Here is a 72,089-nt window from a genome sequence, read left to right as displayed (position 1 = left end):
ACCCAGGAAAAACTATATTACCATGTCAGAATTTGATACAGTTGACCAAATAAACTGTAGAGAAAACGGTTCAGCAGCTGAAACCATCAACGAGCTGTCTTGACTCAATACCATCAGACGTTTTCAAAGCTATTGCGAAGTCTGTGCTAGCTGATTTGCAGCAAATAATGGATGTGTCAAGCAGACCAGGAGAAGCTCATCCATTCTTTTATCTCAAGTAGACTTGACTATTGTAATGGTCTTCTGACTGGACTCCCTAAAAAGAACATTAAACAGCTGCAGCTCATTCAGAATGCTGCAGCACGGGTTCTGACCAGAACAAAGAGGTCAGAGCATATTATTCCAATTGTGAGGTCTTTACACTGGCTTCCAGTCAGCTTTAGAATAGATTTTAAAGTTCTGCTACTGGTCTATAAATCACTAAACAGTTTAGGTCCTGAATACATGAATGAAATGCTAATTGATATAAACCCAGTAGGGCTCTGAGATCGACAGACTCAGGTCAAATAGTGGAGCACATAGTCCAAAGCAAACCTGGTGAAGCAGCATTTAGCTATTATGCTGCACACAAATGGAATAAGTTGCCAACAGAAGTGACGTCAGCCCCAAGTGTGCATGTTTTTAAGTCCAGGTTAAAAACTCTTCTTTTTTCCCATGCTTTTTAGAGCATTTCCACTTTTTAATATTTCTTTCACTTTAATTGTATTTTAATTTTTTTGTCTTTGTTTTAAATGTTTATGTTATTTTTTTTCTTTGTTTTTTAATGCTTTTAATCATGTAAAGCACATTGAGTTACCGTGTGTATGAAATGCGCTATCCATAAATCCATCCATTTTCTTTACTGCTTATCCTCACTAGGGTCGCGGGCTGCTGGAGCCTATCCCAGCTATCTTCGGGCAGGAAGCGGGGTACACCCTGAACCGGTCGCCAGCCAATCGCAGTGCACATAGAAACAAACAAGCATCTGCACTCACATTCACACCTACGGGCAATTTAAAAGTCTTTAATCAACCTACCACGCCTGTTTTTGGGATGTGGGAGGAAACCGGAGTGCCCAGAGAAAACCCACCCAGGCACGGGGTGAACATGCAAACTCCACATAGGCGGGGCAGAGATTTGCACCACGGTCCCCAGAACTGTGAGGCAGATGTGCTAGCCAGTCGTCCATCGTGTCAGCTGAAAAGCGCTATATAAATACATTTGCTTTGCGTTGCTTTGCTTTACACTGTTTCACTATTGTTCTTCTGTGGTTCTCACCCCTAGTTCCCTTGTCAACTCTATCCCTCTGTCTGTCCCCTAAAACCCTTTTCTGTCCGGGTGCATTTTCAATAAACAGAATAATACAGAAATTTTGAAATCAGAGGGAGTATTTCAAACTCCACTGTTGCACAACAAAACAGTTCCAGCACAAAGGCATACAGATCCACCATTCTGCAAGGCCATGCAGCTGAACAGGACAGGTTTAAAAAAAAAAAGGAGAAAGTGGTTTTTAATCAACTCACCGATTACTTGAACTCAAATTTACTTTGTGACAAATTTCAATCGGGTTTCCGAACTCATCACAGTACAGAATCCGCTCTTATCAAAGTGCTAAATGATATCAGGTTGAATACTGACTTGGGAAAGGTATCGGTTATTGTCTAGTTGCATCTCAGTGTGGCGTTTGATCCAGTAGATCATAACACCTTGATGAACAGGTTAAACGTGGGTAGGAATAAATGGAACAGTCCTTAAATGGTTCAGATCCTGCCTGGAGAAAGGAGTTATTTCGTAAACATTGGAAGGTTTCAATCTCATCGAATGGCAATGACGTATGGGGTGCCTCAAGGGTCAGTTCTTGGACCCCTCATGTTAAGCCTTTTACACTTGGGTCAAATTTTCCAGAAACCTAATGTTAACTATCATATCTATGCAGATGACACACAGTTACAGTCCAGGGGCCTCATGTACAAAGACTTGCCTGGATTTCCTACTAAAACATGGCGTAAACTCAAATCCAGAAAACGTCGTACGCACAAAAATATCCAGATGTATGAAACTCTGCGTACTCATGAATCCAAGCATATTTCCTTCATACATTCCAATCAACGTGGAAATGAGCGCACGTTGGAGTAGCCGACTCCTCCCTGTCCACGCACACATTTGAATATGCAAATCACATTTGAATGAACCCTGCACCTGAGATGGCGATCTCTGCATGATCAGAAAAAAAGGAAAATGAGCAAGGTAATGAAGAAAAATATTTTTTCTGAATGTGAAGTTGCTCAATGAAGTGGAGGCAAGCAAGAAAATCCTCTTTGGCACGCTGTCCTACGGCGTTAACAACAAGTGAAAGAGGAGTGAATGGGACAGCGTGTGTGCAGCTGTCAATGGTGTGGGGTTGGCACACAGCGCACACACGTTGAACTAAAAAAGAAGTGGTCAGACATTAAGGTGGACGTGAACCGGAGGACAGCTGCCCACCGCCGAAGTGTGGCCAAAACAGGCGGAAGAACCGACGCGGAGGGCCTCACCCCGTTCGAGGAGAGAGTCGCTGCGATCATGGGTGACGCTGCTCTCTCAGGGGTGGTGGGAGCACGTGTGGCTGACTCTGATCACCCCACAAGGTTACTATCATGTATTTTTTATAACTCATAACAAATATGTTCATACAGTAACCTACACTCAGCCCTGTGAGATAAAGGTTCATGCGTAAATGTTGTATGTGTGGTATTTGTAAGAAATCTTGCGAATTCAAATAGAAGCACATCAGCATATCAACGAGGATATCAAAAACTTGGACTCCTTTTTGATTACTCAATTGATTATTTTAATACACAGGAGAGAACACGCACACTGACAAAAAAAATCATGTTCTATTTTTAGGAGAAGAGGGGTAAATTATGTCAATTTAACTTTAATCATGTGCAACCGATGTAGCGATTGTTAGGGTAATAAATGGCATAAATGATCGCCTTGATCAATTAATAGGTGTCCTCACAAATATCAGTGGTTCATTAAATACACTGATTAACAAATAAATTCTCAGTCTTTGCCTCAATTGCATTGTTGAAATCAAATGTTGCCGGGCAGGAATTGTTCATCAGTGCTAATTATTCATGTGTCTCTGGTGTGCAGATTTATGAGAACAGTTTCCCAGCATCACCTATAAGTGTCGGCAAAGCACCAAAAGCTGCAGAAACGTGCGTACGCAAGCCATGCAGTTGGCGTGAGGCACAGCTTATTTCCACGGTCATGTCGCTCTTGATACATCTGAACTTTACCGTGAAAAAGAACGGACGCCACGTTTTTCTGCGTACGCACCTTTTGTACATGAGGCCCCTGCTCACCAGTATTGGCACCCATGAAGTTTAAGTACTAAATGTGGAATATCTCCTGAAGAAAATGAATCAAGTGAAAACAACTATTTTTCTATGGAGAACTTGTGTTTCATAAAAGGAGCAAATGATAAACAACATTTTATGGACAGATGGAACAAAACATTTTGGCAATGCACAGAAACAGTATGTTGACAGACAGTGCAATGAAGCCTTTAAGGAAAAGAACAACCTGCCAACAGTCAGGCATGGTGCAGGATCCATAATTCTGTGGGGCTAAAATTTGGTAGTGGAGGCCTCGACTGTATCACAGGTATCATGAAATCAGAAAATTATCAAGAGATTTTAGAGCGAAATGTTTTACCCAGTGTACAAAAACTTGGTTTTAGGTGAAGATCATGGCTCCTCCAGCAAGACAATGACCCAAAGCACACATTCAAAAGCACACAGGAATGGTTGAAAATGGACAGTTTTAAAATGGTCAGTAATGAGTCCTGATATCAATCGAATTGAAAATCTTTGGGGGAAGCTGTGATCTGCCATTGGGGAAAAGAACCCTGCAAATGTTCAAGAGCTTGAACAAAATGCAAAGGAAGAGTGGGAGAAGTACCTGAGAAGTGCAAAAAGCTTATAGGTGGATACAAGAAGCATTTGCAGGCTGTCATTGCTGCCAAAGGGTGTACAAAAAAAATAATGAGGGGTGCTAATATTGCTTCACATGCGGTTTTTTGTTTTGTTTTCTTTGAAATTACAATATGTAAGTTAAAAAAAGCAATGTTCTTGTTAAATTCCTTTGGACCTCCAATTAAAAGATCCTGATGATATGTTTGGTACATTTACATTTATTTCTGAAGATATTATACATGTTAAGCAAAAAATGAAGGGTTGCCAATAATAGTGAGCAGGGGCCTCATGTACAAAGACTTGCGTGAATTTCCTACTTGAGCATGACGTACGCTCAAATCCAGAAAACGTCATACGCACAAAAATATCCAGATGGATGAAACTGTGCGTACGCATGAATCCAAGCGCATTTCCTTCATACATCCCAATCAATCTGGAAATCAGCGCACGTTGGAGTAGTCAACTCCTCCCTGTCCACGCCTACATTTAAATATGCAAATCATATTTAAATGAACCCTGCACCTGAGATCCCAATCTCTGCATGATCAGAAAAAAAGGAAAATGAGCACGGTAATGAAGAAAAATAATTTTTCTGAATGTAAAGTTGCTCAATGAAGTGGAGGCATGCAAGAAAATCCTCTTTGGCACGCTGTCCTACGGCGTTAACAACAAGTGAAAGAGGAGTGAATGGGACAGCGTGTGTGCAGCTGTCAATGGTGTGAGGTCGGCACACAGCGCACACACGTTGAACTAAAAAAGAAGTGGTCAGACATTAAGGTGGACGTGAACCGGAGGACAGCTGCCCACCGCCGAAGTGTGGCCAAAACAGGCGGAAGAACCGACGCGGAGGGCCTCACCCCGTTCGAGGAGAGAGTCGCTGCGATCATGGGTGACGCTGCTCTCTCAGGGGTGGTGGGAGCATGTGTGGCTGACTCTGATCACCCCACAAGGTTACTATCATGTATTTTTTATAACTCATAACAAATATGTTCATACAGTAACCTACACTCAGCCCTGTGAGATAAAGGTTCATGCGTAAATGTTGTATGTGTGGTATTTGTAAGAAATCTTTTGAATTCAAATAGAAGTACATCAGCATATCAAAGAGGATATCAAAAACTTTGACTCCTTTTTTATTACTCAATTTATTATTTTAATACACAGGAGTGGACACGCACACTGAAAAAAAATCTTTTTTTGGGGGGGAGAAGAGGGATAAATTATGTCATTTTAACACATTTTAATCATGTGCAACCGATGTACAAGTTCAAATGAAGTAAATTCAAATGACTTTTTTTTCAGTGCATGTGCTGGAGTCACAAGAAGCGATTGTGAGGGCAATAGGCGGCATAAATGATCGCCTCTATCAATTAATAGGTGTCCTCACAAATATCAGTGATTCATTAAATACACTGGTTAACAAGTGAATTCTGAGTCCTTGCATCGTTTACACTGTTGAAATCAAATGCTGTCGGGCATGAATTGTTCATCAGTGCTAATTGTTCATGTGTCTCTGATGTGCAGATTTATGATCACAGTTTCCCAGCATCACCTCTAAGTGTCGCCAAAGCACCAACAGCTGCAGAAACATGCGTACGCCAGCCATGAAGTTGGCGTGAGGCACCGCACATTTCCACGGTCATGTCACTCTTGATACATCTGAACATTGCCGTGAAAAAGAACGTACGCTGCGATTTTGTGCGTACGCACCTTTTGTACATGAGGCCCCTGGACTGCATATCTTGCAGTGTCTCCAGATGACCACAGTTCAATTGAGGTGTTGTGTCACTGTCTAAAACAAATAAATAAATGGATGAACCAAAACTTCCTCCCATTAAACCACAACAAAACAGAGACAATTGTATTTGGCATTCAAGAAAAGAGGTTTTGCTGTTCGTAAATGCCTGGAGTCACTCTCAAGTAAGCTTGATTATTGTAATGGTCTTCTGACTGGACAACCCCAAAAGGGCATTAAACAGCTTCAACTCATTCAGAACGCTGTAGCTTGGGTTCTGGCCAGAACAAAGCGGTCAGAACATATTACTCCAATTCTCAAGTCTTTACACAAGCTCCCAGTCATCTTTAGAAACACTTTAAAGTTCTGATGCACGTTAATAAATAATTAAATGGATTTGGTCCTGAATATATTAAACAAATGGTAGTGGAATATAAACCCAGTGGGGCTCTGAGATCTACAGACTCGGGTCAAATAATGGAGCACAGAGTCCAAAGCAAACATAGTGAAGCAGCTTTTAGATGCTATGCTTCTCACAAATGGAGTAATTTGCCGACAGAAGTCAAGTTAGCACCAAGTGTCAATGTTTTTCAATCCGGGTTAAAAACTGTTCTTTTTTTCCTCATTCTTAGGATTTTTGAGAATTTCCACTTCTAAATGATCTATCTTTCTTGCACTGTATGTTACTTATCTATCGATCAATTTTTTTCCATTTGTTCTTAAATGTGTTAAGCTGTCTTTTATTTTCTTTGTCTTTATTTTCAAATGCTTTTAATTATGTACAGTTACCTTGTGTAGGAAATGCGCTACGTAAATAAATTTGCTTTGCTTTGCTATCACATCTGTATCCAATTCCAATGTCACTACTGCTAGGATTTACTGTTCCTCTTTTTTTCTGGTAGCCATTCATCACTGACACTAACATCATCCTCACTTGTGGAGCATGATCTTTGACCTGCTCCATGTGTAAAGTGCCCTTAGACTAGGGCAGAGCACTCAGCTCTCAAGCTGTGAGGATGGTGGTAGCGCGGGCTCAAGTCCATATGTGGTTGCACCGCGTGTGATGACCACCGTTACTCAACCACCACCTGCTGTGTTATGAGATATCACATTATAGCAATAGTCACTTTGGAGAATGTATCTACCGAAGAACAAAATGACAACAATAGACAACTAGGTCTTTATTGAACACATGTAACAGAGAAACACATGACAGCCATGAAAGAAGCTTTGTTAACGCTTACTTTGAAAAGCAATATGCAGGTTTAGCCAACAGATGGAGCTCTGAAGTGTGTCATTTGCTTCATTTTAAGCCAATTGTCTCAAAGTGCTTCATTGCTTCAGAGAGCCTCGGTTTCTCCATCCCAACCTGAGACAACTTCTGCAGTGATTTGGAACTATATAAATAAAATTTAATTTAAATTGAAACACTTGACTCGAAGGGCTTTTGCGCAACTATCCTGTATGCCTGTGTAGCGATTATGTATGAAATAAGAATTGTGCTTAATTTAGAAGGAAACGATGAGTTGGAAGCGGCGACTGCGTCACTTCCGGGTTATCATAATTTTAAATTACAGTGTTATAAATCAAGAATTGTATATATACGAGGGGCACCACGTCATATTTTTACAAGTTTAACTTTTGGCGAAATTGCGACAAACCTTTTTAATCAGTCTCTTATCGGAAACTTTACATTGTAGAAACTTTGAGTTCTAGACTTTCCAGAGGTATTGTTCTGAACCCAGTCACACAAAACAATGATGCAAGTGGTGAATTTTATAGAAAATTTTATAATAAAAAGGGGTTTCTATAGGATAAAACACAGACAAACACAAAACAAACAAGGTACAGACGAACATTGGCAAAGGAAGAGATTTGTGATGTGAGATTGGCAGAATGGGCGTGTAGTTAATGCATATAGCTAAGGATTCCTGTTCTAGTTAATTTAAACCCATATATGCACTTTTAGTAGACCGCAATGTTGGACTTACGTGTCTGGAACACGTTTGAGGCAGGCGAGTCAGGCTCCCCAGTGTTCGGCCGGCCCGGTCCGACTGGCGGGAAGTTAATTAACTTAGCGTCCGGGGGCGAACTCGGCATCCTTGGGTCTCCGCTTTCAAGCGCCAGGCAGCCGTGATTCACTTAGCGTCGGCATGGCAAAGCCATGTGTCTTGTTTTTGATGGTTAATGGCGGATGATTTGTTCAGCGTCTGCGTGTGAAGTTGCGTCTCGCCAGCCTCTATTGTCTACCTCGGTGGGGAGCGGCGGTAGTGCGAGGCTGGGGTGCCGGGTGGCATCTTTTGCTTGGCATGTCTGCTACAGTTGTTACGCTCTGCATCTGACTTCTTCAAAACAAGGACATGAATCATGACTCTCAAATGTGCACAAAATAATGATACATTATAAAAACAATAAATTTTATAATTTCTTTTAATTGATTCACGGTGTCCGACTGGTTAGAGCGTCAGCCTCACAGTTCTGAGGACCGGGATCAATCCCCGGCCCCGCCTGTGTGGAGTTTGCATGTTCTCCCCGTGCCTGCGTGAGTTTTCTCCGGGCACTCCGGTTTCCTCCCACATCCCAAAAACATGCATTGATTGGAGACTCTAAATTGCCCATAGGCATGACTGTAAGTGTGAATGGTTGTTTGTTTCTTTGTGCCCTGCGATTGGCTGGCAACCAGTTCAGGGTGTACCCCGCCTCCTGCCCGATGACAGCTGGGACAATGTCAATTGTGCAAACGGTGGAGATACTTCTCAAGCACATGAGTGGCCAGTATTGGTCAACAACAGATTTGTATGTACTGCAGGGTGGTGAGACTATGACAGTGAGTGCACGAGTAATGTATAATCGGCCCGACAGAGATGTGACAACAATCTCAAGACAAAATTGGCAGCATGTCACAATGGATTTGGATTAACTGTTTAAGAAAATTAATGGCAAGAGGGAAGAAGCTGTTGGAATATCTGCTTGTTTTAGTTTGCATTGTCTGTTGCATCTGTTGCAGTCAGAGGTTGTCCTTTTTTGTGGCAACACCAAACCCGACTGTGATGGATGAACACAGGACTGATTTGATGAGTGCTGTGTAGAACTGCCTCAGCAGCTCTTCTGGCAGACAGTGCTTCCTCAGAAGCCACAGGAAGTACATCCTCTGCTGGACCTTTTTGAGGATGGAGTTGATCTTGGTCTCCCACTTCAGGTCCTGAGAGACTTTAATTCCCAGGAACTTGAAGGTCTCGACGGTTGACACAGGGCAGTTTGACACCGTAAGTGGCAGCTGCGGTGAAGAATGCTTCCTGAAGTCCACGATCATCTCTACAGTCTTGAGCGTGTTCAGCTCCAGGTTGTGTCGGCCGCACCACAGCTCCAGCCGCTTCACTTCCTGTCGTTATGCAGACTCGTCACCGTCTTTGATGAGGCCGATGACTGTGCAGTCGTTTGTGTAGAGAGAAAAGCAGCAGAGAGAGGACATATCTTTGGGGTTCCTCGGTGCTGGTGGTGCGTGTAGATGAGGTGGCCTCCCCCAGCCTCACCTGCTGTGTCCTGCCTGTCAGAGAGCTATAAATCCACTGGCAGATGGCAGGCGAGACGCTGAGCTGGAGAAGCTTGGAGGAAAGGAGTTTGCGGATGATGGTGTTGAACGCAGAGCTGAAGTCCACGAAGAGGATCCTCGCGTAGGCCCCGTGCCATCGAGGTGTTCTAGGATGAAGTGCAGTCCCATGTTAACTGCGTCATCCATACACCTCTTTGCTCGGTAGGCAAACTGCATGGGGTCCAGTTGGGGACCTGTGACGCTCTTGAGATGGTCCAGCACGAGGCGTTCAAAGGACTTCATGACCACAGATGTCAGTACGACAGGCTTGTAGTCATTCAAACCCGATATTGCAGGTTTCTTGGGGACTGGGATGATGGTGGAGCGTTTGACATAGGATGGTACCTCCAGGGATCTGTTGAAGATCTGTGTGAAGATTAGAGCGAGCCAGTCTGCGCAAACTTTGAGGCAGGATGGAGACACACGGTGTGGGCCTGCCAAGTAACATTCCTGCCACATTCCAGCTTGTCAGGCCAAAGGCAGTGTCTGACAGTAAGCCTTGGGTTAACAGTGTGAGTGACACCGACAAAGTACTTTTGTGACAAAAAGTAAATACATATTGTAAAAACCTAACTACTGTAGTAGCATTCATACAAGTCGGTTATAGTCAATGTTCTTGTTATTTCATAAACAAACCACACAACTCAAAAAGCCAAAAAGATAAGAAAATGATATGTTGCACAGCTTTTTATGCGTAGCATATGTCATAAACAGAGGCGAGTCTAGGTCGACTACTTTGGGGGGGCTGAGCCCATGATCTCATTTTGAAAAGTACCCTTCTGAAATGTGATCGAACTTTTTCAACCTTGAAAAAGACCATTTGGTGGACGAATCAAAATATTATTATTATTATTATTATTATTATTATTATTATCATTAAAATGATTCATTCATTCATTTTGTGTACCGCTTATCCTCACTCGGGTCGCGGGTGTGCTGGAGCCTATCCCAGCTATCTTTGGGCCAGAGGCGGGGTACACCCTGAACTGGTCGCCAGCCAATCGCAAGGCACATATAAACAAACAACCATTTGCACTCACATTCAGACCTACGGACGATTTAGTCTTCAATTAACCTACCATGCATGTTTTTGGGAAGTGGGAGTATAAAATAAAAACCCACACTGTAAAAACTAAAAATATTGAAAAATAAGACTCATCACCTTGTTTTGAGACAATTTTCATAGTTTCAAGCTAATGTTTACTTGAAATAAGTAGACAAAATTTTCCAGAAGAGTAAGTTTTTTTTATATATATATCCCACAGGCAATTTATTTATTTATTTATTTATTTATTTATTTATTTATTTATTTATTTATTTATTTAAATGTGATTGCACCTAATTTTAATTAGTTTTGCTAGAAATAAAATATTCTTGGTAAGATTTTGAGATTTTGCAGACCATACTCAAAAAAAAAAAAAAAAAAAAAGCCCCCCCAAAAAACAAGTATCTTGGTATAAAATACTTTACGGAAACATTTCATATTTTATCAGATTACAAACCGCTGCCGATTCAGTGCACATAACATATAGCAATTCAAGAGAAGGCATTGAAGCATCATCGTGTTGTCAACTGTCATTTCATAGATTGTGTCAGGGTTGCAAATCAAGCTTAACCTGGTCATTAGCGTTATCACAGCTGGAAATGTGTGAGGCTGTCCTGACCGTAGATATGAAGTCCATATGCCAGCGCCCGGCTAATTGATACGCCCTCGTGGCGGCCATGTTGGGAAAAAACAATGCATGGATATTGAAATTAAGTCATAATCTGCTCAAATTTCTCAACCGAATTTGAGGGGTCATAGGGTCGACTAAGGTAAGTTTTGGGTGAGCTTGAGTCTACCCAAAATAAGGCTAGCCTCACCACTGGTCAAAAAGAGTCTGTGATCTGTTTTAAGTTTGACATGCATGCAGTTTGTATATTGTATATATATATATATAAAGGCAAAAGGCATGCAAAACGGGTGGATCAGATTTAGGTGTCGTTGTGACGTGGATATACTGCTCATTATTCAAGTCCAAGATCAAATTATTCTGTTTGTTTGGTGTGGTATGGAGGACATGAAATCCTCAGAAATATAAAATACGGACCTTTAAAATGCTGATAAGGGCAAACACTTGATACAATAGAAAGCTGCAGTATGGCCAAACTAAAAGCAGTCAGTCATTGTTGTGTGTTCACACAGAAACTGATGACAGGTGACATTATGGAAGGGACTTGATTGAATTACCTCAGCTTTAGCAAATGGACGCCCTCCTTCACTTTTACTTCTGACAAAGGGAAATTAAGTCAGATTAAAGTGTTTTGGGCCACATGACGCCTGTCGGATAATCCCTTGAAAGTGTCATACATTCTTTTCCAGGCCAAGTGAAACCAATCTTATTCTCCTGCCTGAGTGACTCCACAGCTTGACTAAATTGCACACACGCACACACACTTTAGCCTCCTCCCTTTGAAAAAAAAAAAAAAATCCTAAACTAAACCGGTCCTGCAGTGTGCCGACACTTTTTTTTTTTCTTCCGCTTGTGTGTAGTTCAGTAAGTCTGGGACACGTTTGCACCATCTCATGTCCAATCTAACCATGTTTCTCACGCAAAGAGGGCTACAGGGTGTATAAAAGCCACAAGAAGCTGAGCTACAGCGCATACTGATCCAGCAGACACAACATGGAAGCGCCTCCCGAGGAGGAGAATTGGAGGGATGAACAGCAGCAAGCAGCGGAAGACTCTCGGGTCTTTGAACCAGAAGAGGTTGAATGTAAGTCTACATTAGCCTATAATTGTTTAGAGCAAAGTCTTATCAATCTGTGAACTCTTTCTTCCAAGCACTGACGTTTAAAATATGTTGAATTGATCCTTTTAAAAATGATGAAACTGATATTACAGAACTATATTTTTGTCAACATCATGTGTCATGGAAGCACTCGAGACTTTTAACAGAGAATTACTGGGCATGTTTCTTTGGGTCGGTGATACTGTGCAATACCTCTGCAGCATCAATAGAAGTTTAAAATAACCCTGTTTGTGCAGTCTTGATGTTGTATGTCACCATGTTAATATTTGATGAGTAACATTTGGTTTGGGGAAAAAAAACTAATTTTCTGGTTATGTTTTAACAACAGATACATTTTTTTTAGATCATAACCCAGATCATTGGCGATGTCTTAATACATAGATAAAACATTTAAAAATGGAACTTTGGTGCCCAGCGTGAGCAGTGACAGAGCTTTTGATGCTATCACTTGATATCCAGCTGCAGATCATGTGTTGCATCCACAAAGGAATGTTGTTCTTCTTCCAATCTGTTGAAGCTTTTTGCCTGTGAGATAAAACAGACCGGAAGCATATTACATTAATACTCTCCCACCAGTGTCAGATTGGTCATTTTTCTTAACATTTGTTTAATGGCTTACTATATGTCACTGATGGTGTAATGGTTCTCCCACCTGACCTCTGTCCAGGCAGTGTTGGTTCAGCTCTCACTCAGTGACTGTGTGAATGTGGGAGTGAATGGTTGTCCATCTGTCATGTGCTCTGTGATTGAAAGGCAACCGGTCCCGGGTGTAGTTTTTCCCCCAGAGTCAGCTGGGAAAGGCTCCAGCTCGCCATGACCCTGAACAGGAAAAGCGCGATATAAAATGGATGTTTGGAAGGATGTTTACTATTCAAACCTGTTTGTGTGTGTCACAGCTCAGAAAACAGTCCTGATTGTGTATGCCCACCAGAGCTTGGGCTCATTCAACCAAGCAGTCCGGGATACGGCCGCTAAGGAGCTATCAATGCAAGGCTATCGGATCATCGTGTCAGACCTTTATGCTATGAACTTCGAAGCCAACTCCACACAGGATGACATAATTGGTGATCTTTCGATTTTTATCATACGAATTTCTATCCCTCAAATACTGTATAAGTGTCATTTTCATATAGTTTATAAGGTTAAAGACATGGCCCATTGAATTTCCTTTTGAAAATCAATGAATTTGACTGATAAGACTATTTGAATTATTGGCAACTGGCATTTTTGTCTTATTGCTGAATATGTCTTTTCCATGAAAACTTCCTCAGAGTCCGCAGTTTCTTTTTTGTTTTGGTTATCTTTTTCACTCAAGCTGTCTTGACTGTTAATGTCACTGGAGAGAGCCTCATTATGTTGTTGGAATACACCAGAGGCATCTGTGAGATGAAGTGCCAGGGTGAGGCAGCCATTTTAAATTTACACAGTAGCAGACAGCAAAATAAATGTTATTTCTGAGATATGAATGAATATGTATTAATTTAGGAAAATCTGTTTAGACTACAACTGCCACATCGGGTGCTGTTTGCTCCAACCCAACGTAACTGCTTGTGATGTCTGTGTCAAACGACACAAGGCAGTCACATGGCCGCACACAACGTCTTCTTTTGGGCTTTGGGTTTATAGACATGAACATTAGATATGCCAGCCTGGCTAATCGACGTGCCTACGTGGCGGCCATGTTGGAAAGGTTGTCGTTCCCATTGAAGGCAACGGCGCGCAACTGCGATTACATTTCAGATGATGAAAAACAAAACCTTTCATGTATTGTAGTATTTGTTTGGCACTGTCTGCACAAATGTTGATATTCTAGCCCACTCTAACTTGAGAAAAACATATTAGCCTTATTTGATGGTCATAAGATGTGCATGTGAAACCTGAACATGAAACATGCAAACATGCAATGACGAGTTTGGATCATGATGCACTTGTATCCACAGAGTTTGAAGAGGAACACGTATATTGTGCAACTCAAACGATTTTTATGTTTTTACCGTTATGCACTTTTGTCTTTACTGTTTTGCTGGAAGTGTATTTCAGTGGGACACCACCATTTAGTCTGTCAGTAAGGATTGCCTTTGCTATGAATGCCAACAATTTTAAATTAATAACATTTTGAGAATGGGACTTTTAGCGTGGCTGTTTAACATGCAAGAAGATTTACCCTTATAAAACCCATCCATCCATTTACTACCGTTTATCCGGGTCGGGTCGCGGGGGCAGTAGCTTTAGCAGGGATGCCCAGACTTCCCTCTCCCCAGCCACTTCATCCAGCTCTTCCGGGGGGATCCCGAGGCGTTCCCAGGCCAGCCAAAGGACGTAGTCTCTCCAGCGTGTCCTGAGTCGTCCCCGGGGTCTTCTCCCTGTGAGACGTGCCCGGAACACCTCACCAGGGAGGCGTCCGGGAGACATCCGAATCAGATGCCCCAGCCACCTCATCTGGCTCCTCTCGATGTGGAGGAGCAGCGGCTCTACTCTGATACTCTACTACATGATTGGGGCAAACTCCCATGCACCCTCGAGGACCCTGCCGAGATCTTCCCGACGGACACTCCTCTCCAGCACCCCTGAATAGACCTTACCAGGGAGGCTGAGGAGTGTGATCCCCCTGTAGTTAGAACATACCCTCCGGTACCCCTTCTTAAAAGGGGGGACCAAGACCCCAGTCTGCCAATCCAGAAGCACTGTCCCCGATGTCCACGCGATGTTGCAGAAGCGTGTCAACCAGGACAGCCCCACAACATCCAGAGCCTTTAGGAACTCCGGGCGAATCTCATCCACCCCCGGGGCCCTGCCACCGAGGAGCTTTTTAACTACCTCGGTGACCTCAAACCCAGAGATAGGAGAGCCCGCCTCAGAGAACCCACACTCTGCTTCCTCATGGGAAGGCGTGTCGGTGGAATTGAGGAGGTCTTCGAAGTATTCTCCCCACCGACTCACAACGTCCTGAGTCAAGGTCAGCAGCGCCCCATCCCCACTATACACAATGTTGGTGGTGCACTGCTTTCCTCTCCTGAAACGCCGGATGGTGGACCAGAATTTCCTCGAAGCCATCCGGAAGTCTTTCTCCATGGCCTCACCGAACTCCTCCCATGCCCGAGTTTTTGCTTCAGCGACCACCAGAGCTGCATTCCGCTTGGCCAGCCGGTACCCATCAGCTGCCCACAGGCCAAAAAGGCCCGATAGGACTCCTTCTTCAGCTTGACGGCATCCCTCACCGTTGGTGTCCACCAACGGGTTCGGGGATTGCCGCCACGATAGACACCGACCACCTTACGGCCACAGCTCCGGTCGGCCGCCTAAGCAATGGAGGCGCGGAACATGGTCCACTCGGACTCGATGTCCCCCGCCTCCCCCGGAACATGAGCAAAGTTCTGTCGGAGGTGGGAGTTGAAACTCCTTCTGACAGGGGATTCTGCCAGATGTTCACAATACGCTTGGGCTTGCCACGTCGGACCGGCATCTTCCCCCACCATCGGAGCCAACTCACCAACAGGTGGTGATCAGTTGACAGCTCCGCCCCCCTCTCTTCACCCGAGTGTCCAAGACATGCGGCCGCAAGTCCGATGACACGACCACAAAGTCGATCATCGAACTGCGACCTACGGTGTCCTGGTGCCAAGTGCACGTGTGGACACCCTTATGCTTGAACATGGTGTTCGTTATGGACAATCCGTGACGAGCACAGAAGTCCAATAACAGAACACCGCTCGGGGTTCTGATCGGGGGGGCCGTTCTTCCCAATCACGCTCTTCCACGTCTCACTGTCATTGCCCACGTGAGCATTGAAGTCCCCCAGCAGAATGATGGAGTCCCCAGCGGGAACGCTCTACAGCACCCCCTCCAAGGACTCCAAAAAGGGTGGGTACTCTGAACTGCTGTTTGGTGAATAGACACAAACAACAGTCATGACCCATCCCCCCACCCGAAGGCGGAGGGAGGCTACCCTCTCGTCCACCGGGTTGAACCCCAACGTACAGGCGCCAAGCCGGGGGGCAATAAGTATACCCACACCTGCTCGGCGCCTCTCACCGTGGGCAACTCCAGAATGGAAGAGAGTCCAACCCCTCTCGAGAGGACTGGTACCCTCTTGAGAGAACTGGTACCAGAGTCCAATCCATGTATAGTCGGAACTTCTCGACCTCACACACCAGCTCGTGCTCCTTCCCTGCCAGAGAGGTGACATTCCACGTCCCTAGAGCCAGCTTCTGTAGCCGGGGATCGGATCGCCAAGGTCCCCGCCTTCGGCCACCGCCCAGCTCACACTGCACCCGACCCCTATGGCCCTTCCCACAGGTGGTGAGCCCATGGGAAGGGGGACCCACGTTACCCTTTCGGTCTCTGCCCGGCCGGGCCCCATGGGTGCAGGCCCGGCCACCAGGCGCTCGCCTTCGAGCCCCACCACCAGGCCTGGCTCCAGTGGGGAGCCCCGGTGACCCACGTCCGGGCAAGGGAAAACGAAGTCCATTGTCGTCATCATTAGGGGTCTGTGAGCTGTGCTTTGTCTGGTCCCTCACCTAGGACCTGTTTGTCATGGGTGACCCTGCCAGGGGCATAAAGCCCCAGACAACTTAGCTCCTAGGATCACTGGGACACACAAACCCCTCCACCACGACAAGGTGACGGCTCAAGGAGGGGCCTTATAAAACCAAGGCAGCATAAAAAATATCGCTCAATTTGATTTTTCTCTTCAAAAGTATCTTTGCCTTTAGTGATTAAATTATTTGAAAATGACCAATATATTGTGTAGCATTATACTGTTTTAGACCATACAAAAAAAGAAGAACACACATACATTGTGTGATGTCAGAGTGATGGAGCATAGAAACCTTTCTGCACCACTGAGCTGAAGTTGTGGGACAGGGGGCTTCCGTGCCTTGCTTGAAGGCACCTCGACAGAAATCAGGAAGCAGACTAACATCTGTCCAACAACTAGTAATTCTGTAGCAAGATTTGAATTATGACCCTCTGGTCTCAAAGACCAATTTCTTACAGATTGAGCAACTGCTGCCCTGTTTCATTTCCACCCTAAATGGAACTGCATGTCAAAATTGCACATTGATATTTGAATACAATAATTGCAGCCATTAAAAATTAAACCTGGCACCTTTATCAATGTATCTATTCAGTGCTGACAATGTTGGTATTGTCCAGGTGATTTAAAGAATCCAGAGCTTTTCCAGTATGGAGAGGAGACATTGCACGCCTGGAAGGAGGGTCGCTTAAGTGAAGACATTGTGGCCGAACAACGTAAAGTCGAAAAGGCTGAGCTCATCATCTTCCAGGTCAGAGGCCACTTGTGATGGCATGTGTTAACACAGAGGGCCAAATGATTCGTCAGCAAACTATGTCAAAAGTTAATGTAAAACACTGATCAAGGAGGAACTGTGGCTGTTAAATTCAGGTTAACGTTGTGTGTGTGACTCTTTGCAGATTTATTGAATAAATATTGCAGTTTCACCCACAGGCTGATGAATGCTAATATAATCTTAAATACTTGGTTTTATGAATTAGCCTGTGTATCATGCACCACACTGAAAACATCTTAAAAACAAATTTGATCAGAAACCATAAACATGTGCCTTCACAAGTGTATATATATATATATATATATATATATATATATATATATATATATATATATATATATATATATATATATATATATATATATATATATATATATATATATATACACACACACACACACAAAAAACACCACACACTTGAATATTCGCACTAATGGAAAATTTAGATACAATTTAGGCTGAACAAGTAGCCATCCCCTTGTTCTGACCAAGCTGTCATTGTAGCAATAGCCAATCTCATGTGAGCAGACCCCGCAATAGGAGGGCACCCCCACCCCCCCTTTTTTTTGTGTGTATGTCCTGTTCGAGTTTTAGGTCAAGCAGAATGGAGGATCTGCATCCCTTTTATGCCGGAACAGTTTTACTGTGTCACAGTGGAGTTTTAAAGCTGTCGCTGTGGTTTCTTAGTATTATAATGGATATTTATTGAGAATCAGAGAAGATCAGTCGAACAGAACAAGGTTTCAAGATGGAAGTGAGAAATGAAGACAACAAGAGACAAAGCACTAACTGTAAACAAGAGGAGGAAAGTAAATCATTATATATCTAGAACAATGACACCTCAGGAGCACCGCCATGAATCTAGTGAAACCCCACCTCCCCCCGTGTTACTATGACTGCGAGGTCCCTGACTGAGCTGCCAGACACTCCTGCCGACCAGCCAAATCGCCCCCCCCCCCCCCCACCCAAGACCCACCGCCCCCCAGAGATGGGTCTATGTGGTGCATTAAAAGAAAGGAGGATGAGTGTGTGTAAATGGTAAATGGACTGCACTTCTATAGCGCTTTATTTACACTATCACAGTGCCCAAAGCGGTTTACAAAGCCTAAATTTCACCCACTCACACAGACATTCATAAACCAATGGGCGACTGCTGCCATGCAAGGCACTCCCAGGCCCACTCGGAGCAAATTGGGGTTCAGTGTTTTGCCCAACAACACTTCAACATGCGGACTTCAACATTGTAGCCGGGATTCGAACCAGTAACCCTTGGGTCACTGCACGACCTGCTCTACCTACTGAACCACAGCCGCCCAATGTAATGTGTCTTCTTCTTCTTCTTCTTCTTCTTTTCCTTTGGGCTTGTCCCTTTAGGGGTCGCCACAGCGCTTCATCCTTTTCCATGTAAGCCTATCTCCTGCATCCTCCTCTCGAACACCAACTGCCCTCATGTCTTCCCTCACAACATCCATCAACCTTCTCTTTGGTCTTCCTCTAGCTCTCATGCCTGGCAGCTCCATCCTCATCATCCTTCTACGAATATACTCACTATTTCTCCTCTGGAGGTGACCAAACCATCTAAGTCTGCTCTCTCTAACTTTGTCTCCAAAAGTTGTCTCCATCGAACCTCGGCAGTCCCTCTGAAGAGCTCATTTCTAATTTTATCCAACCTGGTCACTCCGAGAGCGAACATCAACATATTAATTTCCGCCACCTCCAGCTTTGCTTCCTGTTGTCTCTTCAGTGCCACTGTCTCTAATCCGTGCATCATGGCTGGCCTCACCACTGTTTTATAAACTTTGCCCTTCATCCAAGCAGAGACTCTTCTGTCACATAACACACCTGACACCTTCCTCCACCCATTCCAACCTGCTTGGACCCGTTTCTTCACTTCCTGACCACACTCACCATTGCTCTGGACGATTGACCCCAAGCATTTAAAGTCCTCCACCCTTGCTATCTCTTCTCCCTGTAGCCTCACTCTTCGCCCACCACCCCTCTCATTCATGCACATATATTCCGTCTTACTTCGGCTAATCTTCATTCCTCTGATTTCCAGTGCATGCCTCCATCTTTCCAACTGTATCTCCACCTGCTCCCTGCATTCACTGCAGATCACAATGCCAATGGAAACATCATGGTCCACGGGGATTCCAGTCTAACCTCATCTGTCAGCCTATCCATCACCACTGCAAAAAGGAAGGGGCTCAGGGCTGATCCCTGATGCAGTCCCACGTACACCTTAAATTCGTCTGTCACACCTACAGCACCCCTCACCGCTGTTTTGCTGCCCTCGTACATGTTCTGTATTATTCTAACATACTTCTCTGACACTACAGACTTCCGCATGCAATACCACCCAATGTAGCTCCCTCTGACCTTCTCTGTACTTTTGGATCAACATCCTCAAGGCAAATAATGCATCTGTGGTACTCTTTCTAGGCATGAAACCATACTGTTGCTCGCAAATACTCACTTCTGTCCTGAGTCTAGCCTCCACTACTCTTTCCCACAACTTCATTGTGCGGCTCATCAACTCGATTCCTCTATAGTTCCCACAGCTCTGCACATCACCCTTGTTCTTAAAAATGGGCACCAGCACACTTTTCCTCCATTCCTCAGGCATCTTCTCACGCGCTAGAATTCTATTGAACAAGCTGGTCAAAAACTCCACAGCCACCTCCCCTAGATGCTTCCATACCTCCACAACTGCCTTTCCATTTTTCATCCTCTTTAATGCCTTTCTAACTTCCCCCTTACTAATCATTGCCACTTCCTGGTCCACCACGCTTGCCTCTTCTAGTCTCCCTTCTCTCTCATTTTCCTCATTCATCAACTCCTCGAAGTATTCTTTCCATCTATCTAGCACAGTACTTGCACCAGTCAACATATTTCCATCTCTATCCTTAATCACCCTAACCTGCTGCACATCTTTCCCATCTCTATCCCTCTGACTGCCCAGCCTGTATAGATCCTTTTCTCCTTCTTTAGTGTCCAACCTGCCATACATGTCATCATATGCCTCTTGTTTGGCCTTTGACACCTCTACCTTTGCCCTGTGTCGCATCTCAATGTATTCCTTTCGGCTCTCCTCGGTCCTCTCAGTGTCCCACTTCTTCTTAGCTAACCCTTTTCCTTGTAGGATTTCCTGTATTGTGAGGTTCCACCACCAATTCTCCTTCTCTCCTTTCCTGCCAGAAGATGCACCGAGTACTCTCCTGCCTGCCTCTCTGATCACCTTGGCTGCAGTGGTCCAGTCTTCTGGAAGCTCCTCCCGTCCACCGAGAGCCTGTCTCACATCTTCCCGAGAAGCTGCACAACACTCGTCCTGTCTCAGCTTCCACCACATGGTTCTCTGCTCTGCCTTTGTCTTCCTAATTTTCCTCCCCACCACCAGAGTCATCTTACACACCACCATCCTATGCTGGCTAGCCACACTTTCCCCTACCACTACCTTACAGTCGGTAACCTCCTTCAGATTACATCGTCTGCACAAAATGTAATCCACCTGCGTGCCTTTCCCTCCGCTCTTGTAGGTCACCCTATGTTCCTTCCTCTTCTGGAAAAAAGTGTTCACTACCGCCATTTGCATCCTTGTTGCAAAGTCTACCACCATCTGTCTCTCCAAGTTCATTTCCTGGATGCCGTACTTACCCATCACTTCTTCATCACCCCTATTTCGTTCACCAACATGTCCATTACAATCTGCACCAATTACGACTCTCTCTCTGTCTGGGACGCTCAGAACTACTTCGTCTAGCTCCTTCCAGAATTTTTCTTTCACCTCTACGTCACATTCTACCTGTGGGGCATAGCCACTAATCACATTATACATAACACCCTCAATTTCAAGTTTCAGCCTCATCACTCGATCTGATACTCTTTTCACCTCCAAGACATTCTTAGCTAACTATTCCTTTAAAATATCCCCTACTCCATTTCTCTTCCTATCTACGCGATGGTAAAATAATTTAAACCCTGCCCCTAAACTTCTAGCCTTACTGCCTTTCCACCTGGTCTCCTGGACACACAATATATAAACCTTTCTCCTAATCATCATGTCAACCAACTCCCGAGATTTTCCTGTCATAGTCCCAACATTCAAAGTCCTCACATTCAGTTTTAGGCTTTGTGCTTTCCTCTTCTCTTTCTGCCAAAGAACCCGCTTTCCACCTTTTCTTCTTCTTCGACTTCGACCCACAGTAGCTGAATTTCCAACGTCGCCCTGCAGGTTGACGGTGCCAGTGGCGGACGTTGTTAACTCGGGCCACGACTGATCCAGTATGGAATTCTTTGGATGAACGCTCATATTTGTTTGGTAAAGTTTTAAGCCGGATGCCCTTCCTGACGCAACCCTCTGCATTTATCCGGGCTTGGGACTGGCCTACAGTTTGCACTGGCTTGTGCCCCCCAAAGGGCTGCATTGCCCAATGTAATGTGTAATGCATTAAAATCCTGGGGGCAGGCAGTGCAGAGGGGCAGGACGCCTGTACCGGGAAACAGCCCTGATGTACTGAAACCCGGTCCGGCACCCGCACTCTCCCAACCCCACACCAGTCCCCCAGGATACCCTGGATATGTGTGTGTACCCAGATGTGACTAGTGAAAAAAATATTTACATTAGTGATGTGAGTGTGTGCTAGGTGAGTGATTATCCTGCAGGTCGGGCCCCTTAGGGAGGATAACCACAGACAGAGAGGGCCGCCCTACCCAGCCCCGCAGCACCGACCCTGGGAATCCCCCCACATTCAAGCCAGCACCCACTACCTGCCCCCCGAGTGTGGGAGGTAGACCCAGACACACCAGGCAGGGACGAAAACCCCACAGCAGGCCCCACAGCCTCCCCACGAGAAGAGGAGGAGGCGAACACAGCGGGACGCAAGAAACGGGAGAAGAGGAGGAATCAGGCCGAGGCGCGACAGGGCAGCCCCACTGACCCCCCACCAGTAGCCAGAGCGGGGGACCAAGGCGGGCACCAGCTGGCATCGCACCAGCACCCACAGAACATGGGCAAGTCCACCATAAATGCTCCCAGGGAGGCCATTACAGTGGTCCCCCGCCCCTGAGATCGGGAACGAGTAAAGAAAGTCCCACCCCACAGATGACAAACACAGGGTCAAGAAGAGAAGATCCCCCACTCCATGCATGTGTCCTTTCATCATGCAAATCAGTCTGAAGTGTGAGAAAAAATTATAAAGTACATACCGTAATTTCTGTGTAATGCGCATATTTTACCCAAAGAAATTGTCAAAAGTCAATAGTGCGCATTATACATGGGTATAGCCGAAAATGAAAAAGCTTTCACATTTTATAAATGTATGCCGCCATCTAGAGGTTATGAGAAAGGTGTACACTTTCATTCTAATATGCCCCCACCTAGAGGTTATGAAAAAGGTGTAGCCTACACTTTCATTCCAATTTGACAGGGTAACGTATGACTGCATTGATGTTAATGGTTTGTTTATTTTTCCAGTTTAATAAAAAAAAAATTAAGCGATAGCTAACGCAACGAGCAATGATTGTAATTCTATTGTTCTAATTTTTTAAATAAAAATTAATTACGGCAGTATATAATGTCCATTTAAATGTGGGTTTAAATGGAATCATCGAGAATAAATAATTTATTTGAGGTAAGGTTTTCATTTTTATTGTGGCTATTCTTCCCAGTGGTGATATAGGTAAATTATTCGAGTGTTTTAAATCATCTGAGATTTCATCTGAGAAGTCCAGAAATTTTGATTGGTTAGCTCTGTGAGTTTTGGCGAAATATTAATACCTAAATACTTAATGTTTCCGATAGGAATGGCGTAATCTGGAATTTGATCTGTAGGATTCCATGAGTTTGTTGTTATTGGGAATATTGTTGATTTTGTCCAGTTGATAGAGTAATCCGATATTTGTGAAAATGTTTTAATGAGATTGAAGACTGCCTGAAGAGACAACTTGGGTTCCTGTAAATGAAGAATATCATCAGCATACAGATTGATTTTGTGTTCTGTCACTGGCGAGCAGATACCCACCCCCTGAAAACAGGCTAATTTCAGTCAGACTCAAACAAGACAAACAAAAGCATGTCACATACAATACATGTTATTAAGACACCTGGGAGCTGTTTTAAATTGTGGAAACAAAAAGGGATTACGTCCTCTTTGAGCATTATGCAAAATGTAGGGGACATTATTTAATTAAACCAAAATCTTTTAATGTCTTTCTGCAGTTTCCTTTATACTGGTTTAGTGTACCTGCCATCATGAAGGGATGGATGGACCGAGTGCTGACCCAGGGCTTTGCTTTCTCCCTGGAAAAGATGTACAATAACGGTATTTTCAAGGTCTGTCTTGGAGGAGCTACTTCACTACTGTATATAGAATTGTGACAATGACATTAAAATGCATCCGTTTTTATACAGTGCATCTCATAGATAGCACTGTACTGCAATAAATAAATGCAGTACAATACACTACAGTATCTTAAATTTACTGGTATATATTTCTTTATATTTTTATTACATGATACATAATATAATCTATGGTCAACTTTTTGTTAAGGGTCAATACAAACTATCAGATTTTATAGCCTAAAAATATAATTTATCAGTAGAATAGTAAACTTCACTTGTTCATGTTTAAAATGATCAAAAATTATAAACAATTATTTTCATGTAAGTGTCATGTAAGGTCCTTGCCATTAGCACAATTATTAAAATACTGTATGTGTTTTGATGTTTCCCCTCAGGACAAGAAAGCAATGTTGTCCTTTACAACTGGAGCTACAGAATCAATGTTTCGCCCCGATGGCATCAATGGAGATATTAATGTCGCACTGTGGCCTCTACAGGTGAGGATGGATTGCTGGTAAATCTACTCACATCTCAACATAGCAAATATTGTAGTTTGCTCTTGACAGGCCATTTAACTAATGTAGTGAAATTATCCAATTTCATTTCATTTTTCTGAAATGTACTATTTATTAGTTATAAATATATATTTGTTCATCTATCTATTTAAAATGGGTGCCTTGTTTCAATAAAGGTTGGGAAACCCTGAACTAAAGCAGATGTCTCCTTGTCAGTTTGAAAAAATAAATGCTTCTCCCCAAAATGTAATTACCTTTACGTTAATGGCATATTCCCCCAAAGGAGTTCAGTTCCATTCAGTTCACATGGGTATGAAATGCCTTGATTTGATTGGTGTTCATCTCTACATTGCAAGTCTGTAGTTGACAGCTGATCATTATAGTAGATACTGTAGCTTTGTAGCGGGACAGTGTGTTTTCACCAGTAACGAAATCAAGAAACACAAATGTCTCTTGAGTCCTCTCAATTGTAAGAAGAAGAAGAAGAATCATCTTTTATTGTCATGAACATGCATGCATGCACACGAAATTTGTTGTCTGCATTTAACAGATACACATACACATGTTAGTGGAACACACTGGAGCAGGGGGCAGCTGAAGCACCTGGGGAGCATTTCGGGGTATCAGTGTCTTGCTCAAGGACACCACAGCCGTGAGTCCGGGGGATGTTGGCGGATGGTCCAGTTGGGGTTTTGAACCTAGGTCCCCCACAGTGGCAGGCGATGATCTTAACCATTGGGCCACCCACTGCAATACTGCGAACTAAGTAACACCTGTATAATAATGCTGCTCCCATACCCTACATATAGTTTTACAAATAAATGACTCCTGCCATGTGGAAAGCATGCAAATGCCTGGTATGTTCTGCAGATGAATAAATAATCACCCAAGACTACTTGAAACATTCAACATAGGACTTCATCTGTTATTATATTAAGTTTATGGGTTTATATATCCATATCTGTGTTGGTAGATGCAATACAATTTGTAATAGAAAATAATCAAGTATTTTTTAATTTTAGTAAAGTTAAATTGTCAATATATATATATATATATATATATATATATATATATATATATATATATATATATATATATATATATATATATATATATATATATATATATATATATATATATATATATATATATATATATATATATATATATATATATATATATATATATATATATGGCCGACTGGCTAGAGCGTCTGCCTCACAGTTCTCAGGACCGGGGTTCAATCCCCGGCCCCGCCTGTGTCAGTGTAAATGAATATCAGCTGGTTCAGTCGTAATTGATGGCCTACAAAAAGTTTTCATTGCCAAGGTGTGAGTCAAGACACATCTCATGATGGGTAAGAGCAGAGAGCTGTCTCAAGACCATGGCAAACTTATTGTTGCAAAACATAACGATGGCATTGGTTACAGGCGCATATCTAAGCTTCTGTATGTTCCAGAGAGCACGGTTGAGGCCAATTTTCGTAAGTGGAAAGCCAATCATACCACCATAAATATGCCTCGATCAGGTGCTCCTCGCAAGATTTCTGACAGAGGAGTGCAAAGAAAAATCATAAGAATTGTCCAAGAGCCAAGGACCACCAGTGGAGAGCTTCAAAAAGACCTGGAATTAGTAGGTACTCTTGTCACAAGGAAAGCAGGGAGTAATGTACTCCGCTGCCATGACCTGGATGCACGCTCACTGCGCAAGACCCCATTGCTGGAAAAAATAGAAGCATGTCAAAGCTCGTTTAAAGTTTACTTGAATAACAGTTGGAGAACCCAGTTAAATACTGGGAAAATATAGTCTGGTAGAATGAGAGCAAAATTTAACTGTTTGGATGAGGGGCTGCTTTTCAGCAAATTGTACTAGTAAACTTCACATTATTGAGGGAAGGATGAATGGGCAAACGTATCGAGACATTCTTGACAAAAATCTGCTGCCATCTACGAGCATGATGAAAATGAAACGAGGGTGGACATTTCAGCAGGATAATGATCCAAAACATACTGCCAAAGAAACTCTCATTTGGTTTCAAAGAAAAAAAATAAAGCTGCTAGAATGGCCCAGCCAATCAACTGACTTGAATCCAATTGAAAATCTATGGAAAGAACTGAAACTCAAGGTCCATGAAAGAAGCTCACGGAACCTTCAAGACTGCTTGTGTGGAGGAATGGGCCAAAATCACACCAGAGCAATGCATGCGACGAGTTTCTCCAGACAGGTGGCATCTTAAAGCTGTCATTGCAACCAAAGGCTTTTAATAAATACCAGTTGGTGTGTTCAATACTTTTTCCCTGTGTCATTTCACATTGTTACAAACAACTTCATTTCTGAGCTTATTTGTTCTATTTTCTTTGTGTATTTGGATTACTTGGGTTGTTCCCAACATCTGGTGAAATGTTCATGTAAGTAGCACCTTTGAGAAAAATGATAGTGTTAAATACTTATTTCCGCCGCTCTGTGTGTATATTACAACCCAAGTTTTATATATATATATATATATATATGAACTATCATACAGCCATAAATATTCAAACCCTTTGCTCAGTATTTAGTAAAAGCACCCTTTTGAGCTGTACATCCATGAGTGTTTTTGGGAATGATGCAACAAGTTTTTCACACCTGGATTTGGGGATCCTTTCCCATTCCTCCTTGGAGATCCTCTCCAGTTCTGTCAGGTTGAATGGTGAAAGTTGGTGGACAGCCATTTTCAGGTCTCTCCAGAGATGCTCAATTGGGTTTAAGTCAGGACTCTGGCTGGGCCATTCAAGAACAGTTGTTCTGAAGCCACTCCTTTGTTATTCTAGCTGTGTGCTTAGGGTCATTATTTTGTTGGAAGGTGAAACTTCGGCCCAGTCTGAGGTCGTGAGCACTCTGGAGAAGTATTTTGTCCAGGATATCCCTGTACTTGGCCGCATTCATCTTTCCTTTGATTGCAACCAGTCCTGTCCTTGCAGCTGAAAAACACCCCCACAGCATGATGCTGCCACCACCATGCTTCTCTGTTGGGACTGTATTGGACAGATGATGAGGAGTGCCTGGTTTTCTCCACACAAACTGCTTAGAATTAAGGCCAAAAAGTTCTATCTTGGTTTCATCAGACCGGATAATCTTATTTCTCACCATCTTGGAGTCCTTCAGGTGTTTTTTTTTTAGCAAACTCCATGCGGGTTTTCATGTGTCTTGCACTGAGGAGAGGCTTCCGTCGGGCCACTCTGCCATAAAGCCCCGACTGGTGGAGGGCTGCAGTGATGGTTGACTTTCTAGAACTTTCTCCCATCTCCCGACTACATCTCTGGAGATCAGCCACAGTGATCTTTGGGTTCTTCTTTACCTCTCTCACCAAGGCTCTTCTCCCCCGATTGCTCAGTTTGGCCAGCTCTAGACGTCCCAAACGTCTTCCACTTCAAGATTATGGAGGCTACTGTGCTCTTAGGAACCTTAAGTGACACAGAGATTTTTTTGTAACCTTGGCCAGATCTGTGCCTTATCACAATTCGGTCTCTGAGCTCTTCAGGCAGTTCCTTTGACCTCATGATTCTCATTTGGTCTGACATGCACTGTGAGCTGTAAGGTCTTATATCAACAGGTGTGTGGCTTTCCTAATCAAGTTCATTCAGTATAATCAAACACAGCTGGACTCCAATGAAGGTGTAGAACCATTTTAAGGATGAACAGAAGAAATGGACAGCACCTGAGTTAAATATATGAGTGTCATAGCAAAGGCTCTGAATACTTACGGCTGTGTGATATTTCAGTTTTTTTAAATAATCAGCAAAAACTTCAACAATTATGTTTTTTTCTGTAACTATATGGGGTGCTGTGTGTACATTAATGAGGAAACAAATGGATTTTAACAAATGGCTGCAATATAACAAAGAATGAAAAATTGAAGGCGGTCTGAAAACTTTCCGTACACACTATATATATATATATATATATATATATATATATACATATATATATACATATGCACACACACACACACACAGTATATAATATGTAAATACTGCGATTTATTTTCTCCAGCGCAGCTGTTTTCTATTTCCATGTACCTCGGTCAACCTAAGATTCAATTACTGATTAAAAATTTCATTCAAAATAATAACCTTCAAGCCGTTATCCCGTTGGATGACATACTGTACTTTTTTGCTTCACTTGATATTTGTGTCTTGTTTTTTTTTTTCAGAATGGCACTCTGCACTTCTGTGGATTTCAGGTCCTTGCTCCTCAGATTTTCTGGGGTCCAGCTCATTGCCCTGCTGTAGTTCGAACTGCAATGCTAGAAGAGTGGAGTGTGCGGCTCAAAGGACTGCTGCTTGAAAAGTCTCTGACTTTTGCACCATCTGAATGGTTTGACCTCAGCTTTGAACAGGGGTTCTTGCTCCGAACAAAGGTGAAGGAGGAACAGATGTCCAATGCCTACGGGATCACCACGGGACACCATCTTGGCAAACTACTCCCGCCTGACAATCAGACCAAAGCACAGCTCACAGATGAATAGAGCTCGTCAGTACATGCCTTTAATCACAGATGGCTGTAACTCCGAATAAAATGTGCATGTGAAAGAGAGTCGAAGAATCGCTCTAATCAATTTCCTACACTGTTACTCTAATGGTGCTACTTCTTTTTGAATGTATTTAATTTGAATAAACATAGTACATTTAGTTATCACCGTATTTCCAATTTTATTCTCAACTCCACGATGTTTCACGTAAAATGTCGTTATTTTACATCATTTTTAAATAATTACAGCGATTTGACATTGTTTCATGCAGGGGTAAGTGGAACGGTGGTAGACTGGTTAGCATATCTGCCTCATAGTTCTGAGGACCTGGGTTCAAATCCGGCTTCGCCTGTGTGGAGTTTGCATGTTCTCCCCGTGTGTGCGTGGGTTTTCTCCGGGTACTCCAGTTTCCTCCCACATCCCAAAAAACATGCATGGTGTCATGAACGGAACAGAGGATAGGACCCAAAAATGCACGACTCCAAAACAAATGGACAGTTTAAAAAAAGAGAGGTTTAATATACAGGCAGAGGTCAGTACACAGGCAGGTAATCCAAAAAAGGCAACAGTATCCAAAAACAAATGCTGGAACGCGACGACAAGGTACAACGAACTGGCGACGAGAGAGAATGAGACACGAGGTTAAATGCAAGGGGTAATTAGGGTGAACGAGGCACAGGTGGTGAAGATGCTCTCAAGAGCAGGTGTGTATGAAACAGGGGGAAGACAAAAACCGGAACACACACCCATGACACATGGTAGGTTAATTGAATACTCTAAATTGCCCATAGGTGTGAATGGTTGTTTGTTTATATGTGCGCTGTGATTGGCGGACGACCAGTTCAGAGTGTACCCCGCCATTTACCCAAAGATAGCTGGGATAGTCTCCAGCACGCCCGCGACCCTGGTGAGGATAAGCAGTACGGAAAATGAATGAATGAATAATGCAGGGGTGTCAAACGTTCTGTAGTTATGGTGCTTTCAGTGGCCCATTTATAACGATGAAACAATATAAATGTATTATTACTCACGGAGTAACAGGACGGTAAATATCCTATTTTGTATGTATTTTTGTTTTAAATTCACAATTCGGTTGATATTTGGTATAGTAAAGAAACAAAATGTAAAACAAACTTAAATTTTGTGCACATATTTAATGACTTAATTTTAAATGAAACATCAGCTTAAAGCTGCAGTGTGTAGCTTCTGACGCCTCTTAGGACGCAATACTGTGTTATTCTTTGAGATTGTATGATGTAGGCCAGTGATTCTCCAAGTACCACCTCAAAAAATACTTTGCTCTCCAAGTACAACCATCATGGCCAACATTTAAATACAGTGGTATTGTAGGGCTACGTGGGTAATCAAAAACGAGGCAGATGCTTTATTCCTAAAATGTATTTAATGATATTGTAATCCACTGTAACATTACGCAGAGTTGACACTAATGGTGCCTTTGGGCTAACAGTGCTTTTATGCTCTACAGCTTTAAATGTTTTCATTTAGGAAAGTGTAAAAATAATAGTTTCTCTTCTCTTTAGGAATTCAACAATGCAGACAACTGTAACAGTTTGAATTGTTCAGTTAATAAGCTAAAAAATATATATTTTCTTGTTTAAATGTTGCCGGTGGTTGATTTTGTACTGAGACACTTCTGATCCCTTGTCTAATAATCACCAGAAAATACTATATAACTGGCTCTGCATTTTGTTTTGTTTTGTTTTGTTTTGTTTTTGTTTTGTTTTGTTTTGTTTTGTTTTGTTTTGTTTTGTTTTGTTTTGTTTTGTTTTGTTTTGTTTTGTGTGGGGGAATTTGAAAAATTGTGGCAAGCTCTCAGGGCCCACCCAAAATGACACTGAGGGCCTGATCTAGCCCTGGGGCCGTGAGTTTGACACCTGATTTAATGGATCTGAGTACAGTGCATATTTATTTATTTATTTGTTTATTTATCCAGGTAAGGCAATTGAGAACAGATTCTCGTTTGCAATGACGATCTGGCTGCAGACAACAGAGTAAAACGATCTTCATCCTGAACCTGCCATTCACATTATGTGTGACCCTTCCTTCTCCTGTCCTGCTAGTTTTGCTTTCTTCCATTAGCTACTCCAGTAAAGTTGAGCTTTTAAGAATATGAAAAGCAAAGAAGTTGAATTTATTTTGAGCTGTGTAATCAGTTTTATTATGAGACACTCAACCCTCAGAACGCTATGGCAACACGAACAATACAAACACATTGAACGTAGCTGTGGCTGTGATAATGGTTAATTTTTTAAGTTCTCCAAATTTTAGCCACAAATCAAATAGGGTATAGAAATACGGTGGAACCTTGATTTAACGGACTAATAAGCGTGGGGGGTCTTCTGTTACAGCCGATTGTCCATTACAGTGAAGACCTTTTTTTGGTGGTGCCTATTCCAGCTGACTTCGGGTGAAAGGCGGACTACACCCTGAACTCGTCGCTAGACAGACGCAGGGCACATATAGACACCGACAACCATTCGGACTCACATTCACACGCCCAGTACAGTACAAAGTTATTGTAAATAAATAAAATAAAAGCTCCAAAAATGTTTGAAAAGTTTAAAATTTTATCCAATCTTGCTTGATGGTGATGTTGTTATAGTCATAGACGAGTCAAGGAGGGTCACTTTCATGAGCCACAAGGATTTGGTGTGCTTCCTATTTACCAGTCCATTGTCATAGATGAACGACTTGACACCAAAAAAAACTGTACTGTCCCGACTCTAGAGACTTGTGTGTCATATTCCTCTTAAAGTTAACACCGCCGCCATGTTGCTCTCTCTGTGCAGAGCTCTATGCGACAATAGATAGAACTCCAACAATCATGGCTGCCACGTCAATGCATGGCCTGGAAATGTTCCCACATTCAACATAGCAACCAAATGTCAATGCATTTCCTTTGATGGAATGTTGCCACATTCAACATGGCCGCCACACAGACACGGGAGGCACATATTGTCATATTCTTGTTTTGCGTCATATTGTATTTCTGTGACGCCGAAATATGCCGGTAAACAACAGCAAACAATTCTGGAACTAACAGACTTTGTCAGTTCCGGTTTAAGTGACAGCTGGAAACTTTTTGGACACAGGTACGGTTCAGACGGTCTGTTGCGTCCGAAATCCATGAAATTGGGGTCCGTTAAAATGAGGTTCCACTGTACACAGTGTTACCGGTACCTGGCATACCTGATTCCAGTCATTCTCAAAGTGTAGTACACCACTAGTGGTACGTGGGTTCTCTCTAGTGGTACGTGAAAGAATCACTGTCTACACCGTGTACGGAATTATTAGGCAAGTATTTTGAGCATATCGTCACTTTTAGGCATATTTCCTAGCTCCCAGCTGGATAAACCTGAATTTTTAATGGGTTTAAGCATAGCTGGTGTTGTCTATTTCTTTAATGAGTGTGGGTGTGGCCTAAGGAGATCAACACCTTATCCTCCTGATACCCTGCACACTCATTTCTGCCTCTCAGACCCATGAAACGACATTTTTTAAAACTTTGACCTATGAGCCACATTTGGGGACAAGGCCCCCACCATCTTGTAGTGATATCACAACATTACACCCATTTCAGTGAAAATAAAAAGGCAGACATATATGCAAAAGACTCAGTGGTGGAGCTAGACTTTTCTCCTTGGGGTGGCCAGGGGGTGGCCAAGGCTATTTCAGGGGGTCCACAGACTATGACAATTAATTTTTTTTTTCGACCAATGAATTGCAATCAGTCTCTAAATGTTGCAATGTCAATACTAAGCACACAGAAGATGAGGTTTGTGCGCATACATTAAAGTTTACTAACAATGTTTACAACACAATATACACAGAAACACAACTGCAACAATTTTTCTATAATCAGAGTAACCCGCTCACACAGTTATCCACTCACGCACACACACACACACACACACAGACACACACAGACACACACTAGTTATTCACTCACACTCTCCCTTTCCACCTTACCATTACCTAACTTTCTTCTCTTTCAAAAGAATATATATCTTGTCCCCCTGTCTTTTCTCAATGGACCCTATGAAAAAAAATGGCCAGTTGTGTTACTCTTAGTATCACTTACAATTGCACAATGTTATCAAATACCCACTTCAAGCCTAAAAAATGTCAGGGGAAATAGACCACTGTAGATGTAAGTTTAATATTCAAACTTTCAGCTACTCAGTGGTTCCCAACTGGTTTTGCCTCTGGACCCAAAATGAACTTAGTCGTTAAGTCACAACCCAAATTTTTGATATTCTGTAGCAACCCAAATGTATTTCACAGAAAAATAGCTCAGTAATACAAAAGCCTTTATGCACTGTTGAAAACATGAAAACAGTTGATTTATATATATGAAACATGAACAAACATGAAATGTGAAATAAAAAGCCACACTTTTTTATGAAGTAAATAAAAAGGCAGACTTCTTGAATCAAATAATAAAATAAAACAGACAAAATACTTAAATAAAAAGGCAGAATTCACTTGAATTACAGGTAGGCTATACCTATTTTAAACAAGCTAAATTGGTGATATTTGGTGAAATTTCAGAAATCAAACTCTAAAATATAAAGGCAGAATTAACTTAATTAGAGTATTTATGTTTTTTAAACGCGTGACACTTGTGAAACTCATTAACAGCACTTTTGTGATGGAGTGGCTGTTGGAAGCTGACACTGGTCATCTGAAGTCGCCTATTTTAAGCAGTGACTCATTAGGACACCTTAACCTGGGTTCGATCGAACCCCAGGGGTTCAGTGAGGCAGTCGCTGGGGTTCGACAGAGGACTCGACAAATAATCAGCAAATAATAAAAAAACACTTACCAATGAACCCTTTTCGAACAGACTTTGTTGTGAATTTTTACAACGAAGTACGTTCCTCTGATATGAGAGTGGGACTTATCAAGGGGAATGGCAATAGCAAAATTCCCATACACTTACAGTAAATTTTCATTGAATTGAATTTTTTGTTTGCTTTTTGTGTGAAATTCATGTTTTGTTGGTTTTGTTCTTTTAGTACAGTGATTTTATGTGCAACTGATGCGTGGTTGATTTTGTGCATGACCTGGATGACTGAGAATCTACACAGACAATAAAATATATACCTGTTTTGAATTTGAAATAAACCATGTTTTATTTTTCAAATTAGGAAGGGTTCCGTGCTCTCCGTATGAAACTTGCGGGGTTCCGTCCCTCCAACAAGGTTAAGAACCATTGCTTTAGAATGACGTTGTGACGTAGACTGGCTCTGGGACAAATCATCTTCTTCTGTGATGATTCTTCTTTTCTCTCATAAATGTGGATTACAACTCTTTGTGGTACATAGTGCCAACTACCTACAGGAGGGACTTCAGATTTCAGGGGGGTCCAGTGCTACCCCGGCCTCCCTTCTGGGTCCGCCCCTGAAAAGACTTCTACAGGGCGGCACGGTGCACAACTGGCACATATGCCTCACAGTTCTGAGGACCGGGGTTCAAATCCCGGTCCCTCTTGTGTGGAGTTTGCATGCTCTCCACATGCCTGCGTGGGTTTTCTCCGGGTACTCCGGTTTCCTCCCACATCCCAAACACATGCATGGTAGGTTAATTGAAGACTCTAAATTGTTCTATCTATCACATGTACTCCTCTGTGTGGCTGGCCAGTAAAGGCTTGAAAGATGAAAAACTGATCACATGTCCCCCTTCCTCACCTGACCTGAACCCAGTCAAGAACTTGTGGGCAGTGCTTAAACGGGAGCTATACCATGAAGGCAAACAGTACACTTCTCAGAACAATATTCTGAGAAGCTGCAGTTTCTGCCGCACAAAAACTGAATCGACTACAAATCAAGAAACTGACAGAATCCATGGATGGAAGGCTTATCACCGTTATACATACATATATACCGTAAGTGTGACTGTGAGTGCAAATGGTTGTTTGTTTCCATGTGCCCTGCGATTGGCTGGCGACCGGTTCAGGGTGAACCCCGCCTCCTGCCCGAAGATAGCTGGGATAGGCTCCACCAGCCCTAGTGAGGAGAAGCGGTAAAAGAAAATGTATATATATATAGAGAGAGAGAGAGAGAGAGAGAGAGAGAGAGAGAGAGAGAGAGAGAGAGAGAGACCCACTGCAAATCATTAGAGGGATATTCCACGACCATATAATGATTGACCAAAGAAGTAGGGGTTTAAGACAAATGTATTTCTTGTCAAACATAAAATGTTTGCATGAAAGGTATGTAGCGTTTAATACAAATAAAATGGAGAAAAAGTGCATTTTAAGTTTGTTATCAGGTGTTGTTATCCCCTCGAAAAGATACAGCCAATGACACAAGCCAACACTTACGTCACCAACAAGGCGGCTCCCGGTTGGCTGACCAGCGAGGGGGCGGTGCTTGTTTGTTGTTTTGCTGGAGTGTTGATTTGGAGGAGGCGAGCTTTAGCTTGACGTGTATTTCAACAATATTGACCGGGGGAAGCTATTTTCTTCTCAAATCTAACCTTGAGTGACTCTTACAATCATCTACAACGAGCCAAGAGAGCGGCAACCATGAAATGGATGTTCAAAGAGGATCATTCTCTGGGTGAGGGACGAGCGATGGTGTCACTAATAATGACATGAAAATGTCGATTGAGGTGGATTGTTGAAAAATAAATTCCATAGTGTTTGCGAATTGGACGATATTTCGGATTGCTCACTTCATAAACAATTTTAAAGGACGTGGGGTGGGGGCTTTACCAATGGCCTTGGCTATCTTGGGAGGCTTAGTAGCTTTAGCTAACCCCTTCCGAAAGGATAGACACCTTAAATACTGATGTAACTCGAAAAATGATATATATAACTATATATATATATATATATATATACATATATATTTTGTCTCGCCATTGGATGATGTTGTGGCAAGTTAGTATGTGCGAGGAAAGCGTCGGGTCTTTGTTCGTAACACACACGATTGAAGTACTGCACTTGTTGGGCTAATGGTTGAAGCCTTTGATTCTGCACTATTGACAGATATGAAATATGAAATGTTTGATTTGCCAATGAGTACATCAAAATAGACAGCCTTTTGCATCCACCTTAAACTGGAGCCCATCTTTGTTCTCGGGAAGGAGACGGTTGTTTTTGTCAGATCCTTAATAGGCCTACAGGGGGTGGCCATTAGAATTTTGCATAACAACTTCTGTTTGATACAAACGACATATATAGCAACGGTTTCCAGTTCCAGTATTATATCTCACAACAAAAACACTTTGTGTCGTTAATATTGCATAAAAGAAAAAAGATGCCACATCCCAGAGACAATCTGCATCTTTAAAGTAGCAGTATCAAGACTACATTACCCACAATCCCCCTTCTTACAGTAGTACAGTGAGCTACACCTACACATAATTGTTTTGGTTAGTTTCCAAAAGAAATATCATTTTTTAAACCCTAACTCTTAAGTACAAAACAAGATTTGTTATTGCCACTCTAGCATAGTAATGTGTTAATAAATGCATGATTCTGTTGATTCTTTGGCAAAGTACATCCATCCATCCATCCATTCCACCCATTTTCTTCACCGCTTCTCCTCACTAGGGTCGCGGGCGTGCTGGTGCCTAACCCAGCTATCTTCGGGCGAGAGGTGGGGTACACCCTGAACCGGTCGCCAGCCAATCACAGGGCACATAGAAACAAACTATCATTCGCGCTCACATGCATACCTACGGGCAATTTAGAGTTGATAATTAACCTACCATGCATGTTTTTGGGATGTGGGAGGAAACCGGAGTGCCGGGGGAAAACCCACCCAGGTACGGCGAGAACACGCAAACTCTACACAGGGGGGGCCGCGATTTTAACCCCTGTCCCCAGAACTGTGAGGCAGATGTGCTAAAACCACTCCCTTTTAGCTGAATTCAAAGAATTCTGCTAGTAAGAGTGGGCCAAAATATTTCCACAGAGTTGTGAAAGACTCATTGCCAGTTATTAGGTTTAGGGGGCCATTACTTTTTCACACAGGGCCAGGTAACTTTGAATAGTTTATTTAAGTTTAAATAAAATCACCATTTTAAAACAGCATTTTAAGTTCACTTGGGTTATATTTGATATTTACATCTGTTGGATGACCTTAAATATTAAAGTGAGGAAACTATGCAAAAATATATGAATTTGAGAAGGGGGCCAATACTTTTTCACGGCACTATCTATTATCTATACCAGTGATTCTCAACTGGTGTGTCATGGAAAGAAAGAAAAGATTAGTGCTAAGATTGATTTTTGTACATACAGTTTATCAGTTTCTTAATAAGGTGCAGTGTAATAAGGCACTTAAAACATGAAAATATGTTAAACAGTTAAAATATGATATAAATATGTTTTCAAAGGAAAAATACATTCTCCTTATTGTTGTTATTGGCTATTGGAGTGGGTCGTGGCTTAGCAACAATAGGAAACCGCTGTGATAACAGTTGAGAACCAATGGTCTACACGACACCAAAGACAAAGTATGTTTTGAACCAGCTTGAATTCTACAGCGAAATAACGCAATTATTGCTTGATATCCTGCAGAACATCGATGCATAGAATCAGCCAAAATCCGCAACAAGTACCCTGACAGGGTCCCGGTAAGTGAAATCCTTCTCATTGACTATTTGTTCTTGTTTTTAAATGAGCCTTGTTTATTGTAATCCTGACTGTGCTTCAACTGTGCGCTGCATGCTAGGTGATTGTGGAGAAAGTGTCTGGGTCCCAGATCGTGGATATTGACAAGAGGAAGTACCTGGTCCCCTCTGACATCACAGTGGCTCAGTTCATGTGGATCATCAGGAAACGCATCCAGCTGCCCTCAGAGAAGGCCATCTTCCTGTTTGTGGATAAGACAGTCCCCCAGTCCAGGTTAGAACCACAGCATTTGACAGATCTACGAGCTTGGACCAAACATGTTGTGTTTATGGATCAGCTCTTCTCTTGCTAAGATACAAATAGTAGCACGGTGTGTGAATGAAATTTACATCTAGTCATTTTCTCGTTACATTACTAGTCTTCATATAAAAGATAAATGGAAAGGCAGCTGAGATATACTGTAATGATTATTTATGTAACCCTTATTTAGCCAGGTAAGCCTATTGAGAACAGATTCTCATTTGCAATGCCGACTTGACTTCAGACAGCAGAGAACAAGGCAAAATAAAAACAAATAAAATGAAGACATATACAATAAGTTGTACAATGTGATGTACACAAACTGTACAGAAAACTAAACTTAAAGCATAAACACAACCCAACCCTTAACTTAATAGATGAGAGAGATGAGAGGTTCTCCTTATGGACAGTATGAGGGTGCTGACATCATAGGCGTCATGATCATGTCACTCACTACAAGCTGGGTTTGAAAATCAACTGCAGTCCTTCGTCATGATTCGGTCATGAGTAAGGCCTCTTGAATCAACAAAGCCTGGGGGGAAAAAAAAAAAAAAAACAGCAGATGAGTTTTCTTTTTTTATTTTTTTATTTTTTTTTTTATATAGCTTTCTTGAAATTAACAGGACCTTCATCATATGCCATGGTTTGGCCTGTCTGGTTTTTGCACTGAAAGTAACCATTTTTCAGTTGTTGCAATATCCTTGTTACCAGTAGATGGCACTAGCTTCTTCATGCTGTTTCTTCTCGGGTGTACCTGTGGAGAACAAGTCAAGTTTGTGGTGGTAAAAGCGCTCATACTCTGTACATAGGTAGAAGTACAGATATGTGTGTAGAAAGACTGGTAAAAGTGGAAGCACTGCTTAAACTCTTACTTATTTGAAAGTGTTAAAAAAATGTACAAACACTAAAATGTACTTAAGTTTTTTTTACTGTGAGTTATATACAGTACCTGTTTTGATAACTGCACACAAAAAAACCCACAAAAGTCGTTTCCCTCTTTTATTAGTGTTGTAGTAGGAGTGTTTTGTACAAAGAAGGAGAAAAAAAAGATAGCTTGCGTTGGCTCAGGCTTATAAGCCATCAAAAGAATGTGTTTGTACATCTTTTCATACTTTGTGAATGGTCTAACAAATAAAATGCTTAATTAGCTGATGATAACAGGAAAAAATACACAATTTTCTTAAATAAGGCAATGGGAAGGGAATATCTTGCTTCTCTGAATCTGTGACGTCATTGTCGTTAATGCTCCCTGGTTTGTGTTCCACCTTAATAAATCTCCAAGATCTCAATCAAAGCTGTCAAGATCTCAATTGCGGTTGACTTTAACTCTCTTTTTTATGTGTTGTCGTCATCTGCTAAGGTTAAAAAAGGTAACAAACCTATTTTTACAAAGTTAAGGAGTAGAAAGTACAGATATGTTTTCAAATGTAGGGGGTAAAAGTAAAATGTCGTGCGAAAATGAATACTTGAGTATAAATATCTGAAAAACCTAAGTACAGTTATGAAGAATTTGTGCTTTGTAACATTGCTATAATATTTTGCGACCTGCAAGATATTAGCAATTTTGCGCATATGACGGTTTATTCAACAGAGGCCGCCCTCATGACACACAAGAAAAGCAGTAGTTGCACATACATGATGCACAATCTTTTTAGCCCGCATTGAATTGGTATAGAATCAGGTTTATGCTCGTAAAAGAAACAGGATGTCTCACATTTGGTTACTGGATGCAGTGACAGGTTCATTTTTAAATACATAGCATGGAAGTAGTTTGTAGTAGTTAAATTTGTAATAAATGATAGCCTTTTCTGATCAATAATTTCATGGTTTAAGGAAGACAGTATGCAGTTTCCCTTCAGGTGCTTTTATAACATGTCTGTGACACGCTTTCGTCAAAATTACCCCAGGATGAAAAAAAAAATTCTTGCTGAAATTAGCCAGTTTTATGGGCCACCCCTGACTTAAGCAAATGAACAACTGTATACCTGCCCCATCTACTGCTGGACCAATGGGGATTTGACTTTGGTTACTATGATGACCGGGGGCGGAGCTTAAGCCTTGAGACAACAGTGGCGCCTACTTATAGGAGTCTTAGAGACTGGCGTGTGCCCAGAGAGGAACTGTGGTACCCCATGCGGAGGTCTGGAGTGGCAGAGAAGTATGTTAGAATAATACAGGACATGTACGAGGGCAGCAGAACAGCGGTGAGGTGTGCTGTAAGTGTGACAGACGAATTTAAGGTGGAGGTGGGACTGCATCAGGGATCAGCCCTGAGCCCCATCCTGTTTGCAGTGGTGATGGATAGGCTGACAGATGAGGTTAGACTGGAATCCCCGTGGACCATGATGTTTCCATTGGCATTGTGATCTGCAGTGAATGCAGGGAGCAGGTGGAGATACAGTTGGAAAGATGGAGGCATGCACTGGAAATCAGAGGAATGAAGATTAGCCGAAGTAAGACGGAATATATGTGCATGAATGAGAGGGGTGGTGGGCGAAGAGTGAGGCTACAGGGAGAAGAGATAGCAAGGGTGGAGGACTTTAAATACTTGGGGTCAACAGTCCAGAGCAATGGTGAGTCTGGTCAGGAAGTGAAGAAACGGGTCCAAGCAGGTTGGAATGGGTGGAGGAAGGTGTCAGGTGTGTTATGTGACAGAAGAGTCTCTGCTTGGATGAAGGGCAAAGTTTATAAAACAGTGGTGAGGCCAGCCATGATGCACGGATTAGAGACAGTGGCACTGAAGAGACAACAGGAAGCAAAGCTGGAGGTGGCGGAAATTAATATGTTGATGTTCGCTCTCGGAGTGACCAGGTTGGATAAAATTAGAAATGAGCTCTTCAGAGGGACAGCCGAGGTTCGATGTTTTGGAGACAAAGTTAGAGAGAGCAGACTTAGATGGTTTGGTCACCTCCAGAGGAGAAATAGTGAGTATATTGGTAGAAGGATGATGAGGATGGAGCTGCCAGGTAAGAGAGGTAGAGGAAGGCCAAAGTGAAGGTTGATGGATGTCGTGAGGGAAGACACGAGGGCAGTTGGTGTTCGAGAGGAGGATGCAGGAGGTAGGCTTACATGGAAAAGGATGACACGCTGTGGCGACCCCTACACGGACAAACCCAAAGGAAAAGAAGAAAGACTCCGGTTTCCTCCCACACCCAAAAACATGCTGGCTGGAATGGGCTCCAGCACGCCCACGACCCTAGTGAGGATGAGCGGTACAGAAACTGGATGGATGGATATAGCTTCTTCAATCATCTTTGCCTGCAAACAAATTGTCATTTGGAGAAAATGAAAACTGCTGTGACTATTTTGAAAATTAACTTGAGATTAAATAATGTACACACATGGACAAAATTGTTGGTACCCCTCTATTAATTAAATAAAAACCCACAATAGTCACAAAAATAACTTGACAAAAGTAAGAATGATTAAAAAATATATGAAAATTAACCAATGAAAGTCAGACATTGCCTTTGAATTGTGGTTCAACAGAATTATTAAAAAAAAAAAAAAAAAACTTGTGAAACAGGCCTGGACAAAAATGATGGCACCCCTAAAAAAAAAAAAAAAAAAAGTTACAATAATTTGACCATAGGCACATCATATTCAAACAAGGTGTGTCCTCTAATAAGGATGACAGGTGTCTTCAAACTTATAATCAGTCAGTCGGCCTATTTAAAGGGTAACAAGTAATCACTGTGTTGTTTGGTGACACGGTGTGTACCACACTAAACATGGACCAGAGAAAATGAACGAGAGAGTTGTCTCAGGAGATTAGAAAGAAAAGTATAGACAATCACATTTTAAAGGTAAAGGCTATAAAACCATCTCCAAGCAGCTTGATGTTCCTGTGACTGCAGTTGCTGTTCCCTGGATGTGTGGATTATTAAAAAAAAAAATAATAATCCAATGCAATTATAATGGGCATCAATTATTTGCTGATTTTCGCTATTCGTCGTCGGACACAGTACCTATCCACACTATGTTTATTTCTACAAATTATTTTCACAATTGAACCCCAACAGGCTGTGGACGACTGGTTAGCACATCTGCCTCACAGTTCTGAGGACCTAGGTTCAAATCCCGGCCTCGCCTGTGTGGAGTTTGCATATTCTCCCCATGCCTGCGTGGGTTTTCTCCAGGTACCGCCCCCATTACAAAAACATGCATGGTAGGTTAATTGACGACTCTAAATTGCCCTTCACGTGAATGTGAATGATTGTTTGTCTATAGAGTGGGGCAAAAAAGTATTTAGTCAGCCACCAATTGTGCAAGTTCTCCCACTTAAAAATATGGGAGAGGCCTGTAATTTTCATCATAGGTATACCTCACCTATGAGAGACAAAATGAGAAAGAAAAAAAAAACAGAAAATCACATTGTCTGATTTAAAAAAAAATTTTGTGCAAATTATAGTGGAAAATAAGTATTTGGCCAATAACAAAAGTTCGTCTCAATACATTCTTATATACCCTTTGTTTGCAATGACAGAGGTCAAACGTTTTCTGTAAGTCTTCACAAGGTTTTCACTGACTGTTGCTGGTATTTTAGCGCATTCCTCCATGCAGATCTCCTCTCAAGCAGTGATGTTTTGGGGCTGTCGCTGGGCAACACAGACTTTCAACTCCCTCCAAAGATTTTCTATGGGGTTGTGATGGAGAGACTGGCTAGGCCACTCCTTCGTTTCCCAGGCGGTGTGTTTGAGATCATGGTCATGCTGAAAGACCCAGCCACATTTCATCTTCAGTGCCCTAGATGATGGAAGGGGGTTTTCACTCCAAATCTCAGGATACATGGCCCCATTCATTCTTTCCGTTACACGGATCAGTCGTCCTGGTCCCTTTGCCGAAAAACAGCCCCGAAGCATGATGTTTCCACCCCCATGCTTCACAGTAGGTATGGTGTTCTTTGGATGCAACTCAGCATTCTTTCTCCTCCAAACACAACAAGTTGAGTTTTTACCAAAAAGTTCTAATTTGGTTTCATCTGACCATATGACTTTCTCTCAATCCTCTTCTGGATCATCCAGATGCTCTCCAGCAAACTTCAGATGGGCCTGGACATGTACTGGCTTAATCAGGGGGACATGTCTGCCACTCCAGGATTTGAATCCATGGCGGCGTAGTGTGTTACTGATGGTAACCTTTGTTACTTTGGTCCCATCTCTCTGCAGGTCATTGACTAGGTCCCCCCCTCCCGTGTGGTTCTGGGATTTTTGCTCACCGTTCTTGTGATCATTTTGAACCCACATGGTGAGATCTTGCATGGAGCGCATATCGAGGAAGATTATCAGTGGTCTTGTATGCCTTCCATTTTCTAATAAATGCTCCCACAGTTGATTTCTTTACAGCAAGCTGCTTCGCTATTGCAGATTCAGTTTTCCCAGCCCGGTGCAGGTGTACAATTTTGTTTCTGGTGACCTTTGACAGCTCTTTGGTCTTTAGACTCCACTATAGAGTTTGGAGTGTTGACTGTTTGAGGTTGTGGACAGGTGTCTTTTATACTGATAACGAGTTCAAACAGGTGCCATTAATACAGGTGAAGGACAGAGGAGCCTCTTAAAGAAGAAATCAAGTTGCCAGAAATCTTGTTTGCTTGTTTGTAGGTGGCCTAATACTTATTTTCCACCATAATTTGCTAATAAATTATTAAAAAATCAAGCAATGTGATTTTCCTTTTCTCATTTTGTCTCTCATAGATGAGGTATATCTATGATGAGAATGACAGGCCTCTCTCATCTTTTTAAGTGGGAGAACTTGCACAATTGGTGGCTGACTAAATACGTTTTTGCCCCACTGTATGTGCCCTGTGATTGGCTGGCGGCCAGTTCAGTATGGACCCCGCCTCTCGCCCAGAGTCAGCTGAGGCAGGCGCCAGCACACCCGCAACCCTAGTGAGGATAAGCGGTACGAAAAATGGATGGATGAATCCAAACATCCAAATCTGCATGTAGTTGCCACTGTTAACGTAAATCTAACAAAGAGGCGCCATGTGTAGCAGAGGAGCTCAAGGTACTGATTCTGTGTCTCCTTCATGTTTCAGCATCACAATGGGACAGCTGTATGAAAAGGAGAAAGACGAAGATGGCTTTTTATACGTGGCTTACAGTGGCGAAAACACCTTCGGCATGTAAAAGAAGAAGCAATGATAGTGAGCTGACCTTACCTGCTGACATCTAATCATAGTCCCACTTGGCCCCTGGAGCAGTTGACGGGAAACCCCAGTGAAAACACCACAGAAAGATGGACTCCCTGCTCACCAGCCTGGATAAAACAAATAAGTGTGCCAGTTGTCTTATTTTTGGCCCATGTTTCACCTGTTCATCAAAGATGCATATGTTTCGTTGTGTTGTAGTGTGGTAGCATTTGTTTATTTTTTTCATTCTTGTGATTTGAAGTTTCTTCCCAACTTATGTGTGAATGACGCAATTTAGTTTTGTTTTTGTCTTTGATGGCAATATTTATGAAATTGGACTGTTTTAATTTAATTATTTGGAGGTAAGGTAGCTGGATGACCTAACCAATAAAATGAAAAATAGACCCTGCTCCATTTTGTTTTTGATGTAAAGTTGATCCATATAGTATTTTTGTTGACTCAATGCTCTTTACATTCAGATTTTAATTCTCTAAATTAGTGCGGCTGTCACGGTGGTCGACTGGTTAGAGCGTCAGCCTCACAGTTCTGAGGAGCGGGGTTCAATCCCCGGTCCCCGCCTGTGTGGAGTTTGCATGTTCTCCCCGTGCCTGCGTGGGTTTTCTCCGGGCACTCCGGTTTCCTCCCACATCCCAAAAACATGCATGCATTGGAGACTCTAAATTGCCCGTAGGTGTGAATGTGAGTGCGAATGGTTGTTTGTTTGTATGTGCCCTGCGATTGGCTGGCAACCAGTTCAGGGTGTACCCCGCCTCCTGCCCGATGACAGCTGGGATAGGCTCCAGCACGCCCGCGACCCTAGTGAGGAGAAGCGGCTCAGAAAATGGATGGATGGATGAATAGTGCGGCTGTCTCCAGTGGTACATGAAAGAATCACTGCCTAAATACAGTTCGCTTGTATTTAACTTTTAGATTCAATACATTTGCATTTAATGACTGACCCATAATGTAATACATTTTCCATTTTAAAAATGTAAGAAAATGATCCTTGTGAGGATAGGCGGTACAGAAAATGGAGGGTTAAAATGTAATAGGCCCGTTAGGGCGGCGGAACTACTTTAGAAGTGGGCGGGTGCTGATTGAAATTGCATTCATGAAAAAGAGTATTGTGGCCTAGCAAAGGGGCCTATAGGGTGAAAGGGGGGGGGTCTGTAATAGCTTATTACGTTATTGGCTGGTTATTGTGAAAATGTATACTCTCCAGCGCGGTCTGTGTCTCGCTCTCCCTCTCCATGTATTTGTCTATTTAACTTGATGGTCAGCATGAGCTCTAGTTAGCTCCTTAGCGTTTCAAGCTATCTCCAAATGTAGTGGACGTTATATGTTAAGGACTTAAGTTATTGGTCACTTATTACGTTATTGGTCTAATACAATTTTAAAAAGGGCAAATAGTATTACGTTCTGGGCCGTTGCTACGTTATGGGCTGGTATTACGTTGTCGGCGAAACACGTAGTCTCTCGCGTGAGCATTGAAGTCCCCCACCAGAATGATGGCGTCCCCAGTGGGAGCGCTCTCCAGCACCCCCTCCAAGGACTCCAAAAAGGGTGGGTACTCTGAACTGCTGTTTGGTGCATAGGCACAAACAACAGTCAGGACCCGTCCCCCCACCCGAAGACGGGGTGAACCCCAACGTACAATCTACAAATGCGCTTGAATTTTTGAGAAGTGTTGTGTTCAGCTCATTCTTTTGTTGAGGGAATCACTCTTTGAAAACGGGTTTGGGTGGGAAGAGGATAGAACACAGGTGTTTGCTTTTGCGACTTCCCAAAGGCTTTTTGAATGGTCGGGGTCTTGGTCTGAGCGAAGCTTGTGATGAGGACGGCTGGCGCATCGTGACATTAATTTTAATCAATGACAGTGTAATAAATTAGCTATTTTATAGCGTATTAAATTCGTGACTGAACATGTTTTTGGGTTGCTGTTGTGTTGTGAGTATGCAACGGTATATGATGGAAATATAAGGTATAATACGAACTTGAACAAAGCGGTGTTTGGGAACATTTTCAACACCACTTATCGTATAGACACGGACAACAATTCAACCATATTAATTACTTTAGTAAATTTTTTACCAAACCAAAAATAACTAGTTGCGATTTAACAATAATGGAATACAAATCTAAAAAATAAAACAAAACTTCAATCAAGAACTTATAATCCATTAAGGCAAGAACTAAGATATTGTTATGTACAGTATGGACCTGTCCCTAATAAATACAGATTGCGTTTCACTTACTATCTGTCCAATATCTGTTTTTAACCTGTTAGCGAAGATATTAGTTAAACATTTGTAGTCAACATTTAGGTCATCTACAATATATATCTTTTATCTTTTTCAGGTTTGGGTAACAACGTAATGATTCCTTGTTTCATAGTTGGCATTCGATCACCCCTTTCAATACATTCCTTCACAGTATTAAACAATAATTCTCTCATATCTTCCCAGAAAAACTTTGAAGTTCTTGACCAGGTGATTTCCCTGCTGACATTTGCTTTATAGCTGCATCTATTTCTTTTATTTGTATTTCAGAGTCACACAATGATTTAAAGGTTGAGTCAATTTTAGTAATTTTATGTTTTACACTCTTCAAAAACAATAATCAATCTACTCCCCTGTGTGTTGATGAGTATAAATTGGAATAGAAATTATACATTTCTTCAGATATTAGCAGATACAAGATGTGGCTGCAATATCGGCTCGGGGGCCTTCCCCTGTTGATGACATCACGCTATATGATTGGCAGGAACTTGGCCAGATGACATATAAGACCAGTTGGTCCATTTTGGAGGATGGGAATTGTAGTTCTTCTGGGATAACATCGTTGAATTTTACGAAGAAATCTCATTATTTATCGAAAGGAACAAACGAAAGTCAGAGACTACTGCCTTAATGACTTGAGAGCCAAAGGTTACACAGTTAAAAGTTACTGTTTGACTTAACATTATGTTTCTGACTCCTTTTCAATTCATATTTTCAATGAATGTTTCTGGAGCTGCATTTATTAAAAATGTAACCAGTAATTACTCATACACTCGAAATGTGTTGTATTTTTCGGCTACATTAGATGAGCAGTTGTATTCCAGCTATCAGGGCAAGGTCTGATTGGTAGTGTTTATACAATGTTAAGCTGCCTAAGCATGTTTTTACCAGCTCTAAGGAAATGTAATTTTTTTTGGTTCACAATTTGTTTTCCACAGATGTTGCTACATGGAGCAGGTTTTCCACATCATACCAAAAGGCTTTCTATGCTATGTACAGGGTTGGGTCCTGCCTTCAAAATAGTAGGCTGTAAAAAAGCAGCGCACCTGGTAAACATCTTGCACTGGATGATCTTGATTATATATCATTACACACAGTATTAATGTCTGGTGTCGGAATTAGTCATATAGACCACATGCCATATAGTCATTTGTCATTGATCAGTATGATTTATAATATTCATTTTACATGATATGTTGGCACAGGGAAAAGGGGATTACTGCAGGTTTTTACTAACCCTAACCACGGGGACCTTTGCAAGGATCCTGTTTGTGGACTTCAGCTCTGTGTTCAACACCATCATCCCTGAACTCCTCTTCTCCAAGCTTCTCCAGCTCAGCGTCTCGCCTGCCATCTGCCAGTGGATTTACAGCTTCCTGACGGGCAGGACACAGCAGGTGAGGCTGGGGGAAGCCACCTCATCTACACCGGGGCACCCCAAGGTTGTGTCCTCTCTCCACTGCTCTTCTCTCTCTACACGAACAACTGCACCTCAACGCACCCGTCTGTCAAACTCCTGAAGTTTGCAGATGACACCACAGTCATCGGCCTCATCGAAGACAGTGGCGAGTCTGCGTATCGACAGGAAGTGGAGCGGCTGGAGCTGTGGTGCGGCCGACACAACCTGGAGCTGAACACGCTCAAGACTGTAGAGACGATCGTGGACTTCAGGAGGCATCCTTCGCCACAGCTGCCCCTCACGCTGTCCAACTGCCCTGTGTCAACCGTCGAGACCTTCAAGTTCCTGGGAATTACAGTCTCTCAGGACCTGAAGTGCGAGATCAACATCAACTCCATCCTCAAAAAGGCCCAGCAGAGGATGTACTTCCTGCGGCTTCTGAGGAAGCACGGCCTGCCACAGGAGATGCTGAGGCAGTTCTACACAGCGGTCATTGAATCAGTCCTGTGTTCTTCGATCACAGTCTGGTTTGGTGCTGCTACAAAAAAGGACAAACTCCGACTGCAACGGACAATCAAAACTGCTGAAAGGATTGTCGGTACCCCCCTACCCACCATTGAGCACTTGCACGCTGCCAGAACTAAGACAAGAGCATGCAAAATCCTCTTGGACCCTCCACATCGTGGTCACCCTCTCTTCCAGCTCCTTCCCTCAGGTAGGCGCGACCGAACAATGCAAACTAAAACAAGCAGTCATTCCAACAGCTTCTTTCATCTTGCCATTAACTTCTTCAACAGTTAACTTACAATTCCATTGCAACATGCTGGCAATTTATGGAAGTATATCTGTGCCATCAGAGTTTGAATTTGAATTTCTAACACTGAATATTTTTAGCATAAATTTCGGACACAGAATTTTTTCAACATTGAAATTCAACGTAAAAAAATTCAACATCTAAAAAAAAAATTCACCTGCAAAAGAAATCAGCTGCGAAAAATTCAGAAGCAACATCCGGGTAACCAAAGAGAAGCACTCGATCCCTGTCTCAAGTCATCCAACGTCCAACCAATCAGGTTCTGCTCCACTGGTCGAAGAAGATATGATGATGATGATGATGAAGATGAAGAAGTCGGACACTCGACCATGTCGAGGAGTAACAGGAGAGGTGGTGCTTCGGTGATTATAACGACTGGCTGGCCATTAAACCGGGTCAGGGTTTACATTTTGGCTACCGGCGCGTGTACATGGGGAGGAGGGACCCGCTGGTTCTTTTCCGTCCAGTGCACAACTCCAGGGACTTGCCTGCTTCTCGCATGGGTGTTTTGTGTCAGGTAAACTTTGAAAGGTGAAGAATGCCTGTATGTGGAAAGACGTCGCCTCCAAGCTGTAGAGGTTATTAAAGAGGAGAAAAACACACAAACAAACTCAGGACCGGTGACTTTTATTGCCAGAACAGACATATCCTGTGATTTTCAGCCTCCTTTCATATTTAATAGAGGGGTACAAAACCTGACAGTAATATTCTCAGCTGTCATGATGTGCCTGCTGAAAAGGGTAAATATAGTCCTGCAATGGCCCAGATTCGCGTTCGGGCCACTTAACGGGACAAACTTGTTTTAGATTACTTTTGTAAAACAAACGTTTTTGTTTTGTATGGTAATAGGTTGGTAATGTAAAAGGTTGTTTTGGTTATAAACGCACATTGCTAAGTTTCTAAAAATAAATAAATAAAAAGTCTGCCAAAATTAAAAAGCTGCACTTTATCCTGAGGGTTTCTATTCTCGGTGTCTTATTGCTATTAAGTGTCAAGAACATGGTTAGGGCGACGGCGAGGAATGCAAGGCAAGAACATGGTGGACCCAATTGCAGGGAAGCAGGGAGGCAAGGCAGGAGTGCGGGAATCTCAAAATAATATTTAATTCCAAAAACAAAGGAAAACAAAGATCATGAAAAAGTCTAAATGCTAAATTAACAAAGTCCAAAATCTAAACACAAAGTAACACTTGAGTGAACCCAAAACAAGAAATGACTGGTGAAATACCTGAGCGACAATGACATGGCAAGACATGTGACAACGACAATGAACCGACGAGGACTGAAAGAACCCAGGGAACTAAATACAAACAAATTGACGAGACAACGAGGAACACCTGGACAAGACACGAGTGGCTGGAGAGAGCTGATTGGTCGACACAAAATAGACGAGAACAGGTGGACACAACAACCTAATGAGCACACGACAAACATGGAACACAGGAAAACATGGAACAAAACTAAACACAACCCAAACCCAAAACACAGACCATGACAGTACCCCCCCTCTAAAGGAACGGATCCCAGACGTTCCCCAAACAACAACCAAAAAGTCATCAACCCAGGGTGGGCGGAAGGGGGCCTGGAGGAGGGTACAGAGTCCACCCCTCAGGTCAGTTTGGTGGCCATCCAGGCCACCCGAGGTGAGGTGCTTGGCTGAGCGGTTCAGGAGGTCGTCCAGGACGCCAAGCACCAGGGTCTTTACAGGGCCATTCAGGCGGACGGCCACGGTGCCGAACCCAATGGTAATGCAGGGGCCAGGCAATAGGGTTGGGTGGCGGCCGCTGGACGAGCGCCGCCGGAGCGTGGTCGGGTGGCGGCCGCTGGACGAGCGCCGCCGGAGCGTGGTCGGGTGGCGGCCGCTGGACGAGCGCCGCCGGAGCAAGGACGGGTGGCGGCCGCTGGACGAGCGCCGCCGGAGCAAGGACGGGTGGCGGCCGCTGGACGAGCGCCGCCGGAGCAAGGACGGGTGGCGGCCGCTGGACGAGCGCCGCCGGAGCAAGGACGGGTGGCGGCCGCTGGACGAGCGCCGCCGGAGCAAGGACGGGTGGCGGCCGCTGGACGAGCACCGCCGGAGCAGGGACGGGTGGCGGCCGCTGGACGAGCGCCGCCGGAGCAGGGTCGGGTGGCGGCCGCTGGACGAGCGCCGCCGGAGCAGGGTCGGGTGGCGGCCGCTGGACGAGCGCCGCCGGAGCAGGGTCGGGTGGCGGCCGCTGGACGAGCGCCGCCGGAGCAGGGTCGGGTGGCGGCCGCTGGACGAGCGCCGCCGGAGCAGGGTCGGGTGGCGGCCGCTGGACGAGCGGCGCCGGAGCAGGGTCGGGTGGCGGCCGCTGGACGAGCGCCGCCGGAGCAGGGTCGGGTGGCGGCCGCTGGACGAGCGCCGCCGGAGCAGGGTCGGGTGGCGGCCGCTGGACGAGCGCCGCCGGAGCAGGGTCGGGTGGCGGCCGCTGGACGAGCGCCGCCGGAGCAGGGTCGGGTGGCGGCCGCTGGATGAGCGCCGCCGGAGCAAGGACGGGTGGCAGCCGCTGGACGAGCGCCGCCGGAGCAGGGTCAGGTGGCGGCCGCTGGACGAGCGCCGCCGGAGCAAGGACGGGTGGCGGCCGCTGGACGAGCACCGCCGGAGCAAGGACGGGTGGCGGCCGCTGGACGATCACCGCCGGAGCAAGGACGGGTGGCGGCCGCTGGACGAGCGCCGCCGGAGCAAGGATGGGTGGCGGCCGCTGGATGAGCGCCGCTGGTGCGGGAGCCTGGCGCAGCTGCCGAGGAGCCGGAACGGGAGCCTGGCGCAGCTGCCGATTAGCCGGAACGGGAGCTGCAGTCGCTTCCTCAGCCTGCCGCCATTGAGGTGTGGGAGTAGAGGGTACGGGAGTGGAAGAGTGCACAAGGTTTCGGGAAGGTGAACTAGGAAAAATGGCTGGTACTGAACATGGCTTGGGGGCAGGTTTGACTAGACGTGACTTAATTGGAGCCGTGGAACAACGTGTGGGAACAGGTGAAAAATCAAGTGATTTGTGAACAGGGGGGAAAAAACGAGGGGGCAAAATTTGACCTTTACTTGGGCGCCTCCGTTGGCCACCACGCGGCGGTCCCGGGCAGATGGACGGGATAAACTAGGGAAGGAACCAGAAAAATCTAAATCTGTGTCAGAGTCAGAATCCGACAGGAGGTTAACTAAATCAGGGCCATCTTCACAATCAGAAAAATCTGAATCTAAAGAAACATGTGGATGTACAATAGTAGGGCATGGTGAATAACTAGGACAAGTGGGGGGATCCGAGGAAAAGGACAGAAAAGACTGAATGATAGGGCTTACTGGAGGAGGGTAGGTATGGATGGCAGGCTGAGGACGGTGGGAGGCAGTTTGGTGGCGTCCAGGGTGACGCCATGTTCTTCCCGCTGGGTCCTGTTCTGGTCGGTTCATTCTGTCAAGAACATGGTTAGGGCGACGGCGAGGAATGCAAGGCAAGAACATGGTGGACCCAATTGCAGGGAAGCAGGGAGGCAAGGCAGGAGTGCGGGAATCTCAAAATAATATTTAATTCCAAAAACAAAGGAAAACAAAGATCATGAAAAAGTCTAAATGCTAAATTAACAAAGTCCAAAATCTAAACACAAAGTAACAAAGAAACACTTGAGTGAACCCAAAACAAGAAACAAGACATGACTGGTGAAATACCTGAGCGACAATGACATGGCAAGACATGTGACAACGACAATGAACCGACGAGGACTGAAAGAACCCAGGGAACTAAATACAAACAAATTGACGAGACAACGAGGAACACCTGGACAAGACACGAATGGCTGGAGAGAGCTGATTGGTCGACACAAAATAGACGAGAACAGGTGGACACAACAACCTAATGAGCACACGACAAACATGGAACACAGGAAAACATGGAACAAAACTAAACACAACCCAAACCCAAAACACAGACCATGACATTAAGAGGTAATAGGACACATCACAAGGCAAATTAAGCAGCTCAGACGAGGTCTTAAAGAAACTCTAATGTGGACACTGATGACCCAAAGACCTGACACAGTGGCCTTGCTTTTTCCGTAAGACATGCTGAGGTTAATTTGATTTATTCTGATCTTTTAGTGTTACAACCCCAATTCCAATGAAGTTGGGACGTTGTGTTAAACATAAATAAAAACAGAATACAATGATTTGCAAATCATGTTCAACGTATATTTAATTGAATACACGACAAAACAAGATATTTAATGTTCAAACTGATAAACTTTATTGTTTTTAGCAAATAATCATTAACTTAGAATTTTATGGCTGCAAGATGTTCCAAACAAGCTGGGACAGGTGGCAAAAAAGACTGAGAAAGTTGAGGAATGCTCATCAAACACCTGTTTGGAACACCCCACAGGTGAACAGGCTAATTGGGAAGAGGTGGGTGCCATGATTGGGTATAAAAGGAGCTTCCCTGAATTGCTCAGTCATTCACAAGCAAAGATGGGGCGAGGTTCACCTCTTTGTGAACAAGTGCATGAGAAAATAGTCGAACAGTTTAAGGACAATGTTCCTCAACGTACAATTGCAAGGAATTTAGGGATTTCAGCATCTACGGTCCATAATATCATCAAAAGGTTCAGAGATTCTGAAGAAATCACTGCATGTAGGCGGCAAGGCCAAAAACCAACATTGAATGCCCGTGACCTTCGATCCCTCACACGGCACTGCATCAAAAACCAACATCAAGGTGTAAAGGATATCACCACATGGGCTCAGGAACTGTGCCCTGTGATTGGCTGCATCCAGTTCAGGGTGTATCCCGCCTCCTGCCCGATGACAGCTGGGATAGGCACGCCCGCGACCCGAGTGAGGAGAAGCGGCTCAGAAATGAAAAATGGGCTCAGGATCACTTCAGAAAACCATCCATCCATCCATCCATCCATCCATCCATCTTCTACCGCTTATCCGAGGTCGGGTCGCGGAGCCAGTAGCTTTAGCAGGGACGCCCAGACTTCCCTTTCTCCAGCCACTTCATCCATCTCTTCCGGGGGGATCCCGAGACGTTCCCAGGTCAGCCGAAGGATGTAATCTCTCCAGCGCGTCCTGGGTCGTGCCCGGGGTCTCCTCCCGGTGGGACGTGCCCGGAACACCTCACCAGGGAGGCGTCAGATGCCCCAGCCACCTCATCTGGCTCCTCTCGATGTGAAGGAGCAACGGCTCTACTCTGAGATGCTCCCGGATGACAGAGCTTCTCACCCTATCTATGGGAGAGCCCGGACACCCTGCGGAGGAAAATAATTTCGGCCGCTTGTATCCGGGATCTCGTTCTTTCGGTCACGACCCACAGCTCGTGACCAGAGGTGAGGGTAGGAACGTAGATCGACCGGTAAATCGAGAGCTTCGCCTTTCGGCTTAGCTCCTTCTTTACCACAACGGACCGATACAAAGTCTGCATCACTGCAGACGCTGCACCGATCCGCCTGTCGATCTCCCGTTCCATTCTTCCCTCACTCGTGAACAAGACCCCAAGATACTTGAACTCCTCCACTTCGGGCAGGATCTCATACCCGACCCGGAGAGGGCACACCACCCTTTTCCGACTGAGGACCATGGTCTCAGATTTGGAGGTGCTGATTCTCATCCCAGCCGCTTCACACTCGGCTGCAAACTTCAGAAAACCAATGTCAGTAAATACAGTTCGGTGCTACATCCGTAAGTGCAACTTGAAACTCTACTATGCAAAGCAAAAGCCATTTATCAACAACAACCAGAAACTCTTCTCTGGGAACCGAGCTCATCAAAGATGGACTGATGCAAAGTGGAAAAGTGTTCTGTGGTCCGATGAGTCCACATTTCAAATTGTTTTGTCTGTCCTCCGAGCCAAAGAGGAAAAGAACCATACGGACTGTTATTGACGCAAGTTCAAAAGCCAGCATCTGTGATGGTATGGAGCTGTGTTAGTGCCAATGGCATGGGTAACCTACACATCTGCGAAGGCACCATTAATGCTGAAAGGGACATACAGGTTTTGGAGAAACATATGCTGCCATCCAAGCAACGTCTTTTTCATGGACGCCCCTGCTTATTTCAGCAAGACAATGCCAAACCACATTCTGCATGTGTTACAACAGCGTGGCGTCGTGGTAAAAGAGTGCGGGTACTAGACTGGCCTGCCTGCAGTCCAGACCTGTCTCCCATTGAAAATGTGTGGCGCATTATGAAGCGTAAAATACGACAACGGAGACCCCGGACTTCTGAACAGCTGAAGCTGTACATCAAGCAAGAATGGGAAAGAATTCCACCTGCAAAGCTTCAACAATTAGTGTCCTCAGTTCCCAAACTTTTTTTTTCATATAAAGATGATGTAACACAGTGGTAAACATGAGCCTGTCCCAGCTTTTTTGGAACGTGTTGCAGCCATAAAAGTTTAAGTTAATGATTATTATTAAGTTTATCAGTTTGAACATTAAATATCTTGTCTATGTAGTGTAGTCAATTAATTATAGGTCAAACATGATTTCCAAGTAATTGTGTTCTGTTTTTATTTATGTTTAACACAACGTCCCAACTACATTGAAATTGGGGTTGTATATTTGTAGTAAATATTTGACGCATACCTGGTCATCATCTATTACTGTTCGTTTTCAGTCTTCTTGTTGTTTGTCTTCCTACATACATTACCCACAATGGACATCAGGGCTATCAATCGATTATGTTTGACCAAAGAGTATGTAAGAATTAAAAAATGATAGTCTTTCTAATGCTATTTTTTTTCAATGCAGCAAATCAAATGGCCTTGTGATGATGATGATGTTTCCACTGAAACCAAGTGCCGCATATCAGGCTATCTGCGACGGTTCATAGCTAATGGCAGGTTCACTTGTCTTAAGGGGTTGGCTCATCTTCTATTCAACATAAGCTGTCTGTGTCATTTATTCTGATGACTACTTTTAAATCTATGTTTAAATCTTCTCCGTACCAACACCGGCGGAATTGGCCAACCTGCTCAAATTCTGGAGCGGATGGGAAGTCCTACCACAAAGTCTTTCCGTTGAAGTCATCGAGGGCAGGTACCCCACAGCCTCCACCTGTTTTGAGACCTTGCACATACTTACAAGGATTACATATCCTGGCCTGTATTTGCACTTGCCATATAGGATTTGGTCTTGTGTGAGTGGCAACTGGGCTTCTATTTACACTTGTCAGACAAGGTTGTTTTAGGTAAAATGTTTTACTTGTTTAATAGTTTTTAAGCTTGTTCAGATTCATCTGGCAGTATGGAGCCCACTTCAAAGACTCATTGTTTGAATTGTATTTGAACTATAACTTGAATGGCAACCCACAGATGCTGTCGTTACTCTGGTAAGATGTTTAAAACATTGAAGGTGTTAAAAGTTTATTTTCACATTGTTACAGAATTGAAAGCTCTTTGTATAATGACAAAACATCCGTGAAGCTCAGCTTTCACAGAAAAATGTGGTTACATGCTGGTTTCGATATGAGTGACAATGTATTCCTTGTCAATTTCCGCACTCAAATAAACCATTAATATGGAGACAAAAGTTTAAAGTGGACTCAACTGTACTTTTCACGGATAACTGAAGGGGACGGAAGTCTTCAAAAATATTTAAAGATGAACACAAAACTGAAGTCTTTCTGATCACGTCATTCAGAGTTCATGAAATTGCTCACAAAATTGAACAGCAGCAATGTAAATATCACTGCCAAAGGACTGAGAGTCAACTCCATCTCTGTCGATGTCAGTTGTCCATCGGTCAGTGGGCATGCTGTGTGTGGAACGACGATGCTCATGTGGTCCTCACAAGGAAGTCCACTGTTATCCCACTCAATGTCAGGAATATCCATGCCCTACAAACAAATACAGCAAATTTTAGATTGTAATACGTAACAGCAGGCACAATTTGAAAGAGCTTCTAATTAAATACCTAAACATGAACTAAATGATTCGTTCAAATCACATATTTGCATGTACCTCTGTGTTATCTGGTCCTGGATGTGGATGATATGTGCGACCGAGCTCCCACAGCTGGTTAGGGGTCATGTGGCTCGCCGTTCTCAGTTGTCCCAACCATTGCGGAAAGTATCCAGGTCATCCTGCAGGTGTGGGAGGAACACACAGTTGGCAGCAGAAGAGGTGTGTTTCATTGGTGATGCTGAGGAAGCTCTCTTCTTCAAGGTAATGGAGGAGAACATAGTAGATACAGGTCACAGCTGCCCAAAGGTCTCTCCATAGCTGCTCAATCCTTCCAAAAATATATATTAAAATTATTTAAAATATTTCTTATCCACAATGAGTGTGTAAAATATCCAACCTATATTGAAACCATGAATTTTCTTCTTTATTTTACATTTGTGCATAATCCGCTATATTTGAAATTAGATCTTGTTTCATACCGATCAATGCAAACTAGAACTAGCTGATTCCAACAGCTTCTTCCCTCTTGCGATCAACTTCTTAAACACCTAACCTACAATTCCATTACAACATGCTGGCAATTTTGTGACTTGAGTGCGTTGTCACATTTCAGTCAGGCCAATTATATATTACTCGTGCACTCACTGTAGTTGTCTCGCCACGCTGCACTATTTGCATATCTTTTGTTGACCAATACTGGCCACTCATGCCAGAGTAGCATCTGCTCCATTTGCACACTGATTGAGGAGTATCTGCAACATTTGCACAACCAACATTGTCCCAGATTATCGCACTACTCGTCACTTTAAACCGCATACACTCCTTGAAGTCTCGGCGCCCTTTGCACAATGGTCATTGCAATATTAGTCATTCGAACTGCTCTAAGTGCTAGAGGACTCTGCATCTTTTTGCACAATTGTCAAAAAAAAAATGTACCGGCATTACCAGATAACTAGCAACCCTTTACTGCTCAGTGTCTGTTTTTTTTGTTTTTTTTGTCAATGTCTTTATGTCTCAAAAGTGTTCTCGTCAATTGACTGTCTGTTGTCCTACTAGAGCGGCTCCAACTATTCCTTGTGTGTTTTTTTGGACATACTTGGCAAATAAAGATGATTCTGATACATAGTGCATGTCATTACCCCCTATGCATGGGTGTTTATTTGATTACGGGCCTTTTTGTCCTTTTTTAAAGGAAAAAAAAACATTTAAATAGATTTTTTTCAATAACCAGCACTGGGCAGTTGTACGCTTAAAAACTACAGCTACATGTTATCAGTATATATATATTTATATATTTGCATATCTGTTGGTTACTTGAATGTTACAGGCTTAACATCATTTTGATATGTTTGTTTTGTAAAGTACTCATTGATCCTATGTTAAGTGCCCATGCCTATTTGTACTTTTTTGTCCTTCTCGCTTAGAAAACCACACCCTCACAACTAAACATGCGCACGAAGAGACAGGAATTGTATTCAAGGGGAAAACTTGAAGTAATGGAGAAAAACTCACACAAATTGTGTATTTTCATGAGTGCCATATAGAAAGGTAATCTATTAAATGTGGGTATCCTAAGCATTTTTTAGTTTTGTGCTCATTTTCAAGTGATTACATGGGTTGTAATGTGACAGTGGCTGGAAGAGCAAAGCTTACGATGCAGTTGGTAGAAAATAGTGTGTATACAGAATTATCCATTTGTTCGGCTTTAAAGAAAAGTAAGTAGTGGAACACAAATAACAGTGCCCTGTTAACAATAGCCATTACCTGCTTTACTGTAGTGTTTTATTAGATTAAAAGTAGTTAAGTAGTGAACGATGCTGTGGAGATATCGCTAAGTGAGCATCATAATAAATAATGATGAAAAATAATTTTTTAAAAAGATAAAAATATGCTGTTACACGGGGCCTCCTTAACATTTCTGCTTGCCCCCTCGAGTGTGCATGCCTAGAACCGGCCCTGCTCATGACCCTAATGAGGACAGACTCTATAAATAATGAATGGTTGGAATTTAACAAAAGGAGCACTTCATAAAATTGGCAGATGGCAGTTTTTGCTTCCTTATTTCACTTCCTTTCTCTGCTCTGCAACATTTTCATTAGCATTCTGTACTTGGTAATTGAAAGAACTTCTCAAATCTAAAATTCTGAGAAAGACTTGAGGAACATGTTACATTTGAATGTTTTCACAAGTCTCTTCCTTTTTCATTGAGAAGGGTAACATTACTACGGTGGCCCGGAAGTGCAAAACACCCCAGCAAATAACTAAACACAATGGCTGTTGTGTTGTTTAATTTGCTGTTGTGTATACTGCAGTTATTTGATTCATTCATTTTCGTGCAAACGCAAGACTCAACTGCGTGTTGGCAGACCCATCTGTGCCAAGTTGGGCAGTGTCAGCGCTGTGAGGGTGTGCCCTTGGAGATGTGCTTGGTGGAGTGACATTATGGTGTCAGAAAGTCCGTCTAAACTTAAACCTGCTAATACCACGTCTAAGTTGTGGCACGGGGATCTAACGCGATTTTGGTGAATCTGATCAGGGCACGTGCAGGCAGAAAGACCTGTGAGGTCCTCGGACATGCGTGGAGGATGCTGTGGCGTGCAAAGGGGGGGAGGCTTGGATGACCCCCTCCGGGTGGATCTGTGGCCTCCGCCCCGTAACCACCACCACCACCAGACCGGCCAAGTGACATAATGCTCAGTCACGCACGGATCGTTCATTCCATACATGCGAGACTGCCATTGCGCCTCACTTAAGGGAATGAAAGAATTAAGTGCTTTGATTGGCGATGAATAAAGTCAGCATTTTTTCCACCCACAGGTGCAGACAGCTCCTTTTAGCTAAATACAACGCTACGCGCATCTGCGGGAATACGACAACCCGGTCTAACCCTAACCCCTTGCAGCGATGCGCCATGCGCCGTGCCGGATTTACGCTAGTCAGGAAAATAGAGCCTGTTAATGTTTGTTTCTGGACAGTGAGTGCGCTGCTTTCAGCAAGCCTATAGGCCAGGGGTGGGCAGACTTCGGCCCGCGGGCCACATCCGCCCCGTTGATCATTTCAATCCGGCCCGCCAAAGATTGGTACAGAATTGCCCAAATCATCAAAATCATGACTGCATTCATTTGACCTTGTCCTGTAATGCCGAGTGGTTCCACCAGGTAGCGCAGTAGGTACAGTGATACATTGACTTTGGCTGTTCTGTTTTTACTCTGCTACTGCTCTGAACCCTTCTTCAACCATGCGTGGGCCAAAAAAAAGAAAAGTCGACAGTGAGTGCCGAGTGTTTAATATAGTATGAACTACTAAATACTTTTTCACTGAAGTTCGGTCAAAAGCTGTATGTCTAATTTGTTAAGAAACCATTGTGGTTTCAGAGGAATAGCTGTCACTTTTCTACCAAGCATGCTGATTATGCTAACAGCCAATCAACGCAGGAACTGATGGCTACGGCTCAGCGGTTAAAATCAAGCTTGCAGGCTCGCCAAAACACCTTTATCTGACAAACTGCCATCCAAGATTCGGTCACACAAGACCCTGAAACAGGGCCACGGAAGCTGCAGATGGAACTGATTGATCTCCAATGTGATACTGTCTTAAAAGAGAAGTTCAACTCTCAGACTGGGTGAGTTTTATGCTTCATTAAGCGCAGACAAATTTCCAAAAATCCGGAAGATGGCACAGAGGATGCTGGTGTTTGGCTATATGTGTGTGAACAGACTTTTAGTGTGATGAACACCAACAAAACATTCTACAGATCCCAGCTGAGTGATGAACACCTCAGATGTGTTCTGAGAATAGCCACAACAAAACTAACACCAGACTTTGATGCACTGGCAAAAAAAAAAAAAGGTGATCAACAAAACAACACTGTTCCCATTAAAAGTAAATCTAAGTATTAACGCTCCAATGCCTTTTTAAAAAAATATATATATATATGTAAGCAGCTGGTCCTGGCTTGGCCCGCCTGTCAAATTGTAAAAGTCAATATGGCTCCTGAGCCAAAATGTTTGCCCACCTCTGCTATTGGCCATTGTTATGATGCAGTGCAGTGGACCCCCGCATACTCACAGTGGACCGATTAGCGGATTTTTTATTTTCAATTTGTTTTTCTTTTTCCTTTTTGATATTTTTTGTTTCTTTTTTTTCAATGCAATTGTAATTGGTGTCAAGTATCAGTGGATTTTCGCTATTCGCAGTCACGCCCGTTCCCCATCCCCTGCAAATTGCGGGGTTCCACTGTGTACTGTATGTTTTCATATACTGTACCATAAATGTTATGAACTCATGTTCAAGTAGAAGACGTCTATATTTAAGTATGTCATATTGAGTGACTGTGTGAAGTGACTGCCAATGCATAGGAGATAATGACTTGATTGACTAAAAAGTTTGTTTCGATTGTTTAAATTAAAAAACAAACCATAAGGTTGAACTACCATGCGCAACAGTTTTATGATGCCACAAAGTAATAGAAAAAAGTCATTGGAAGGATTTGAATACAGAAAGAGGAAAGGCGAATTCAAAAAGAAAGAATTACATTTTTTGAGAATTAACCGCGTTCATAATTAACAACCATCAGTATCATATCAAGTCAGGCCAGCTCTTCCTTTGAATGTGGTCTGAATGAATGATTCAAACATGAGAGTTGTTCACATTTTCTCACAAATTCAGCCAACCTCACACATCACTGCAGTGGTTAACACCATATTGCTGCGTCACATTGAAAATGTTTATCTGTTTCCTGAATAGTTTTTCCATTTTAAAAAATGTTATATTTGCTTCATTTTAGATTCTAAATTGTCCAGGATGTACCCTGTTGCATATAACTTGTGTCAGGCCAGATATACTGTACGTATTGTAGCTCCCTGTAACTCTGAACAATAAACTGGATGGATAATGGCAAGACCGATACAGCTCGAATAGGATGCCTGACTTTGTGAGAAGTAATGGTTAGAACAAGAGCACTACTGATTTTGAATGCGGAATCAGTTTCCAGCTGATTATTGTGGAGACCCTCCACTAACGTCTGAGAAAGTTTTGTAGTTTTCAGTCTTACAAGTACTACTGAATTACTTTTTTTTTTTTTTTTTTTTTCAATTGAAAAGCCTTGTAAGCGTGTCGGGGCCATCAATGTTATATCAATGTGTTCTCATGATATCCATCCATCCATCCATCCATCCGTTTTCTGTAACCACCTATCCTCACTAGAGTCGCGGGCGTGCTGGAGCCTATCCCAGCTATCTTCGGGCGAGAGGCGGGGTACACCCTGAACCGGTCGCCAGCCAATCGCAGGGCACATATAAACAAACAACCATTCGCACTCACATGCACACCTACGGGCAATTTAGAGTCTTCAATGAACCTACCATGCATGATTTTGGGATGTGGGAGGAAACTGGAGTACCCGGAGAAAATCCACGCAGGCACGGGGAGAACATGCGAACTCCACACAGGCGGGGCCAGGATTTGAACCCTGGTCCTCAGAACTGTGAGGCAGATGTGCTAACCAGTCGCCCACCCTACCGGCCTCTCATGATATCCTTACACTAGAATTTATATTCAGAACCATTAGGCAATGTGTGACATTCTAACTCTAATTAAGCTTCATCTTCTGCTTGAGGACAGTCTGGCAAACTTAAATCTCACTACTTAGCAACGGCTGACTCAATCCCTGTTTGCTGTCCATGTCCCTGAATGTGTTCACTACTCTTTTAAACACTTTTTCTTCTTTGTTTTGACTTTGAAGCACGAATTCAAAAGTGCAAGATAATCAAGAACATGGTGTAATTCGAAACATTAAAAAGTATCCGGTGTTGGACACACAATGGGCGCTGCTGGCCAAGTATCCTATAGCCAAGAGTTACTTCCTTTTTTCTGACAATCTGTTATATAACGATAGTAGGAACTTTCATTTGATTCTCTGTAAGGGACTTCGTGGAATTGTATACTTTTATCAGTATCTAAAAGCAGAAGGAAAGGGGTAGACAAACCACAGACGCTTTCTTACAGTTTAAGGCCACTATAAAAGGTGGAAATACCAGTTGCATAAAAAGGGAAGCCAGCGTAGGTCAACCACGCCAGAACATACTGAAGATCAGAGGCACAGCTGTCACTATGAAGATACTTGGCCCTCTCACACTCCTCATTCTGATGTGCTTTGTGTCTGCGGGTCAGTTTCAATTTTGTTCTCACTGAAATTAATTTTGCGGTGAGTGAGATTATTTGAAGTGTGCATGTGCTTGCAGGCTTACTCAGCCAGGAGTTCTTGTTGAAGGAAGGATGCTGTCTAAAGAGCTCACAAAAACTAATCCCGAAGGAAAGGGTGAAACACGTGGCGATGACACCAGATGGCTGCCCACACAAAGCTATTGTGTAAGTATCAGACATTTTTGAAAGTGCATTGCTCGTCACATGCTCATTTGCACATTCTCATCCATCCATTTTCAGAGCCGCTTCTCCTCACTAGGGTCGCGGGCGTGCTGGAGCCTATCCCAGCTGTCATCGGGCAGGAGGCGGGGTACACCCTGAACTGGTTGCCAGCCAATCGCAGGGCACATAGAAACAAACAACCATTTGCACTCACAGTCATGCCTACGGGCAATTTAGAGTCTTCAATTGATGCATGTTTTTGGGATGTGGGAGGAAACCGGAGTGCCCGGAGAAAACCCACGCAGGCACGGGGAGAACATGCAAACTCCACACAGGCGGGGCCGGGGATTGAACCCGGGTCCTCAGAACTGTGAGGCTGACGCTCTAACCAGTCGACCACCGTGCCGCCTGCACGTTCTCACTATGAACATAATATTTTTAAAATGTATAAAAATGCAGCATTCAGTCAACAATAGGCTGAGACACCAATGGGAATGTGATTTCCTCGACATTTTTCTAGTCTGACGATTTTTGATGGTAATGACATTTTTAGTTTTATGTTAATAAAGGGCGACACGGTGAACGACTGGTTAGCACATCTGTCTCACAGTTCTGAGGACCCGGGTTCAAATCTGGCGTCGCCTGCGGAGTTTATGTGCCTGTGTGGGTTTTCTCAGGGCACTCCGGTTTCCTCCCGCATCCCACAAACATGCATGCTAGGTTAACTGAAGACTCTAAATTGCCCATAGGTGTGTATCTGAGTGCAAATGTTTGTATGTTTATATGTGTCCTGCGATTGGCTGGCGACCAATTCAGGGTGTACCCCGCCTCTTGCCCAGAGTCAGCTGCAATGGGCTCCACCCTGCCCTCGACCCGAATGAGGATAAGCGGTACAGAAAATGAATGAATGGTTAATAAAGCAACAATGTGTATGTGGAGTTCATAGGGCTGCTGGCATCATATAATGGGCTCATTTCTTTTTTTCAGGGTCACAACGGTGTGTGATACAAGATTTTGCCTCAAAGTCAATTGGAAGTGGGCAAAAAATATATTGGGAGATTTTGAGACCGTTTCTGCCAACAAAACATCTGTACCTGCCCCTTTCAATCAGACCACCTGTGAAAACTATGTTGAAGTGATATGAGGAGAGAGTTCCTGTATGTGAAATAATGACCTGCCTCTCAAGCTTTAAGAACGCAGTATTTTGTTATTGTCTGAGTTATTTTTACATTTGTGATGTTATGTTTTAATTTGATTTCTTCTACTTATATTTTTGTATTTGAACTTTGAAGTCCCTATGTTGTAAATACTGTATGTGTGTATTATGTGTATAATATCTTTGTAGTTACTGCGTTATTATAAGTCAATAAAATCAATTGTCACAATTTTGCCTTTTGTATTAAATTTCTCAGTTCACCTCAGATTTAGATGCTTTAATGAAATAATAACAGCATTATATATTGGAATTTTTTTTTTTTTTTTTTTAATCTGATTTTGATGCATTCATTTTGTAGTTAGTGGGTCTGCCTCACAGGCAAGAGATTCTGCATGGGTTTTCAAATCTCGGCTTCCTGTACTCCATCTTCCACCCACATTCCAAACTTTTAATTGCTAGGTTACTTGAAAACTCTGAACTGTCCATAGATGTCACTGTGAGTATGAATGCTTGTTTGTCTATGCCCTGTAATTGACTGGCAACCAATCCAGAGGTGTACCCTGCCTCTCAACCAAAGACAGCTGGGATAGGGCCCAGCTCACCTGCAGTGTGGAATGCCTGAATGTTTTTTATTGATGGATGAAAAATATGATGTTGCTTTGCTAGTTATAGACATAGTTATTTGTCAACATTAAATAGCCACAATTTGCTACTAAATTACCAAATGGTTCAATTGTTTTCATATTGTGGCCTTTTTAAACATAAAATAAAAAAACGATTTCCACAGATTTATCAACATTTCATCTTGTTTTTTAGAGTTTCAAAGTAGCAATAATCCTGTGTATGCATAATGATCCTACAGATGAATGACAAATTGTGCATTATTTTTGGTTTCAATTAATGGATTGGCTCAGGGTGTCCCCCACCTCTCGCCCAAATTTAGCTGGGATAGGCTCCAGCACGCCCGCAACCCTAGTGAGGATAAGCGGTATGGAAAATGGATGGATGGATTGTTTGCAAAGTGATCTGGTTATGATCATAATCAAATATTTAGTTCAAGGACTTGTCCATTCTTCAAAGGAGACAGCCAGCTTGTTGCTTCTTCTTCTTTTTTTTTTTTTTTGACAGAACAGCAGGCTGTGCAGGTTGGAGCTAAAGAAGAAGTGGGAGTGAAAAAGAACGAAATGACTGTTGGACTTTTGAATGTTTCTGTTTTGTTTTGTTTTTTCTGGTTGAAATACGAAAGGCTGCCAGCCTCACAGTTTGAAAAAGATCTTTGAAACAGTCCATCTGCTCCAAAAAAACTCAACAAATGTTGTTTTGATGATATCCATCCATCCATCCATCCATTTTCCGAGCCGCTTCACCTCACTAGGGTCGCGGGCGTGCTGGAGTCTATCCCAGCTATCATCGGGCAGGAGGCGGGGTACACCCTGAACTGGTTGCCAGCCAATCGCAGGGCACATACAAACAAACAACCATTTGCACTTACATTAACACTTACGGGCAATTTAAAGTCTTCAATGAACCTCGCACGCATGTTTTTGGGATGCGGAAGGAAACCGGAGTGCCCGGAGAAAACCCACGCAGGCACGGGGAGAACATGCAAACTCCACACAGGCGGGGCCGGGGATTGAACCCCGGTCCTCAAAACTGTGAGGCTGATGCTCTAACCAGTCGCCCACCGTGCCGCTGTTTTGATGATAATTTATTGAAAAATGAAAATAAAAAAAAGACACAAAGTGAAAGAAATCTTGATCATCAAAAAAAACATTCGATAAACTTTTTTTTTTTTTTCAAGTCATTATGCAAATGTTTTAAAAATGAAAGAATACATCATTACACCAGCAGTTGAAGTGTGACACAAACATACAGGTAATTATCATCCATCTTCTGAGCCGCTTCTCCTCACAAGGGTCGCGGGAGGGCTGGAGCATATCCCAGCTATCATCGAATAGGAGGTGGTTGTTTCTATGTGCCCTGCGATTGGCTGGCGACCGGTTCAGGGTGTACCCCGCCTCCCGCTCGTAGATAGCTGGGATAGGCTCCAGCGGCCCGCGACCCGAGTGAGGATAAGCGGTAAAGAAAATGGATGGATGGATGTAACTTTTAACATCCTCAATATGACAAGAGTTGCAAAAGAGTTGCACCCTCACTATCGCTTCTCCCTGAAGCCTCATTCTTGCCCCTCCACCCCTCTCATTCATGCTCATATATTCTGTTTTACTTCGGCAAATTTTCATTCCTCTCCTTTCCATTGCATGTAGGGTTGGGCATCGTTTGTATTTGAGCAATTCCGGTTCCTTATTTCGATTCTGGTTCCAAACGATTCTCGATTCCGATTCTTTTAGGGGCTGGGCCAAAAAAGTTTGCATGGTTTAAATAAAGGGTGTCCAAATTCTGAACATCCATTTTCTTAGCAGCCTGCAGCATAGACTAAAATGAACATTTGACTCGGGGTTCTTTATAACCGGTATCAATATCAAACCTATGAACTAAAAGGCAATGTGTGTGTAACTAACCCAATTGACTTAATATTCATTCGTGAATTAATGTTTCAGCTAGAAGTTAAATATAGCATTGTTAAGATCATTATTTGGGACTGTTTTATCACGTCAAATGGTTTATATGTGCAAGTTTTAACTTAAATTCCTTGTAGCCTTTTGTTTTGAAGGGTACGCACGGAACTCAACATTTTGGCACTGTAGCATTTGGATAAAACATAATTTATATAAGAAATAAATTCGTCGAAGCAGCGACGCCTGCGTTGCTTCGGTTTAGCGGGATTTGACTCGTAACGTTATAATCACGCTATTTTGTCTCGTAAAGGTGCACCACGTCTCTTTTTATATGTGTAAAATTTAGGAAAAGCGATGAGAAACCTTTTATCAGTCTCATAATCTAAAGGTTGCTACATTTTATGAAATACGAGTCCTAGATGACTGAGGTTTCCTTATTAAACTCAAAACACACACAAAACACATCAAAGAGTGGAATTTTGTAGAATATTTAATTAAATCTACAAGGGATCTATAGGTAAACACACAGAGGGGTCTAACTACAAAAAGGAAACACAAATAATGGTGAAAGAAAGAAAAATAGGTGTACGAAAAGGGAACCAGGACATCGTGTGTTGCGGGGCTAAAGTTGAAAATATGAGCGTGTTGAGCGAGTACAAGGTTGGAGCTTGTGTGAAGCTAGTAATTTCCCCAAAATTATTAGGCACTAAAATTGTACATCCGAGCAATACTTGTTGCGATACTCACGACCGTAGGTTCGTTGGTCTTTGGGTAGGGCTCAGGAGAAAAACAAAGCAGGTTTGGTCGAAGAAGAAAAAGGAGCCAGAAAAATAAAACAAAAATCGGCGGGAGAAGAAAAAGGGTCAGAGTCACTACAGCATGAAAAATAACTTCACACGGCACCGGTGATTTTTATTTATTTATTTATTTTAAAGGATGGAACCAAATGCTATAAAACGATTCCTTTCCGGACCCACAGATGAGGCACAAGGTCAGTGTTTGTGATACTGTGAGACAACGTTCATGTGAATTTTGTCCCAATTCATTGTGATGTAAAGTTGCCACGTCCGGGCCAGGCGCTCGTCCCGATTTCATATTTTGTAATTCTGTGATGGTTAAAGGAACATCAAGGCTGTCTTTAATTTGTGTATTTAATTGAGGAATTAATAAAAGTTTCAATTTCTTTTTGGTCTGGGTTGTTCGAAGATGCGTATAAGCTGCTATAATAATTGTAAAATGTTTCATTTATTTCTTGCGGTGACAGTTGCCGTTTGAATCTTGGATGGCTGTAATTAAGGACTTTTCTTTATTGCGCTAAAGTTGGTTCGCAAGAAATTTTCCCGATTTATTATTGGACTCAAAGTTAGTGTATCTTAACTGTTCTTGTAGAAAATCTGTTCTTTTTGGTAAGATGACGTTTAATTGATGTTTTTCCTTTTTAAGTTGGTTTCTAAGTGTATCTGTCGGATTAATTGCATATTCTTCTATGAGGTGTTTAATTTTTTACTCAATTTAATTTTCAAATTTTGTTTTTGTTTTTTCTTGTACGAAGAGTATGATATGATTCGACATCTCAATACAGCTTTCCCGGTTTCCCACAGGAGAGATGGGGATATGGTTGGGAGTCGTTGAATTTGAAAAACTCGTCACATTCCTTCCTCGAGAAATAATCCGTCCGGGTCCTTCAATAGGGACATGTTAAAGCGCCATGTTGGTGGGGGTCCCAGATTTGTCTACATTTTTAGATTGAGAGAAATTGTTGTGTGGTCACTGCTGATGATTGGATGTATTTTCGAGGTAATTCTTTGAGCTGGCGAATTGTTTGAGAGAAAAAATTCTATTCTTGAGAAAGAGCGGTGAACCGACGAGAAAAATGTTGATGCTCTTTTTGTACGGTTTTTCAGCCGCCATATGTCAACAAGACCAAAGTCATCCATATACTGCTCTAATATATTGCCGCATTATGGCTGACTGCTATTTTTGAGATTTGAGCAATCTATTAGGGGATTTAGCGTAAGGTTAAATTCGCCTCCCTTGATAATTGTAGAATTGGCTGACAGGTTTAACAAGTATGAACAGAGCGTGTGAAAAAAGGCTGGATTATCTTTATTAGGAGCATAAACATTGACAATTGTGTAAAGTTTGTTAAATATTGTAGCCTGTATAATTATGTATCGGCCTTCTGGATCTACTACTGTACTATTTATTGAAAAAAAAGTAGTCTTTTACGGACTAGTATTGAGACTCCTCTTTGTCAACTGTTATAAAAGACACAAAAGTTAAGTGTGACATATAATGGGTGCGTGTATAGTAATTTTAAATAGATTTGGTACTATGTATTCTTTGTTGTTGTTTTTTGACAGTTTTCAGGAAATTTTGGGGTATTGTGTTGACAAATGTTATTTAGAGAAGGTTATAGAGTTGCTATATATAAGTACAGCAAAACCAGGTTACATAGAAGGGTAGCAAACAAACACTGAACATAATAATAATATGGTGTGTGATGGTTGTTTGTAGTGCACAAGAAGAGTTTTGAGCGACTTGTGTGTTTAGTGTGTGTGGAAACAAGCAGAGCAGGAAAACAGACAGGTAGGAGTGAGAACTGATGCTGTTGGGATGCGTGATTCCGTTCTTGTTTGTCTAAGCAAAAGTAAAAAGAATGAAACAAAATACAATACGATTTTGACAATTAATAACGACAACAGATCAGAAAAAGTAGTTATCTAGAAGAGCCAAGGCGTGACGTTGGCATCATGAAACAGTTGCCCGTCGACATATAGTTTGTCGACAACCGGCCACGCTCGTTTGCCTTGCTCACGGTGGTTCTTCATCATCGGGTACCAGATTTTACGCCTCTCTTTGATTTCCTTGGGGAAGGGTTCATTCATCCCAAACGAAGTCCCTTTGAGCTCATGACCTTTTGATTTCACGAACACTTTTTGCTGAAAGTGTTCAAACTTTGCAATGATGGGACATGGTCGGTTTCCTGGACGAGGGCCTCCCAATCGATGAACACGGTGAAAGGTAATCTTGTCAACTGTATCTTGCTGTATCTTGAGCGCGGACATCATTAACTTTTTAATCTGTGCCTTGGGGTCTTCCGGTGCATTTTCTGAAATGCCCGAGAAAATGAGATTGTCGCGCATGCTTCGTGATTGAATGTCCAGCGAAGTTTCTTTCATGATTTTATATTCCAGTCTAAGAGTTTGTAATTCCGCTGACATTGACATCATGTTTGATCGGAGCGTAGTATTATTTAATCTTAGCTCCGTGACCTGTTGCTGTGTGAACTCCAAGCTGTTTCTGAGTTCGGTGATGTCTTGGCAAAGCAAGTGTAATTGACAATTTCTTGTTGATTGAGAAGAGGACACTATGAGGAGGACACTACTCTGTGTCTCTGTCAAATCAAGTAAATCCTCAGTCGAAGAGGAAGAATCTGCTTTTTTTCTCTTCCGCGGCAGTTCGGCGCAGGAGCTGAGATCCTCCATGAGATGAGCCGGCGTTGACGTAGCTACGCGAATCTCAAGTGGATCTCTGTGAATTACCGCTGCGAGCAAAGCTGGTGAAGGAAAAGAGAAAAGAACGAAGCGACAATCCGCCGCTGAATAAAGGAAGAATACTTATGAAAAGAGAAATTTTACAAGGGCGCCGCCATGTTTTTCGTCTTTGGAAATAACGCAGTCTCTCACATTGTCACAGCATGCTCAACCCCCACAAGACAAGTGAGTGCCTGTGCATGCCTCCACCTTTCTAACTGTTCCTCCACCTGCTCCCTGAAGACCACAATGTCATCTGCAAACGTCATGGTCCATGGGGATTCCAGTCTGACCTCATCTCTCAGCCTTTCCATCACCACTGCAAACAGGAAGGGGCTCAGGGCTGATCCCTGATGCAGTCCCACCTCCACCTTAAATTCTTCTGTCACACCTACAGCACACCTCACCGCTGTTCTGCTGCCCTCGTACATGTTCTGTATTATTCTAACATACTTCTCTGCCACTCCAGACTTCCACATGCAGTACCACAGTTCCTCTCTGGGTACTCTGTCATAGGCTTTCTCTAGATCCACGAAGACACAATGTAGCTCCTTTTGACTTTCTCTGTACTTTTCCATCAATATCCTCAAGACAAATAATGCATCTGTGGTACTCTTTTCGAGGCGTGAAACCATACTCACTTCTGTCCTGAGTCTAGCCGCCACTACTCTCCCATAACTCCATTGTGTGGCTCATCAACATTATTCCTCTATAGTTCCCACAGCTCTGCACATCACCCTTATTCTTAAAAATGGGCACCAGCACACTTTTCCTCCATTCCTCTGGCATCTTCTCACCTGCTACAATTCTGTTGAACAAGCTGGTCAAAAACTCAACAGCCACCTCTCCTAGATGCTTCCATATCTCCACAGGAATGTCATCAGGACAAACTGATGACAAACTTTCCATTTTTCATCCTCTTCAGTGCCTTTCTAACTTCCCCCTTACTAATGATTTCAACTTCCGGGTCCACCACACTTGCCTTTTCTACTCTTTTTTTTTTTTCTCTCAGATTTTCCTCATTCATCAACTCTTCAAAGTATTCTTTCCATCTATCCAGCACACTACTGGCACCAGTTAACACATTTCCATCTCTATCCTTAATCACCCTAATCTGCTGCACATCACTCGATCTGATACTCTTTTCACCTCCAAGACATTCTTAGCTAACTCTTCCTTTAAAATAACCCCGATTCCATTTCTATTCCCATCTAAACCATGGTAAAATAATTTGATCCCTGCCGCTAAACTTCTGGCTTTACTGCCACATTCAGTTCTAGGCTCAGTGTTTTCCTCTTCTCTTTCTGCCAAAGAACCCACTTTCCACCTCTCCTTCATCTTAGACTCACAGTAGCTGAATCTCCACCAGCGCCCTGTAGGTTAACGGTGCCATTGGCGGACGTTGTTAACCCGGGCCACGACTACTCCGGTTTGGAATTCTTTGGATGAATGCTCATATTTGTTTGGCAAAGTTTTAAGCCAGATACCCTTCCTGACGCAACCCTCTGCATTTTTCTGGGCTTGGGACCGGCCTACAGTTTGCATTGGCTTGTGCCCCACATCGGGCTGCATTCCTTTGTCTTCTTCTACTACTAGTACTATAAAGTCCGGGGCAATCCGCTTTGCGAGTGAATTTGTGATTTTGGTCCTGAATCTGGTCACTTGCTTAGAACTCGTACCGTGACAGCTAGTGCTAACAGCTCCGGCTGTTTCTGTGCTTGGACTGACATGCTTTGCATTTAGATGGTACTGGAGGGTTGAAGTGCTCCGATGGTACGCAAATTCATTTTTGCATAATCTGCACAAAACCACGCTTTTATCACTGCTTCCATCGGGTAGTTTTTTGTAGGCTTTACACAATCAGGAATTTTGGGGTCGATCACCAATCAGCGAGTTTAAAAAAATGATAACCGATCACCGATCCGATCACAAGATGGAGGAATGTGTCTATTTAAATGACCTGTTCATTTACTGTATATACGTGTGTACTTAATTGCTCAAAAAATATATATTTACAATAAATAATGTATCTTTGTTCCTCTATTTATGCCAGTGAGGCATAGTGACAGACAGAACAAATGAATGGTCTTCTATTAGATGGCAGAAAGTAAATAATGAATGTATCCACTTTTTGTGACATTTTTGTTTGTTGGTGTGCCGTGAGATTTTTTCAATTGTAAAATATGTTCCTTGGCTCCGTAAAGGTTGGAAATCACTGCTCTACTCAGATCGTGTATTCTAATCAGTCAGGTCAAACCAACATTACATGACAGAAATAATGGGAGCTAATTTACTACAATAAAATTAAATTATTTTTAATTCAATTACTTCACCCACACCG

At 43.0% G+C, this 72,089-nt stretch overlaps 2 protein-coding genes and 1 long non-coding RNA gene across 4 annotated transcripts; all 3 read left to right on the top strand.

The window, feature by feature from the left end:
- Positions 1–11,763: 11,763 nt before the first annotated feature.
- On the top strand, positions 11,764–28,900 carry LOC133474486 (NAD(P)H dehydrogenase [quinone] 1-like). Of its 2 annotated transcripts, XM_061766277.1 has the most exons (6): positions 11,766–12,025; positions 12,958–13,125; positions 17,216–17,346; positions 23,588–23,701; positions 24,106–24,207; positions 28,418–28,900. In XM_061766277.1, the coding sequence occupies exons 1-6, from the start codon at positions 11,935–11,937 to the stop codon at positions 28,730–28,732; spliced, it is 921 nt and encodes a 306-aa protein (XP_061622261.1). In that variant the 5' UTR covers positions 11,766–11,934; the 3' UTR covers positions 28,733–28,900. The 2 variants fall into 2 exon arrangements, with proteins under 2 accessions (XP_061622262.1, XP_061622261.1); XM_061766278.1 differs by lacking the exon at positions 12,958–13,125 and having other exon boundaries at positions 11,764–12,025.
- A 6,229-nt stretch (positions 28,901–35,129) lies between these two features.
- On the top strand, positions 35,130–44,182 carry gabarapl2 (GABA(A) receptor-associated protein like 2). The gene is made up of 4 exons (XM_061766276.1): positions 35,130–35,319; positions 37,290–37,345; positions 37,444–37,616; positions 43,681–44,182. Exons 1-4 carry the CDS (start codon positions 35,286–35,288, stop codon positions 43,769–43,771), a joined length of 354 nt encoding a protein of 117 aa, XP_061622260.1. The 5' UTR covers positions 35,130–35,285; the 3' UTR covers positions 43,772–44,182.
- A 17,926-nt stretch (positions 44,183–62,108) lies between these two features.
- Positions 62,109–63,922, top strand: LOC133466278 (uncharacterized). The gene is made up of 3 exons (XR_009784907.1): positions 62,109–62,337; positions 62,414–62,540; positions 63,525–63,922. It is a non-coding gene; the product is annotated as an uncharacterized LOC133466278 (long non-coding RNA).
- Positions 63,923–72,089: the final 8,167 nt, after the last annotated feature.

Source organism: Phyllopteryx taeniolatus, chromosome 2 (genome assembly GCF_024500385.1).
Source record: "Phyllopteryx taeniolatus isolate TA_2022b chromosome 2, UOR_Ptae_1.2, whole genome shotgun sequence".
NCBI lineage: Eukaryota > Metazoa > Chordata > Actinopteri > Syngnathiformes > Syngnathidae > Phyllopteryx > Phyllopteryx taeniolatus.
Note: the sequence above shows the minus strand (reverse complement) of the source record. Positions and strands in the feature narration are given on the sequence as shown.

Coding starts and splice junctions, on each gene's coding strand:
- gabarapl2 (XM_061766276.1), top strand. CDS start 35,286: ATGAAATGGATGTTCAAAGAGGATCATTCTCTGG. Junction 37,346..37,443: donor AGTACCCTGACAGGGTCCCG/GTAAGTGAAATC, acceptor GCTGCATGCTAG/GTGATTGTGGAGAAAGTGTC. Junction 37,617..43,680: donor AAGACAGTCCCCCAGTCCAG/GTTAGAACCACA, acceptor TTCATGTTTCAG/CATCACAATGGGACAGCTGT.
- LOC133474486 (XM_061766277.1), top strand. CDS start 11,935: ATGGAAGCGCCTCCCGAGGAGGAGAATTGGAGGGATGAACAGCAGCAA. Junction 12,026..12,957: donor TGAACCAGAAGAGGTTGAAT/GTAAGTCTACAT, acceptor TGTGTGTCACAG/CTCAGAAAACAGTCCTGATT. Junction 24,208..28,417: donor TCGCACTGTGGCCTCTACAG/GTGAGGATGGAT, acceptor TTTTTTTTTCAG/AATGGCACTCTGCACTTCTG.